The 56,401-nt window shown below is 42.0% G+C and overlaps 8 protein-coding genes and 2 long non-coding RNA genes across 14 annotated transcripts; 4 read left to right on the top strand and 6 right to left on the bottom strand.

The window, feature by feature from the left end:
- Positions 1–4,131: 4,131 nt before the first annotated feature.
- Positions 4,132–6,986, bottom strand: LOC135595015 (uncharacterized). Its single transcript, XR_010480261.1, has 5 exons — positions 6,546–6,986; positions 6,366–6,446; positions 5,365–5,661; positions 5,095–5,217; positions 4,132–4,378 (listed from the first exon to the last, which is right to left on the bottom strand). It is a non-coding gene; the product is annotated as an uncharacterized LOC135595015 (long non-coding RNA).
- A 455-nt stretch (positions 6,987–7,441) lies between these two features.
- Positions 7,442–10,076, bottom strand: LOC135595801 (uncharacterized). Of its 2 annotated transcripts, none has more exons than XM_065087197.1 (2): positions 9,226–10,076; positions 7,442–8,969 (listed from the first exon to the last, which is right to left on the bottom strand). In XM_065087197.1, exons 1-2 carry the CDS (start codon positions 9,289–9,291, stop codon positions 7,869–7,871), a joined length of 1,167 nt encoding a protein of 388 aa, XP_064943269.1. In that variant the 5' UTR covers positions 9,292–10,076; the 3' UTR covers positions 7,442–7,868. The 2 variants fall into 2 exon arrangements, with proteins under 2 accessions (XP_064943269.1, XP_064943270.1); XM_065087198.1 differs by having other exon boundaries at positions 7,442–8,966.
- Positions 10,077–16,358: 6,282 nt separating this feature from the next.
- On the bottom strand, positions 16,359–17,055 carry LOC103968451 (RING-H2 finger protein ATL51). The gene has a single exon (XM_009381680.3). It carries the CDS (start codon positions 16,968–16,970, stop codon positions 16,605–16,607), a length of 366 nt encoding a protein of 121 aa, XP_009379955.2. The 5' UTR covers positions 16,971–17,055; the 3' UTR covers positions 16,359–16,604.
- A 1,066-nt stretch (positions 17,056–18,121) lies between these two features.
- On the bottom strand, positions 18,122–24,591 carry LOC135595800 (uncharacterized). 3 transcript variants are annotated; one of them, XM_065087194.1, is made up of 15 exons: positions 24,248–24,591; positions 22,703–22,843; positions 22,465–22,576; positions 22,242–22,385; positions 21,363–21,467; positions 20,323–20,406; positions 19,603–19,718; positions 19,408–19,509; positions 19,213–19,326; positions 18,995–19,051; positions 18,856–18,922; positions 18,722–18,775; positions 18,570–18,644; positions 18,457–18,492; positions 18,122–18,362 (listed from the first exon to the last, which is right to left on the bottom strand). In XM_065087194.1, exons 2-15 carry the CDS (start codon positions 22,729–22,731, stop codon positions 18,276–18,278), a joined length of 1,182 nt encoding a protein of 393 aa, XP_064943266.1. In that variant the 5' UTR covers positions 22,732–22,843; positions 24,248–24,591; the 3' UTR covers positions 18,122–18,275. The 3 variants fall into 3 exon arrangements, with proteins under 3 accessions (XP_064943266.1, XP_064943267.1, XP_064943268.1); XM_065087195.1 differs by having other exon boundaries at positions 22,703–22,831; XM_065087196.1 differs by lacking the exon at positions 20,323–20,406.
- Positions 24,592–26,558: 1,967 nt separating this feature from the next.
- Positions 26,559–31,617, bottom strand: LOC135595799 (probable serine/threonine-protein kinase WNK3). Its single transcript, XM_065087193.1, has 8 exons — positions 31,416–31,617; positions 31,183–31,220; positions 30,832–31,059; positions 30,502–30,725; positions 30,250–30,407; positions 28,674–28,857; positions 28,408–28,551; positions 26,559–28,311 (listed from the first exon to the last, which is right to left on the bottom strand). The coding sequence occupies exons 1-8, from the start codon at positions 31,500–31,502 to the stop codon at positions 27,386–27,388; spliced, it is 1,989 nt and encodes a 662-aa protein (XP_064943265.1). The 5' UTR covers positions 31,503–31,617; the 3' UTR covers positions 26,559–27,385.
- A 1,888-nt stretch (positions 31,618–33,505) lies between these two features.
- On the top strand, positions 33,506–35,283 carry LOC135595798 (uncharacterized). The gene is made up of 2 exons (XM_065087191.1): positions 33,506–34,878; positions 34,972–35,283. The coding sequence occupies exon 1, from the start codon at positions 33,884–33,886 to the stop codon at positions 34,838–34,840; it is 957 nt and encodes a 318-aa protein (XP_064943263.1). The 5' UTR covers positions 33,506–33,883; the 3' UTR covers positions 34,841–34,878; positions 34,972–35,283.
- Positions 35,284–37,728: 2,445 nt separating this feature from the next.
- LOC103968447 (high-affinity nitrate transporter-activating protein 2.1) lies at positions 37,729–39,078 on the bottom strand. The gene is made up of 2 exons (XM_009381674.3): positions 38,805–39,078; positions 37,729–38,320 (listed from the first exon to the last, which is right to left on the bottom strand). Exons 1-2 carry the CDS (start codon positions 39,052–39,054, stop codon positions 37,851–37,853), a joined length of 720 nt encoding a protein of 239 aa, XP_009379949.2. The 5' UTR covers positions 39,055–39,078; the 3' UTR covers positions 37,729–37,850.
- A 115-nt stretch (positions 39,079–39,193) lies between these two features.
- Positions 39,194–42,638, top strand: LOC108951492 (uncharacterized). Its single transcript, XR_001975921.2, has 3 exons — positions 39,194–39,470; positions 39,570–39,724; positions 42,144–42,638. It is a non-coding gene; the product is annotated as an uncharacterized LOC108951492 (long non-coding RNA).
- An 860-nt stretch (positions 42,639–43,498) lies between these two features.
- LOC103968446 (protein-tyrosine-phosphatase MKP1) lies at positions 43,499–52,137 on the top strand. 2 transcript variants are annotated; one of them, XR_010480651.1, is made up of 3 exons: positions 43,499–45,838; positions 51,438–51,593; positions 51,790–52,137. XR_010480651.1 is itself a non-coding variant. In XM_009381673.3 (2 exons), exons 1-2 carry the CDS (start codon positions 43,787–43,789, stop codon positions 51,519–51,521), a joined length of 2,136 nt encoding a protein of 711 aa, XP_009379948.2. In that variant the 5' UTR covers positions 43,499–43,786; the 3' UTR covers positions 51,522–51,774. The 2 variants fall into 2 exon arrangements, 1 of the variants encoding a protein (XP_009379948.2); XM_009381673.3 differs by lacking the exon at positions 51,790–52,137 and having other exon boundaries at positions 51,438–51,774.
- A 312-nt stretch (positions 52,138–52,449) lies between these two features.
- Positions 52,450–55,172, top strand: LOC135595797 (glycosyl hydrolase 5 family protein-like). The gene is made up of 4 exons (XM_065087190.1): positions 52,450–53,396; positions 53,643–53,890; positions 53,964–54,484; positions 54,561–55,172. The coding sequence occupies exons 1-4, from the start codon at positions 52,989–52,991 to the stop codon at positions 54,989–54,991; spliced, it is 1,608 nt and encodes a 535-aa protein (XP_064943262.1). The 5' UTR covers positions 52,450–52,988; the 3' UTR covers positions 54,992–55,172.
- Positions 55,173–56,401: the final 1,229 nt, after the last annotated feature.

Genomic DNA, 56,401 nt, shown 5'->3' with positions numbered 1-56,401 from the left:
TTTTCTGGAATATGCCATCGAGGTCTTCAGAAGGATCTTGTTCACCCCAGCCGCTCAAGTCAAATGTCGGATTGGCACGGTGACTTTGGTGCATTTGTGGGCATCCATCATATACACCAAGTTTAGTAAACAGATGTGTTTGTATGACTTGCTGCTGAAGCCTCTCTCTCTCTCTCTCTCTCTCTCGCAATCACTCCCTCGTCCTACTCACTAATACACCTGCCTAGTTGAATTAAGAAGACTTTTCCTTCATTGTGAAAGGAAACGATCTCATGATTGATCAAGTAGATATATTTCATTAACTTAATTTGCATTGTTATGGGCCTACCTCCTCCTTTGCTTGAGAAATGCAAATGACTTATGAGATTATCTTTGTAATCCTACTCATCTTCATCTTATGCATCAAACATGGGAGCTACTTGATGGTTTTTGACATATTGAAATAAAACAAAGCACCAAGCTATTCATATTCACTTAAAAGAACATATGATCAGATGTATTGATACAATCTGATCGATCATCTTTCCATCCTATTGACAACATTACCTACCGGCTGCAGATCAACTTCCATTCCTTGGAAGGCAACTCCATCGTCCTATCTTAGACAACAGCTTACCTTCTCAAGCTGATGGACACCTGTGATTGGCAAACGGAGTAAGGTGGTCCAGACCCATCATAGGACATGCTAAGAAAAGTATTGCTGCTCAACTTGCAATGTATCATATGCATCAGTCCAAGCAACAGAGAACATGTAGTTGTTCCGGATGAGACATGTCAACCTCATTCCTATGTGCAATCTCACTAAGCAAACAAAAAAGAAAAAAAAAAAAAAGGGGAAAAAGAAATCAGAGTTGCAATCATGAAGCTGTGGTGAAACTTCATGTGTTCTTGCTGTGTCATGCTGATATCTGACATGAATTCAGCCAATAAATCCAGTGGTGCTGTGGGGACTGATGCAGCTACATTTGTATTTGATGGATTGCTGGGTGTTGCTATCAGTGTTAGCCACCCAAGCGACCAGCCAACACACTGTTCCCCACACCTCCAAAAAGGTCATCCTCTTCCCCCTCCTCCAGTGACCACCTCAAGCATCACCATCCTCGAGTGGCTTCTCCAGGCCTGCCACCTTCCACAAATCAAACCCTAAAGATCACTGCACACTAATCAAAACCCAACACCTCACTCCTCATTATCTTTTTCTTACCAAAAAGCTGGTACCAGGTGCTTTGCATGCGACTCCAAACCTTATCTTGTTGATCACAAAGAGTGAGGACAAACAAGAAGAAGAAGAAGAAAAAAACCTGTATTCAACAACCTCACCAAACCTTCTTTCTACTACTCATGCCACCTTTATTAGGCCTTTGTCACTCATCATTTTACTGTCTCACTGCAAAAGCCACCTCTTTTCCAAGTGTATCAGGGGTTTAGCCATGGTAGTGGACCAACCTCAGCGTGTAGACTAATTGGAAATCCCACCCTATGGTGATGGACAGTGATCAGCATGAAGAGCGACAGAGAGACTACATGCATGCATGGAGGGAGTGCCATGACTTGATCTTGAATGCCACCCAGAGATTTAACTGTGTGCAATCATCCGATCAAATAATTAACACTTCTCAGAAGATCCAAAACAAGGATGCCGCTCGGCAAACACTTCCAACATCCAAATCCACGAGTTGCTTGCCACTGTCATAATCCTCGTCACACATCCACTTCACACCCCTCGTGGCCGGTCCCATTTCCCAGATCCGGTCGCCGGCCGCCTCCACCACACGGAGCTGGCACACTCACCTCCCACAGTACAGCATGCGTTGGGAGAGATGCATGGCAAGTGACCACTCGATCCCGTGGCTTTCGGTGTTCTATTAGGTATGACAGTCCAACGTCAAAGCCAACTGCGGTTGTCGTTTGCGTCCTTCCCTTCCCCCTTCCCCCTTCCCCCTTCCCCCCTCACCCTAATATCATGTGGTATCACGTACTGCAGCGCGCATAAATGCGAGGGGGGGTTGATGGCGTTGTCTTTAGCAGACACCGCCATGACTGCACTACATGACGGGACCTAACTGCGAGGGGGCAGCTCGTGGGTCCTCAGACAACACACACGCACGCACAGCAGAAACCCTACGGCAAAGCACAGGGAAAGCCGAGAGGAGATTGGAGAGAGAGACGGGATGAGGTGGGCGAAGGCGATGGACAGCTTCTGATGGAATGGCTGGGTCAAGAAAAGCATCGAAATTATTCGAGAAGTTGCTCCATCCTTCCTTCCTTCCATGGATGGCAGGGAATCACAGCATGTGAAGGTGAGCTGCTTTCCTTAAAGCTTCTCCACTTTGGGTGAAGGAAAACAATGTTTGGCCTTCTTTTGCCAAGCAATAATTATGTTCATATTGAAGGCTGGTGTGGCTTCTGCTGACCGGTGATGTGCATTCAATCTTTTCATTAAGCTTCCTTCAGAAAACAACAAATATATATGCATTACATATATATATAATAATTTTTTGAAAAAGGCTTTAGTTTAGAAAAATTCTTGTAAATCACCCATATTTAAAAAAAAATCATGTAATATATTTTTTTTTCATAAAAGATGATTTTACTTACGCATCTTCATCGCCTCCACGCATAAGGTCTTAGGTAATAAGGGAGATGATGGAGGAGGAGACCCAACGATGGATAACAATGGATTTAGGTTGGTCCAAAACCTTTGCCTTCTTTGGAGGCCTCCCTTCTTCTTCGATAAGACAATAAAGATGATCCCATCATTCAAGTGCTCATCAATGATGGATCCGAGGTCTTCGCTTTCTTTAACGAAGATGACCCTCATCGTCTAGGAATCGACATGATGAAGGATATAGGGGTAAAATCATCTTTTACAAAAAAAAAAAAATATTTTATGAGAATTTTTTAAATTTTTTCAAAAAATTATCATATATATATATATATATAGTTGACCTACATATGATACATTTGACCATCATGATGGCTCATCATCAAGTCCATGCAAGCAGCCATTAACAAGTACCTTCAACTCTTACAGGCCCCACCTCCCTCACCATCGAGGCAATCACGCATTTGTTTCAGTGGCAAGTCGCCCTCAGTGTCAAACCCCATTGACATGGGACGCAGAGGATGAGACAGCACTCCGACAACATCTCGACGGCCGGCACCTCCAACTCCTTCCATCTCACACCACTGCCAAAAGTTCAAACCTGGACCCATGAGATCCCTCTTTCTCTTTGGCCACCGCCATGCGAAGGAAAGCCATGGCTGTGGTTGAGCATGCCTCACCATGCTCCTTTCATCGGTCGGCCTCACTCAGCATGCGGGCGTGGGATGGATCATGGCAGCCATCGGAGCGGACAACTGGGACACACTTCACGTGTCTGAAGGCCCAACGGCAGCTACCGCAGTTTTCGGCCTCTTCTCCTCCACCATCCACATGGAGGACGATAAATCGCAGACTACGACGCTAATGAGGGAGATCTCATCACAATCTGCATCCTTCGACGCCTCCTGTTTCCGGCGTCTCCAGCTCCAAGACAACAGGTTGTAGAAGGAGACAACAGCGAACCGTATCACGTAGACATCATCTGTTACATGTTAAGTCTTGATATTTAATATCTTTAGTATTTTACTACAACGCAATCTTATTGTTCGATGCGTCAGCCAATCGAATCAATCTTAAATGTACGAGCGAGTTCGATCCTACAAAAACTAAATCGAGAACTTCTCGCACTACAAAAACCCCCCTCTGATCTTAATGTTAATGGGTCCAAAATATAATAAATGATTCGAAGGATTCAAAAAATATCCAATTGAGCTAACGTAATTGGAACTTTATATATTTATAAGCGAACTACAATAACTATTGGGTTAAACGAGAATTTTGCAAGATCGTCGAGCTATCACTTGAATTACGACTAATGTCGTCGTGTTCCTCAGCTTGATGGCTCCAAGATCAAGTGTCAGGCTGTGCTGGGATGTCTGCGCTACCGCGCATTCGCCATATGAGGTTTAAAGAGTGAGAAGACCTTTTTCTTATTCTACCATAGGGAAAAGAAGATTTGCCAAAAGCTTACTTGCATGATCGGTGTGTTACAACTGAGCTTTCAATGGAGACGTCCTCTGCAACAAGCAGCCAAAAATAAGTGGGATCACAGTTTGCAAAGACATACAGATTTGAATTGGTGATCGTTGCACTTGTCGAACTGTTCATCTTGGTAACAAGTAAATGCACATCTTGGTGACGGGTAGCAGTCAAGATTTGCTGGAGCAGATTGTGTCACGCAGATGTGCTGCGGATGCATGTGAACAGTGTATAAGATCGAATAGGAGGCAGTGGGCTTCCTTGTCTCTGCAGATCCACTTAACAAGAAGAACCCTAGTTGGGTTGGACTTTAGGTGAGGTCTTAATGCTGGAGAAAACCAGAGGAAAACAAGAACAACGAGATGGGGAGAGCCAATTCAAAAATACAAATGGCAATGGCGAAGAAAAAGGCAAAGGCAATGACAGAACAAAGCAAAAGCAGAGGGGGCCAGAGGACAAGAGAGAGTGGAAGATCCCTATGAAATGATTGTTTCAAGTAAATCGAGGGTTTCATGTCCTTCATTCATTCATGTGAGAAACTTTGAGGGCCCATTTTGCATCAAAGTCGTCATTACCAATCAGCCAAGTTTATCACCAAACTGGTGGAGACCTAATGACCTTCGAAAGCCCAACCCGAAATTGTCTTTCGTTATGGGGCCTGGCCTTTGTATCGTAAAACTATCATATTAGAATGAACAAGCAATTACGGTCTGATTTAGTCCTACATCGGAAGTGGGCTAAAGCCATCGTTTCATTCCTCGAGAAGAAAGAAACGATGGCTAAAAGGCCTAGACATCGCGGCGGCAGGCCATTGATCAAGCCTTAAGCCCCACCGAGTTGTACTAAGAAGAGCAAGCATTCAAACACAGACGCTGCCATTGCATGGTCGATGCAAGGCAGCCAAAGCCTAGTAAAGTAGACAGGACTGGTAGTGCAGCAGATGCAGAGGGAGAACATGTCCGTGAAGCACAAACCCAAATGAAGAACACAAGAACACAGGAAAAGTTTACCTTTCAAGAAGGAATCAGTTTCCAGCAACCGTGTGATCCACGCCTTTCTCTTTCTTCTTCGGCCCCATGTAGTGCTACCTCCATCGACAGTGCATGTGGGAATCTAACCAAAGTCCTCTGTTTCTGCAACAATATGCCAAAGCAAACACTCTGGATGGGTTTCATGCAAGCCTAACCCATTTCCCTAAGATTCGTACTTATCAGGAAGATTTATTCCTGGGTTTCACCGGTCCATACTCAACTCATATTGAAGAAAGTTAGATAGCTAACCAATTCGGCATGTTTGTTCTTTGGATTTCTTGTTGATGCCAAGGGACATTTGCTGGAACATTTCTAGACATTTAGGCATCAACAAGAGAGAAAGCACAAGCTTCACAGGATGAGCATCCCACCCGATTACCTGTTGATACTGTACTTGCTTGACCTGCTTGACTTGGAAAGATGATACCTGCACAGAGAATTAGTGTCCACAACTTTCCAAGTGCAGATCTTTTGGAAACACAAAGGTCAAGTCTTCTAAATATCTTATAATACACCAAATGGCCCAACTCTGATCATTTTAAAATCCTGCAAATACTCGAGAAAACAAGTTAGCCAATCGGATGTTTTCGAAGAAAAGAAGTAGCTTGGGGACTACGACATCAAAAATAAGGACAGACTGCTAGACAAACAACAACATGCACATCACAAAGACTGAAATAAACCATACAAATTAGAGTTTCATGCAATTCCTTTTATATTAACCATAGAAGATGATATGATTCCAATTCCATCATTGAGAAAAGATAAGAAAATGTAAATGATCAGCAATAAATATGAGAAAGGCACAGGAAAGAAAACAGTAAGTAAGGATTTTTTGGTTATCTACTTCTAAGACAACCTTTCACAACCATAAGATGTTTTCAGTAAGCTATGGCAAATAACACTTTTTTAAGTGTATATTAGCTGCAAAGCCCACCCATTGCTCGGACAAGAGGAGTTGCAAAGTTTGAATCATATTTGTCGCTAGTTGTATAAAAGGAATCAGTCACCATAACCTTAGTATGTAAATAATGATGTATTATTAGATAAAGAAAGTAATCAAGGCTCAAAGACAGCCCTAATGCATTTTGTTAGATTCTATATTTCACCCAAGACTTTTACAGCTGGAATTTACACATTTATGCATCTAGTTAAAAGTAGTTTCAACTAGAAAACCAATCTGGAAGCATATTTAAGCAGACTACTCAAATTGAACTCTAGATCTCTAAATTGGAAATGTCAATTATTACCTCAGATTGCCTGCAGCTGACATAAAGGATCACTTGTATGTTTAATCGCTGCATCTAATCTCCATATATTCATCTGCTAAACTACAACAGCAGAGGTGAAAGAAGTGAGAAATGAAGAATCTCAGAGGCCTTTTATGACCTATGACATGAACAAATAGTTTGAAAACAAGACAAGAGTACAAATAGAATGGCCTTGTTTGCTGCAGTCACGCCAGCATCAATCGCTTTACACAGGAACAAAAAAATAGAAGCCTCAGCAGGAAAGAATTTCCTTCCTCAATGCAGCAAAAGAACAATCTACACATAGGAAAATATGCAAATTATAATACCTCAAGATGAGAAATTTAGATGGAAATTGGACGAAATTGCGAGTAACTGAGCAAGAATGTAAAAAATTAAAATGCTTGGATGCCAACAAGCAGTTCACATCAAAGAATTGAGCATACAACAGAATGCACTTCTATTGTCCAAAGAAGTGGACTTGCATAAGAATGAGTCAATTCTAGTGGCAAAAGTCACAAAACACAGGACTTCACTAAAAGCAATGCTAAAGACATCATAAATATGTGGCTGATAGAGAGTGCGACGCCTGAAGATGCTAAATGATATGCGAGGATCCATGTGGTGGACCACAGCAGCAATAGCTTCTGGTGTTCTTGTTGTGGAATATCATGTGTGCATGACACATGGCCCATCAGGAAAAAAAGTGCCTAGAGATCCAGTTTCATGAAATAAACTGGAAAGAAAACAATTTATAAAATGTCCATTGCCATGTATTTTCAGATCTCTGGATGCAGTTTAACATAAATAATAACCTGCAAAAGTATTAAGAAATTTTCGTGGACTGGTTATCTAGTCACTGTGGTCAAAAGGTAATGGAATATATCCCAGAGACTATTGATTTGCTTAAGAACTTGCCCAGCAGGTTCCTGCACCTGCATTTCTATTTGTGCATGGAGCCACAATCTTGGTTGTGACACAAGTCCAAATCATGAGCATAAACCATATGGAATTCCAAAGGACATCTTCCACAATTCCACAGGCATCACCAAGTGAAGTGAGTGAAACAAACCACATGGTACAATGATGAAGTCTAGATTTTCCAGGGAAGTTGAAGAAGAATACATCGATAAATCAGTTTTTGAAGGAAAACAAGATCCCATAAATAAAATTTAGGATACATCACTCAGTTTCCATTCTACAACAACCGGTGTCATGTCACATACCAATAAGGTAAGAAGGGGTGAACAACCTCCCATGGTAGTTAAATTCACTGATCTCCCTCAAAAATAAATGGTGGCATCAGGAAAACTTGTACAGATATGATCAGCTCCAAATGATATTGCAGAGATAAGCGCAAGAAAATGTTGATGCTTGTCCTTTGTCCCAGAAGAATCATCCAACCATGTCAGATACTCATCTTCATCATAGTTGTACGGTCATCAAATTCTCAGCAACACTCTCGTAGAATTTGCAAGCAACCTACGATGCCACCAATAGAACTCACCCACTTTCTCGCTTGCAGTTCCCAGGCAAGAGGTATCGATGCCGGTCAACATTCTGAAGTATATAACTAGGAAGGTGAACAGCAGAATACGAACTAGGTATCGGCCCCAACTTGGCAATGATCTCTTGGAATGTATACTCTTCCGGAAGCATGTCAAACAGGTCTGCTCCTCGGCAGATCACATCTTGAATCCTCGAAGGATTCAAGTAGTAGGCAAATCTCACCCGATCGACATGGCTATATGCCTTCATCTTGAATATGAATTGGCTTATATGACGGAAGCAGAAGCTGCAGTGCCACCCTGAATCAGCAAATAGATCATTGGTCTGCCGGAAATGAGCATATCTGGTCTTCCCTGCTTGGTACCTGTGAACCGAAGCCCTCCAGCTTTTGTCATCAAGGTAAAACTCAAAGGAGTAGAGATAGTTCCGGAGCTGGAGATGAAGCTTCTCGGGAATCTCATCGCACCATCTCAGGAGGTCGATCGTATGGCCACTTGGGATCTCGTCGACATCGGACATGATCAACAAGTCATCATCTTCAACGCCTGCAAACCTAATAAGCTGATCCAATGCCACTCGCTGGTATGATTCCTCAACGAACGGATTCTCCCCCGTGACAAACCTCCCCCCGATGGTGCCGTAGGTCAGCCGCGATTCCACGAACTTGAAGCGGCTCCGGTTGCCAGCAAAGACGAGGGGTTTCCACAGCCCAGTGAAGGTGGAATTGGACTCGAGGAGGACGAACTCTGAGACGTAAGGGCTGAGTTCGTGCCACCGGATCTCGAGCATGTCGAGCTCGTTGCTGAACAGAACGGCATCGAAGACCCGACGGGGGGTATCACGCATGCCCCAGCCGTGGAGCCGGCAGAGGCGCTCCATGGAGATGTTAGGGTGGTAGTAGTGGGGGATGGTGCGGAAGGGCTTGGGAGGGGACTCCCAGATGGGGCGGAGGAAGTAGGTAATCTTCTGGCCATGGAGGTAGATGATGAAGATGAGGACGGGGACGCCCATGAAGAGCAGCAGGAATGCCTTGAGATCGAACCCCCGGAGAGCGCACCGCAGCCGCGACATGCTTAGCGCTGCCCTCGACGTCTGCTGCAACAGAAATCAAACGATCAGAAGGGTGAAATCGAACCCAACAGATTGGGGAAATGGGAGTTCTTGCGGTTCAAATCTCCAAAGCCGAGACTTATTCTCATTCCAAGAACAAATGAGAGAATCCACCATCATTTAGGGTTTGAAAGCGGAAATCATAGAAGAAAGAACCAAGGTTCCATACTTGAAACCCGAACAGAAGACAAACAAGCAACACAATTAGATCTGAAACGAGGGATAGAAAAAGGTGAATCACCTCGCCGCAGACGTCCTCGCAGATGTCGTCCGTCTTCTTAGAACAATAGTAACCCGCTTCCGGCATAACGCAAAAGATCGCTTCTTTTTTCCTCGAAAGGGCTTGGAACTCCAGGCGCGGCGCGGATCAGATCACAGCCGATCGCTGGAGCGCAGCGACGTCCGGCCGTCCTCTCCTCCGCCCCTCCCCTGCCCTACTATCGCTGCTGAGATCTTCAGCCCTTGCTGCTGCTTCTTCTTCTTTTTCTTCTTCAAGTAAAACTTATGGTCTTAATCCCAAGGAAACCGCCTTATAATAGCCGTTCTCTTTCTCTTCTATCTCCTCCCTCTCCCTATCCTCGCCTCGCCCTTCTCTCTCTTCTCCCTCGTTGGTTTGTTGTTTTGTCTCGCTGTAATGTTGTTGTGTCTTTGATGTTGCATTTGATGACAGATATAGCGCCCATTTCTCCCCCCCCCACCCTAATATTTACAGATAATGCCCAGCGCACCTCCGCCTCCCATTCAAAATTCGCTCATCCATCCCCATAGGAAACGCAGGAAAAAAACCCTTCTTTAATGGAGAAAGGAGTACGACCGAAAAGATTAAGCATAAAGGAAGCAGTTTGCGAGTGCTATTCCCAACTGTTGCTTCCTCGAGCAGGGGAGAGAGACCGGAATGTGGGATGGGTCGAAGGACGACGTATATACCCGTGAGGTGAGCATGCGGCGCGGATATGGCCCGGGGAGAGAGAGGGTGTGTCGGTAAAGGCGGTGTTTTGTTCGTGTTGGCGAGCGAGGGTTCCATGGGCGGCGCGGCGGCGAGACACACTCTGGCTCACGTTCCAAGACCGGCCTTCGTCTTCTCTCTCTTTCTCTCTCTCTCTGCGCTACGTGTCTCCTCGAAAGAATTGGTTGGATCTGCCCGAGACGAATCCACCAATGTGGCTCGTCGCATGTATTGCGACGCTGTTTGATTATTATTATTATTATTATTTAATTTTTATTTACTTATACGATCCTAATATTTATAATTATTTTTTATTTTTATTTTATAGTAAGAATTTATATATTTTATTAAAATATCTAAATTGATTAATATATTCTTGTCTCATATTTAGGTATCGGTTTGAGTATCATATATACCATTTGATATTAAAAAATGTTTTTTTAATCATTTACAATCAATTAAATATTTTGCACATATCAATTTGAATTGTTATGACGTAATAGTGTGGTGAAACTAACATTATTATTCTAGATGAGTATATTTATATGATATTCCAAAAAAAAGATGAGAATTCATGAAAAAATAAATAGACTCGGATATGAGATTTACATGCAAAAAAAAAATATAGTCAGAAATACAATGCACTTATATTGATATAAAAGTCAGAAATGACATACGAGTTGAAAGATTCATAGATGAGTGCTTCGTGATTTAGACCAAAAATAAAATAAAATAAAATGAAATGAAAGACTAGTCGTCACCAACAGTTGCACCAATTACAACTCTTGCAAATTAATGAACCAGACATTTCTACGCTCGATTGACTTGGATTCCATCAGTAGACTTCTCCACCACTTGCATCTTTCTTTCTCCTCTTCTTCCTCTTCTCTTGCGCGTCGATAAACGTAGAGGTGGTTCAAAGAGCACCTTCAGTGGCTCGTATTGCACTTGGATGGCTTCGTTGCTGGTGGTGGTGACGCGGAAGAATATTTTGACCCAGCACAGCCTTAGACAGTCTTCGGAGTAAAAGAAGGTGAGTGGAAGAGTAAGAGCTCCATGTCTCTCTCTCTCTCATCCACGAGACTTCAACTCGCTTGCTGTCTCACCTTGTCTTCTTCCTTCGGCCACTCGGTGTTGCTGTTGTATCAAGCGACTGCATGCACACATATGATGGCAAAAGTCTTCGTGGATAAGCTCACGTCATGTCTTTAATGTTTCCTTCCAACTCCGTCACCCAATGGAGAAAGAGGAAGATGATGACACCGAGTTGTGTCATTGTTATTGTCATGGCCACTTCAATCCTAATAGGGTTAACATTCATCGTCCTTTCTTGAGACTTGACGCATTAAATATCAACTAGCAAAGATCTCTCGTCTCTCTATTCTATACACTCCCATCTTATTCCTTAAGTAAATACTACTAATATGAGGATAACAACATCGAAATTATTTCAACCATTGATTCTCATTCATGAAATAATCGATCGATCGGGTTCGATGTACGATAAATTTTCAATCAACAATTTATTTTTATTTTCGATCTAATCAATCAATCTCATCCGAATTTGATGACTATATCCTTTGTTCATGTCCGAATACGATAACTATGCGTTTTAAAGACACTAAACGCATTCACAACTTTTGTGGTCGAAGAGCATGGAAATTAAATGAATCATACACTTGCCTGTGGTGTGCCATTTCCCTCTGCACTATATCTCATCGGATAATTATTGGTTGGTGGATGTTGTTTTTGCAGTGCAGTACTTCTCTTCTCTTTCAAGATGTATGGGTGAGGCTACATCGATCATGGACGGCTCACGGGTGCCGAATTGGTGGCCTCGATTGCCACCCCAAAGTGGCTGTCTTCTCCACACCATCGGTGGTGATGGATGGCAGAGCATTCACTTTAATGCAACACCCCTACCACATCTTCTTCCTAGCATTTTTTGCTTTCACAAGCATCTCATGACCCTAGAAAACAAAAGGGATGAGATCAAATCAAACAAATTGCACGAACTTTAAAGAGCCATTGATTAATTATAGAGTGAGTCTTTCACACGAGTGTCCCACCCACCAATGACTTTAAAATGCATCAGATCATAAAGAAATAGCCTTGTTTGCCCTAGAAATTGTGAGGAAGGTGGTTGTCATGCTCATAGGCTTTGGTTCCTGTGATTCTCATCATGGACTTTTGTTTTCTAGCTGCAGAATGTTCTCTTCTTGGTGCATGTCTTGGATTATACCTACTCTTTTCTTCTTCCCCCGACTAGTGTTTCCCTTTTCTTTTTTGTCATTTAAGAAAGGAAAAACTGGTCTATGTCAGATGAACAATATGGAAGCCATGGTGGTGGTCCTTCGGCTGCTCTCACCCAAAACCCATCTGCTCCTGGCCATGCTTGACAGTGATGGAAAGACTCGAAAAGCACATGAGGGAGGGTTCATGACAACTGGCCCAAGCTGGTGTTCCTCACCAGCCACACTGTTCATGGCAGATTAGGTTCATCACCTCACTCTCCTCACTCCAATTACCAGCAGAAACAAAACCCTGCACAGGGAGGGATCAGAAGACTCATGACAGCAAGTGGTGGCACTTTCCTCGGACTAGTTTAATGATTTGTTGGGTATTCAAACCTAACTCAGCTTTGCCTCCATCCAATTCTGCTCATTTTACTGATGCAGTCTTAGGGAGAGTATGTGCTGCATGCATTGTTTGCTTGCTAGCAGTGGAAATCTTCACCTGCTCTTTGCAGCTAAGCATGAGAGATCAAAGCTTGGTAATGTTCAAGATATCAGAGTTGTCCAACCACCAATGCCAAGTCTCAGTCCCAAGAAGACACTGATGCAGACAATGTTTGGCTGCATGAAGGTCATTTAGACAGTACACAAGCTGACCTTGAGATTTCCCAAGCTCATTGAGGTTTTGGCTTTCTATAGAATAGGAAGGAGGTATACAAATCAATATATAATCTAAAGAAGCAGAATGAATTCAGTCAATGATACTATTAGCTCATTCCATGGAAGCATTCCAGTTTCAGTAATGATGTCATTGTAGTTGCCAAGAAACATAAATTTGGATGACCTCAATATGCAAGTTATTTTATGGTAATTAAAATATGCTGAAGTGCTACTACATGTTTTGTCTGTTGGACCACAAAACCTAACCTTTGGGCCACTTGAAAGGATGGTAGTTGACTGTCTTGATTTCAGGTAATCAACCTAACTAGCTCCAGCAAATCTAATATGAGTTGTCTGAAGAAAGGCATAGGCCAACTGGCTTTTTAAGTATTCACTCAAGCTTAGGGAACAGATAGGATTAAATAATGCTTTGTCAACCTTTAAGGTTTCACAGCAAACTGCCAAAGTCTATGAGCTCAAGAGTTCCAAGTTCTGCTTTTGTAGCTGTGATGATGTCAAGCACAGAACACAACTGGAACATGGAAGTTGTAGTATCTGGTTAAGGTGTGATCTGAAAGCTTCTTAAGATACAAGAGGAGATCATGTTTGCTGACATTGCTTTTTATTATCTATGAATGATTTTGAGAGTCAAAATGATCTGCTTCTTAAAAATATCAATAGAAAACAAGAAATGATGACAGACTCTTGAGTTTGAGATTTTATCTGCTCCTCAAGGGAAAACCTAATTTCTTGTTTGACATCAAGTCATTACCATCATGCTTGTTTCAAAGACAGAGACAAAAAAACAAAAGAAAAAAAGAGATTTTTAATTGAACTTGTTCTTTTTTGTTTCTTGTTGTAGGAAACATGAAGAACAAGAACAACACTAAAGAAGGGCCACATTCTCTTTGCACAAGACATCATACTGATCCTGTAGCCAGGCATTTAGGAACCAATGGATTTTTCTCATAAGTAAATATGATAGACTTTTGGCCACTCTTAGTTGCTTGCATCAACAAAAGTTGTCATTAGGAGTTGACTTTATCGTCTACATGACATGGAATGTTGTATTTTTTTGGTGGTTTGTCTTTGCCCAAAGAGATTTCCATTTAGAATTCAATTTTCCTCGATTTAGGCCAAGAAATAAGAAGATATGCTATCTTTTCTGCAAACATATCATCAATCCTTACCTTGGCAAGAACAAGTTTAAGATCACAACTTCCCTTTTGACACTGCAGAAGAGATAAGATTCATCAGACAATAAAAACCCTGCAGTACATAAAGATCTCAAAATATACCTGATTACTGCTACTGAAATTATGGAAAACAGGGAGTTTTTATTTCAGATTTCTCACAATTTTTTTTTAAAAAAGTTCAAACAATGAAATATATTTTAGTAATATATAATCTATGAAATATTGTAGCTACAAGCTTGATGTTTGTGAGGATCCAGCAAGCAAACCTAAACCAACAATAATGGATTATAGGCATAGTACTGATGGATCTAAAGAAAACAATTTACCTTTTTTTTCATTCTTATTCCTCCACAAATAAGCCAACTGAACCCACAGACACCATTAAGAGATACCTGTGACACCTGTGTTGAACCTTCTCAGTGAAGATGCCAACTCCATGTTATTTGATGAGCCACCAACTAGAAATGTACCAAGTAACGGCACATCTGCAGAAGATTAATTGGCCTGCTGAAATCAACAATTAATGGGCTACATGGGATTCTAGGCATATATTATTAAGGGATGAATCATTTTAATTCTCTACGTAAACAACAATTTACCTCATCTACATTCCTATTTCTGCACAAACATGCAAACTGAGCCCACAGACTTCTCAGTGAGGATGCCAACTCCAATGTATTTTGATGGGCCACAAGTAGAAATGCACCATAGTGAACACATTTGCAGAAGATTAATAGGCCTTCAAACCCCTGAAACAACCATATAGCCAACCAGATCAGATTGCAGTGGACAAATCAGATTGACACATTTTAATTTTATTTGTTTTTGCAAGCATTATTTGTGCATATTATATCACACCCCTTCCGATATCCATTTGAAAAGAGCCAATCTCCTTGTAATCTCATGTAATCCCATAGGACTCAAAAAGAAAAAGAAATGAGTTAATCAATAAGTAATAGTAAATGAACGAGCAAATGTATGAACAAAATGTTGCCATTGCTTCGTTAAAACATAATTGGAATCTCACAAACAAACAATGTGTGAGTGTTACAAAATTAAAAAAAGAAAAGACTTGATAAGTTCTAAATAGTTATCCAATAAATAGTTCAGGACAGCCCATCATATATACAAAATCATCGTGCATAAGTGCCCATGTAATACTATTTTGAGACCAAGAGACAATCTAACCCGGGACACTAATCAGAACCCCATTTAACCCTTTGTCATTTGAAAGTTCTATGATGCTTAGATGGTTGGATCGCATCTTAGTTCTAGAAAATCACTATGAGTTATGGGTTGGAGGCTCCGTAATTGTGTAATTTGATTTCTGCACGGTATTCGTATAACAACGATGATTACAAGTCAAAAACAATAATAAAACTTAATCAAAATGGGACTAGCAAACTTATTGCAATGTTTAAGACATGAACAAATAAACAATATATTCATTTTATCGAACACCTATTGTGCAATGACCAAACACAATGAAAATAACTCATCAATAACGATGTTAGTACGATGGAGGAATAAGATATAAGGAATTGAAGCATGAAAAAGAGTGGCTTCGATAGCAACCACATAGAGAGCAACCCACGAGAAATTTCATGGCAAATTCCCCACCTCCAGCAGAAAATTAGTGAACTAAAGTTGGGATAGGTTGACTGCTAATCGTGAACCTAAGAATTCTCAATGTCCAAAGGCACAGACGTACAGGTGGGACATGCATAAGAAGGATCCATACATGTCGTCTTCCTTCTTTAATTGCATTTGGCCGTAGCAGCAGAAAGGACCAAAATCGCCACTCACCATCGATAGACGAGTACGAAGCTCTACCTTCTCAATGCGAATGGGTCCAAACGATGGCCAGATGGATGCAGCAACTGCACGTCCCACCGCCTCCGGTCCCTCCCCCTCTGACCCTTTTCCTCCGTATGCGTTCCTCCTGTAAAGCCACTGCAACAAATGCTTGCGTCTGCACAACTCAAAACCTTGGAATCCTGCAAGATTTTGGACTCTAAAATAAATCTTGATGTGTGTCTAATGCTTCTGCTAGTTTTTATTCAGATAAAATCTTAATAAGTTCATAATAATTCTTAGGATCAAATCTCAAAAACTTCATTAAGTTAAGGCTAATCGAATAGGATTAATATTACTTGATGTTTTCCTAATTCCATTTCCTCATCGGAAGGAAACTGTGTCGTGATGTGCCTCTGTCGACTTTGAGACTGTGAGAGACACAGCCAGACAATGACAGCTGGTAGAAGGGAATTTGTTCGAATTATTAGCCTGCAATATATCACAAGAAAAGGTCTCTCTACGATCAAAGAAGACATCAATCTTCGGTAAAAACAAGGAAATCAAAATTAGATATTGATGACAAGTAGTAGTAGAATCCCCTGTTCTCATGTACAAACTACGTACTAATACTAGTTTATGGTGATTCTAATTGATACATGAACACACTGCAACATGGTTGCATGGATTCTGCAGTATCCATCCATGGCGACATCTCCGAATCACATAATCCAATACAACCGCTGATCCAAATGCAAAAGAGGAAGCAATCGCTGCAGCAACACGATGCCTACACCATGGATCTGCAGAGGGGGCAGGTGGCGTACAGGTGAGACAGCCACCTCTCCAAGCACTCTCTGTGGAAGAAGTGCCTGCATGCCGCCACCTGGCTCACCTCCGCCGCCGCCTCGAAGCCATGGAGGCACACGCAGCACTCTCCGTCGTCGACGCCACCCTCGTGCCTCCACACCACGACGCGTGCTCCGACGTCTGGCATGCGCTCCTCTTCCCCATCACCGCCACCGCCTAATCCGATCATTCGAACCACCGCCCATCTGACCCCGTTCACCAGCAGCGCCACCGGGAGCAAAGCGTAAGCCAGCAGCGCGAAGGGAAAGAAGGCCTCGGCGGCGCTCGGCAGGCTGTGTAGCCCCATCTCTCTCCCACCTTCTCCCTCCTCCTCACCCCACTGCTGACATGCAACCTCGGCAATCGTGTGTTTATTATAGCGGGGTGGATGAATTCCGCGTGGTACCACCACCTGATATGGAGGAAGAAGTTGGTGGGAATCTTACACATGCACGCATCTCTTCTCCTCCCACTGTCAACGGGGGAGGAGCAGTGACTACGACGGGCAAATCCTTCGCTCAAAGCAGACAAGGAAAGCCAGGTGGCGGTGCCGCGGAGATGAAGTGTTGGTGCACCAGCAAGAGGACAGGTGGACAGGCCCAGACGCGGCAAGTTCCGCGTCCGGGGAGACATGTGTCTGGGGACATGTCCCAATCTATACTAACCAACAAGAAAAGCCCAAATCATTGTGAAGGTAAACTTATATTCGACCAATTAATTCTCCATCTCCATCACCTCTATTCGACCTATGAAAAAAAAAATATTTTTAATTAGATTAAAAGTAGGGCGATTTCCTCAAAAAAAAAAAAATCTCAATTTTCAGACTCTAAATGTTCCTGTCGTGTCATTTTCATGTGGCCGCCTTTACCCCGCCACTTAGGTTCCACTGTTTTCGTCCTCTTATGACCAAGCATTGAAGGGGAGAGATGAGAAGAGAAGAAAAGAGGAGCCAAAATATGAAACGAGAAAAGAGAAGAAGATGAATGAGACAGAAGCAACGACGGCGGCTTCTCCTACAAGCGCCGCCACAGGCGGAGCAGGATCGGCCGGCAGCCAGCGGACCCAGAGGCGGAACTGAGGCGCTGCCTCCACGACCTGAGAGATAGGTACCGGCGGGAGCTGGCGCAGTGGGACCGCCTCTCGCCCGACCTGCTCCACCCCATCACCGCCGCCGCCGGGGGTTAATACGCAGCGGGCAGTCGTCGACGACGTGGAAAGAAACCAGGGTTTGGTAGGGCTTTAACAAAACCAGGGTTTACGTGTTGCGGGTGGAAGCGCAAGAGGCGGTCATCGGAAAGCTAGCGAAGGCGCGCGCGTACGTGGGAGTCGTTGCACAGGGAGAAAGAAGGGAGCTTGGCGGAGTCTCTAATGGAGCTACCGATCTGGGCAAGCCCTAGCTAGGTCTCTTGCGGCTTCGTTATCAGATGGACTGATACCAGAACAGCATCAAAATTTACATGGCCACAAAGGAGTTGTATCTCCATTTTAAAATTATAATCCAAAGCAGGTTCTTTTCCTCTTACCATCGAGAGTACATAATTTATATCGATTGGTGATACCTGTCGAATCGATCACGTTCGGAGTCACCGTGTTCTACAGATTGGTGGCTTCATCACCATCTCTTCGATATGTATGCCTTCTCAGCGTCGGCCATCCGATCTTGGAACATTTTCCACTCTTTTCTACACCGATCCTGTACCTGCCGGAGGTGACGGTGACACAAGTTTCTTAGCATCAGTATAAGGAGATCAAAAGACGTGAACAAGCAAGCAAGCAAGCAATATATTCCGTACCCCCTTCCATGGTTGTTTTCCATTCTGTTTCTGTCCCTGCGATGACATGGAAAGAGGAAGTTAGAGCACAGAGAAACATAGTGCTGCTGCTCATCATCGACTCATCTGCCTACCTGGTTACCAAGCGTAGGAATCCCTTGGTGAACGATCCATTGCGAATCCACGACTCCAATTCTCTCGTGAGCCCCCTGGATCGGAGTTGCGAAAGAAATTAAACTGGAGTATCAAAATGCAGCACGAAAAGGTCCGGTTGTCGACGAAGTACCTCCACGCATCTCCGAAGAGCAAAATCAAGACCCCATCCGTGAACCAAGTCGTTCTGCATTGATGATAATGGCGTTCGAAGTTGCATATGAAGGAATGGAGAGAGAGAGAGAGAAGGAAAAGAGATGAAAATACCTGAATCATATGCCATGCACAACGCCAGGCATCTCGGGAGAACACAGTCGCCATTATCTCGACGAACCTATACAAGGGATGAGAAACAAGTCTTGAGTGACTATAAAGTGGTAGAAATGAGACAAGTATGGCTTCGTACGCAGCACAGGGTGGAAGATGAGGGTCGGAACACCGGCCATGTTTCTCCTTTGTTTCTCTGTCGAAAACCAACCATAATGTTAATATGAATCTTTTGGGAACGCAAGGATTCATATTCTCATGTAACTCTTTATGCCGGTCTAATAAAATGTGATGGTATTCTAATGAAAGGAAAAGAGAGTGGATAAAATAGATGAATTGAATCGAATGAGAACTCACTTATGGACTTCGCTTCCCTCTCTCCGCATCGTCATTAGCCATGTTAAGTCTTTACTAGGCTGTAGGCCAGGTTGTGAAATCTCCAGCCCATGTTTCTTTACCAGCTTAATGTATCTGCAGCGGCAAACCAATTTCTAATTTACAGGTGCATCAAAAATTTAGCATGCATACTCAAGCAGGGAAAGCCACACTTACTCTTCAGCATCAAAATGCTCGACTCCTAGATCTTCATCCCAAATGAATATGAACTCATATGAATCCACAATGTCGGGGTGCAAAAACCGTTTTGCGAACCACCTTGAATCAAACAGGAGAATCAGAATGTCTAAATAATTCAATTGTCACCCGTGCTGCAACTCTGTGTAAGAAGATTCGAAATTCTTCACTCACCATTTAGTTTGTTTTCTGGCACTAACATGAATAGCCCGCTTTGACCATTCAAATTCATCCCACTCACTTGTCCGTCCATCATAATGGAACAACATGATTGTAAAATTTTCCGAGAACTACAACATCAAATTTCTCACAAGTCAGATGCAAACTTGAAACGTAGTAATAATTTGCATGTCAGTGCCTAAGAGATGCATTATACTATCGAGACTCTGTAAAAAAGAATCACAAGTACTTTTATTATGTAAGACTATAAGCTAGACTTCCTCTGCATGATCTCAGGAACATCCTTTTAATAGGTTTGTTGCATAGTTCAAATGCCAATATCTGAAGGTTCTTAAAAACTTAAGGAGCATATGAAATTCTATATCTCCTTTGGCGAACTATTTAGCATCAGATATGAAGATGCACAAAATCATATTTCAACATATGCTGACCATAAAATACATTCAAATTATACCTGAAGTGGGTTTAGTTATGGAAAAGAAATGTGGCATAAAAAGATTAATTTAAGCCAAGTCCTCAGAGTGGGTGGTGGAGTGTACTATGTCGCATGGGTGTGGCAATCTGAACTGAAGTTTTTGATTGAAAGACCAAGAATCAGAAAGAGGGGAAGAAGCGTCACTCAGAACAAGCTACATCAGCTTGACAGCACTCACTACCTAGAGTCATTAGGCTCGCAGTTAAAAAAGGGATCACTTTTGGTGCTCCTCCACTAACCTTTTTAACTGCTGCATCGATGTTGTTTTTCTGGTCATATCCAACTGTGAAAGTTACTAGGTACTTCTGCTGTATCTGAAAATCCTGAACATCAACCATATGTTTCCTTAGCAGAAACAGAAAAAAAAATGAACGCGTTAAGCATAAAAGGAACAGAAGTAGAATGATCCATTGGTTTTTCTCGGTTGGTTGCTTTCATCATGCAAAGTTCTTTGCTAGGTAGTAAGACAGTTATCTAGCATCAATCATTTATGAAAACTAAACCAATGCACTTCTCCAGCTAGTGAGTAAATTACCTACAACTAAGCTGATCAGCAAAAGTGAGTAAATTACTTACATGATCAGCAAAAGTGCAGTGTTATTAGGTTCAGCATTTATACAGACAATCTATGAAGAGATCACAAAATATCAGTGCTTTGTGGATTATGCATAAATGGAAAAAATATTCACAATAAAGTTTAAACATATTACACTGTCAGTGTTTCTCTATTGATCTAAAGAGCCACTGCAACTCCAAACTTGCAACAACAAAAAAAAAACCCTCCAAACTTGCATAGCACATCACAGAAATTACATACGGAATACCCAATTGCAGAATTGTAATTGGCTTTATATGACAACAATGCTAATTAGTCAGTCTCATGCATACATATCCAGAAGTTCATGAACAATGAGATAGCTTGGGCGAAACTAGTGTTATAATGAAATAAAGGGGTTTATGGTATTCTCAATCTCATGTATATGTAAGGTAGCCAATATATACAAATATTAGCCCATCTTACAAATGAAAAAGAAAGAAACTGAAAATTTAGTTCTTACTAAAATGAAATAATGCAAAACAGATTTGAGATTTGAATATGTTTAGTGCAACGATTGTGTCCAATTGGAAAGATATATCTATCCTGCCAAGCATACTATCAGCAACTACAGTCAGTAATATAAAGTTTTCATTCAAATAATCCAAGATGCATATAAAATATCACACAATAACAACATAAAGCAATACCAATATTCAAGTGAAAAATAACAATAGCACTTACCTCACTTGGATTCCCCCACAACCTTCGTGGATAAAGATCTGACTTGGATACGATGATATTTGGTGGGAGCCTTTCTGCACCTCGGGGATTTTTAGGAACGTAGATCTAGACCATTTAAAAAATCTGGTAAGGATATGGTCATCAGTACAGGAAAATTGAAGTACCAATCTTCTCAATCTGATACACATCCCATTGGATTGTTTTAAGAAAGACTATGAAACAGATTACTTAAACCAAAGCATCTTCATTGAAACAGATAAATTTTGACACTTTCGTGGATGCACTATAATTTAAATTATTCATTTGAAGACTGTTAGGGTTAGGATATGACATCTGAAGTTACAGAAGGGTCCTTTCTGATGAAATTGACTGGAACAAAACTTTACTTTCAAGACTTCGTTCTAGGCTCATTTACTTTTATTGATGTTCCTATTTAGGAACCAAGGAACAGTTACCTATGTTAAAAAAGAAGCACAAATTTTAATTATTGCACAAATGCCTTAGGAACCAAAATTTGATGTTACCACAGCTGTAACATAAAAAAACAAAGAAATATAGAAGACCATCATAAAAATTACACAGTTATTGCTGAAACTATCCTAGATCATCCTACCTATTCAGGTTTCAACATAAATCAAGAAACTGCATAAGGCAAAATAATTAAAAAAAAAATATTTTTTAGAATTTAGTAGATCTTTTCATTCTTTTTCTGATTTTCCTGACATGTTTTGATTATTTTGAACAAGTTCAATATTGACAGAGGTCATGCCATCAATTAAATACTGTGTATATTACTGAGAATTTGACAAAAAAATTTACTTATCCACAAAAGAAATTTGAAGTATATCTCACAGTTAATATACTATTTAAAATAAATACCTTTGAGGTATCATTATAATGTACTGTTGAGTTGTTTCCGTTGTGACTATGTATAGAAGGCCAAGTGTGATTCAGCAATGCTTGGGTTGCAAAGCCTGAATTCTTGTCCTCAATGCATGTGGTGATGCTACCAGCCAAGTGGAGCTGCCAAATTAACCAGGTAAAATGCTTATGTGTAATACTGCAACAGAACATGTATGTTCAGCAAAAGATAGAAGTGTACCTTTGGCATATTAGCTGTTGGAAAGGAAACTCCAATAAAAAAGCCTATAACGACTCCAACAAATATGTTTATAATAATTCTCATACAGTCATTTGGATACCTAAGAAATCCACTGCAAGCCATAACAGAAAGTGACAACAATCATCAAATCAAATAGAAGATTGAACGCAGATCAACAAATTTCAGAACTTTCATCTGCCATAAGAACTTGAAGCCAAAGAACAGTTAAGCTACAAACCTGTGCCCCATATTTCCAGGTTTTGCCATGTGTTTTCAGATCACAAAGACGGACTGATTCTTGCAATTCAAAGCTGCTCCACATTGCTCAGAAAGTTCATAATTACTTTCTTCAAAAGGACAAGTGGGCCTTCATGAAAACCTAAATTTATAAAAGATACTCAAAAAGAGGTAAAAACAGTGTAAGTTGCTCTAAGCCCAACAAATAACTGAACATCTCAAGCATCAAAAAGTTGACCGACATAGAAATATATATCTAATTAAAGTGAAAGCATCTTATTCAAAGCAAATTGTTACTAACAAAAAAACCACAAGGATTTAAATAACAATGAAATTAAAAGCTAGAGAAATGAGCACCAAAAGACAAAAATAACACCATTGACTCCTCAGGTCAGATGGCTTCATCAGATAGTATGACACATTGTAAAAGTTGATATAGTGCATCAATGCTGCTGAATTAGCTGAACAACCGAATTCAACAGGAATTCAAGCACAAGTTGCAGGGCAGATCAACAGAAAAGAAATTACATATCAAATGGATCAGAGAGGGCAGGGTTTCCTTACAAATAATTCACGTTAAAATTGATCATTATTCCTATACAATTCAAACTATCTATGGAGTATTAGCCATAAAAATTTGGATATTTGTGACTGAGGAATAATAGACATTTATTTATCTTGCAATTCTGTCCGGTGATAAAACAAAAAATAACAACTTCCCTCAGTTTGCAATGAAGTTGATATGTCTATCACATTACTATTAGTTAGAACAACCAGTATTCTATGATCTGACTTTCCACCACTGCTCTAGTACCTACCATTCACATGCTTTTCTCAACTCATCGAGTCTGAGTCAACTGTCCTTCTTAGTGGAGGGAAAGATCGCACGTGCAAAGGTGCATAACAGGTCAAATTTTGGACTCATAAGCGGTGCAAATTCTAAGACAACTGAGGAGGGCTGAAAGAAAGGACACAAATTTCTTACTTTATCATAAAAGCTTACTTTCAATGCTGAGGATTCTATCAGAGAAACTCCTCTTATAGGATAAAAGTTAAAGAACAAAGACACCACATACTAAAGATTGGGTGTGCAGAACATTTCTGTTCGTGTCCTTGCCAAATCACCTAAAATGAAATGTGGTTTAATACGTCAACAAGATATAGCCAAGTTGGTTGTCCGGCTGCAAATTCATGATGAACGCGCCGCTATTAACGACACATTACAGAAAAATCTCTTCTTGCACGAGATGGGTGTTCGTCAAACGAACCCCAGATGCTAAAGCTTCTATTTCTAGCTGCGTTGACACGGTTCATGTACAATCTACGATGTGGGGAGAAGAGGGCGAGCGGTTAAATTTTATCACATCAATCTAAATCAAATCCACAACAAATAGCAGCACCAAAAACCCATCTTTTGGTAAAAATGGGAACTAATCCGCCGAGTCGTTGACTAGAGCAACAAACGAACGCCCAAATTTCATCCAAGCTCTCAACAACAGATCCCAATTGCCTCGACCGGGGAAGGGGGAATAAAGAAATTTCGCACCTGAATTCGATGGCGGACGCGATGCAGGCGAGCGACAACACGCTGCTCACCGGTGAGCGGAGGAGTGCCCTGGTGCTGCTTCCGCTTCTTCCTCTTCCGCTTTCCTCTCCTTATGGAGGAGATGGCAGGGAAGCGGAAGGGGAAGGGGAAGGGAGAGATACGGGGAACTACGGAGTCCTCGTGTGATCCGTGACCGGCGTCTCGAAGAGGAGCAGCAGAACACGAGGAAGCACGAAGAGTAACGAGAAAAATACGCAAGTGGAGTTCGACAGCGTGGAATTCAAGTTCGGCTGCGGAGGAAACAACAACGAGCGAAGCGAGGAAAAGAATAGCCCTCTTCACTCCCCCCACCCCTCTCTCTCTCTCTCTCTCTCTCTGTCGGTCTCTCTCTGTCTCTCTCTGGGGTCCGGAAACGGCTTTCTTGTCCTGTCCTTCCACATATCCTTATCCCGAGCCAGCCAGACTAGTTTGCCTTCTTGGGCTGTTTTGTTTCTAAAAACGGAAAACTTGTTTTGATTTCTGAAAACAGAAGCCTCGTTTTTGTTTCTGAAACATATGACCTGAACCATTTCACAAATCCGAGAACTGTTTCTGCTTTCTTTTATTTGTTGTGTTATGTATAAAGCAAAAGCAATTCAAAATAAACATGGAACCCGGTTGGGGGTTGGGATCCACCAAGAAAATAAATCTCACAAGAGACTTGAATATTGTAGTAAGACTGCATTAATTTTATGAGTAAATTTACATCCATACACAAATTACCAAAGGTTGATTGATTATGATAATAATCAATAACCATATAAGCCATGACAATAGTTGATTATGATAATAATAATAATAATATATATCATCTTTGACTAAAACCATATAAAAGAAAATGATATAATTAAATACAAGGTATGGGGATGGGATACTTACAAAGACAAGGTTTGGAGGTATCTATCCCTCTCATCTGCCCAGAGTATTTATCTGCAAGCTTATCTTGCCACAATGGAACTCTTAGTATCTCTAGCAAGCATAAAAGCAAGTGGGTGGACTCAACAAGTCATAACAACAAATAATCTCTAATCTCTAGCTATTTACAAAAAAAAAAGCTGCACTCAAACAAGACTAAAACTAAGCTCTCTGTCCATAATTAATTGACATGTAAATGTTTAACTACTAAGAACATGTGGGACACTCCACAAAAATAAGAACCAAGCCTGGGGAATATGTTGGAGAGGTGATGATGCACTTGGGTGAAAGCTGCATGGTTAGCTAATCACATGGTAGGATGCTTTAAGAGAAATAATAATAATAAAAATGTGTCGAGAGCATGAAACCATTAAACGCATGGATGAGGTACTTGTTTGGAACACAAGGTAGAGTGTGATGATTGAGTCACAGCTGGAGTGATACGGCACAGCCTGCATCAGAGAGTAAAAGTTTGTGATCATGAAAGGGATATATACTTGCATCCTAAGTTGGGCTCCGAGGAGGATCCCATGCTCGGGGATCTGAATAAGTCAAAACAAAATATCACAAGAATTTAAACAAATCAACAAATACTACATCGATTGGGAAAGAATAAAAAAAAAGGTCAACAGACAGGCTGACTTGAATATGGATGCATAGCACAAGGGATCATAGTACCAACAAACATGAGTTGACAACAAGTGGAATTCTTACCATCATTCAACGAACCATGAAGAAATCAGGTATCACAGTGCAATCTCAGAGATTAAAGTATGCATGATCGAACCAAATTATTGAAACAAGTAAAAAATTGCATTGTAATTCCTGTACTTGTAATATAGGACTGGATAAATTAATGCAAAAATTGAATATAATTTCCGATACACCAGCTAGAATAACAACCTCAGTTGATATACAAACCAAAACTCCAAAATCATTTACCAAGATTGAAATGTGAAGAACCTTAAGAAACACCTGGAGTTAATGTGATGAAGAAAACAACAAATTTACTCTTGCCAAGCTCATAACTTCATAGCCACATCATCGGATGAAGAAAATTGAAAACATCAAGATTTATATCTTAATAACACAAAAAGAGGTCCACCCAAAGAGTAAATTGTGTCGACCGTCAGGAATAAATAAAAGTGAAATTCAACTTGCAATAACCACAAGTACCTCTGTACATGTACATCGGTTTTACCAATCATACACACTAAGAACAGCAACTTCTTTCCACCATAAAAATTGAGAATTAAAGTGAAATTAGAGGTAAAAAGATTTAAGATAGATGAGTGGAAAAGAACAAATCAGACACAGCATCACACCAACTTCAAAAGGTGACAGAGGCAAAAAGAAATAACACTTTTATGTGTAATACAATTACCCATTACAAAAAGAACACGAGTTCACAGCAGAATCAAGTTCAGCCTATCCAACCATATTCCATAGTTGACACACAAATTTAAAGCTTTAACATGCATGGATGAATACATAACCAAGCCAAAGATTTAACCACATACACTGGCATAAAACCAAAAAAAATAAAAAGGATTTAATTGTACATGATACGACTGTTAGTTGCACTCAATGATAAATACAAAGTAATTATTAAAATATGCAAGATGATACCATCAGCACATGTATAGTAGCTGAATGTACACAAGTTATCCCGTTCAACTGTTGGTTATACCAGAAAATGAAGAGGTAGTGAGACCAGCTGCAACAGTAGATCACTTTCTCAGGGTACAACGGTCAGTGACAATATCCACAACAAGCAGAGATAATTTAGACATGTGCCATAATATGCCATACATTTTATGACACCTGGCAGGCAGGCACATGTTCCGGAATCTCCAGAGAACCCCATTGCTTTGGCTCTTCATAAGCTCTACTAAGATTGTGGATGAACCAGCATCAGGTGATTTTAAGGCACATCTAAAATATGAAAAATCCCTAAAAGCAATCAAATCGCATGCTTTCTACTAAACTTTATCATTTTCTGAAGAAAAAAATGAAAAGAAATCAATCGTATGCTAGTGGTCACACGTGGAGTAAGGAAAAGTCAAAGACTGTCTGCACATAAGATGGTCCTAAAGGATCATCTACATGATAGCTTCCTATGACCTGGCTACGCCTCTGACAGTGAGAAGGGACCTGAGGCCAGGGAGCTTGTATAGATTATATCTATTTTTGCATCCTGTTAATATTGACTTTTGAGCAGCATATCCTTAGAACTTCACTATGTTGCTCAGGAGGAAGTTTCTTTAATATTTCTGCTATCGCAACCTTATGCTTCTTTTGCAGATCATCAAGTTCCTTCTGCTGCTCAGTCAACAAACGCTCTAATTTTTTAACAATGAACTGCATATCCTCGGACTTATTTGCAAGAAAAGTTTCATTTAGTTTGGTATCACTGCCCTCAAGCTGTCCAGAGTGGACTCCACGGTTACACAACTGAAATCCAGCACATGAAGGTGATTCATCCAGGTCTCGGTTTAGACTGTTAGTGGAGGATGGGTTTCTCGCATTATAAGATATTAGTAATGACCCAGTTCCCAGATTATTGTCACCACCATCACCAGAACCTGGGGAACGTATCTGTTGTTTAGGTGAAGAGCGGTCAATTGACCGGGATGTCCTCTGGCCATCCTTTTTAAAGGAATCACCTTTTTCATCATAAACCTCAAGAGATATGTCTTCACTTCCGTGCAATTCCAACTCAGAACATGCATTTGAGTGTGCAAGAGATGCTGGAGAGTCTACACTAGTTGCCTTTGGAGAATCAGACCAATACTTCCGACCAGAAGGGAGCCGTTCTAGGGTAAGACTGCCAGCTGGATTGTCTAATTCAGTAGGCAAAGCAGAAACTTCATCTTCAGCTTCCGAATCATGGCTATGACAATCAGAAACTGTTACATAATTGCTATGATATTCAAAAGCTTCTCCTGACATCCATTCTGGGACATAGGCATGTATCTCAGCATCTATCATTGCAGCAATCGTTGTGACATCTTGATCCGTAAGGTCTAATTCTGCCACCATTTCTGTGGCAACACTTACTGATGTGTCCGCCTCAATATCAAATGGAAAATGAATGTTGCGAATTTGACCTATGGTAAAACAAATCAGCAACAGAAACATTGAGCTGAGAGTAATTACGAACAGATACATCAGTCACAAGTAAACAAAGAAGCAAACTTGTAAACCTGTTGAATCCGCAATCCGTAGCTTTAAAAATATTGTGTTGAGGTCTTTGCGTTGACCTTCCACAGTGAAATCTCGACCAGCTGTAGCTGGTTCTAGTTGGTCATACCCATAAATTGTACTTGCATTGGAATGACCAACATTATCTGCATTTGCAATCTAAAATTACCAAAAGAAAGAGGATGACAGAATCACAAGAAATACATGTCTCATAAACATCAACAAATATACTATGACCATTATAAGATCCAGTCCAATCTTTCTTTACCTGATTGACTTGATGATGATCTCAGGGAATAACCTATGCTGTCAGTGTCTGCATCTTCTTGGAGAAAAGAGTCTAGTAATAATTCCCTTGCGGGCAATCTCTCAGAAACATTGGCAATGCATTTTTCGATAAACCTCTTGACTCCTGGATCCTTTACCTTAGCCAATGAAGCAGGCTTGATTCCCTACATGCCAATAATGAAACTCATCAGACAGCCCACTGCAGACAATCATTTTGCAAAACACCTGACATAAGTAGGCATTAAGCTTATGACATTCAACTAAGTTAATATTTCCTTAAGACTAATAAAACAAATGGAACAGGAGTAAAGTTGTGTGAAACTTCCAAATAGCATAGGAACCCAGTCACACAAAGGAACTCCTAGAATATTTTGAATGATAAAGAACAGAGCAAACAAAAACCTTCTATACTCGGATGTGTAAAGACAATTTCTACAATATGATGGCAACACACAGAAATATAACATAATTATTAGATGAGGACATTCAAAACATGTAATCATAAACAGCACAGGAACAATGGGAAGTTAGCATTTTCTCAAGCATCATTATGTACAAAAAAAGATTCATCAAAGAACAAAAGAAAAAAAAGGATATGTTAAAATCTGTCAAATCATAACACATGATCCCAACTTACTTAATGATCTGCTACCCTGACCATAAAAGAATGAAATACAGAACTTAATGAACCATGACCCACTTAGTAAGGGTGGCTACATTTGAGTGTGGGGGAGAACAAACTTAGATTATTTTTTCAACTTGATAAGCTGTCACATCAGAACAGGAAACATGATCTGGGACTAGTGTAAAATCCCAATCTGTGATCAGTTTATCCAAATTTGACCCAATTACCCAAGTAACAAGTTTCTCGACCGAGCTTGGTTTATTTCCAGCTGGTTCAAATTGGTTAGTGAGTCCAGGTCGGGGATTAACACATGTTCCATCAGTATCATTTCTTTGGTACACTAAAACCGATTATGAGTTAAACAGGGATCCTTACAGAAGCAGCCAAAATGACTGAACAAGAACAATTCAGTTTCAATAAAAAGAACTTTCAACCAAATGCCTTAAGTACACAGAAGAAGACCTAACTCAACCATCTCAAAAGATGGATTAATCTCAATATTTAGGAACTCGTATTCAAACACAGGGGTTTCTTTTATACAAAAAATAAAAAATAGCATCTAATTCATGATCTTTTAATAGCCTTTAGTTGCAATATGACTCATCTAACAACTTATGGTCACTATCAAATGCATCAAGGCATCATAAGTCATCAAGATGCATAAGGTATCTCACGGCCATTACAGTGTCGAGCTTCATATGAAGGTTGACCCTTGCTTGTTGAGGCTCTTGAAAAGCACAAGTATACATAATGTGATGACATTGACACTATCTACTTTTTGTTCTAGTAATATGATAAAAAAGATTTTTGAACTAGTATCATGCCAAGAGTCAAATGAAGCAACCAAACAAAATAATTGTATTAATGAATCCAGTGCTCAGTAAATTAACAACGAAAAGTTAAATCGACCGTGAATATATAGTAAACTCACTGAGGTCACTTTCTTGTATATTTGTGCTGCATTGGTGCATTCCACATACGGGTACTCAAATGTCACTAACTCTAATAAACACATGCCAAATGCATATATATCAACAAGCTCATTATATTCTTCCTCATAAAGTTCTGGAGCCATAAATTCGGGTGTCCCTGCAACAACATAATAACTGCTAAAAACCACTTATTCCAACTTTTACGAGCATTTGAAATTCAACATTCCAACCAAAAGGAAGACAGTATTCACCAATGCAACTATGAGCGGAGTGAGCATGGCAAAGAATGGCTGCCAATCCTAGATCACCTATTTTCACCTCCCCCTGGTTCCCATTTATGAAAATGTTGTCACATTTCAGGTCTCTGTGGATTACTGGTGGATCATGGCTATGGAGGTAGTGAAGCCCACTCAAGATTTGCCTCGACCACTTCTTCAATGCTCTTACATCCACATGCTTATGTTTTTTCCTGTACCTGATTCAGCAAACAGACAATAAACAATTATCTAGCGATCTTAGCTGAACAAAAGAAATATGAATATTCTTAAAGAGAAACCGAAAGCGGTGGATAAAGGACGCACTGACGCAATGTCCCAGAGTTGAAGACCTCGGTGATGATGTTGATATTATCATTCTTGGTGTCGACCCATGAGTTAAAGAACTTGATGATGTTTTTATGCTTCAGGGTCTTGAGCAAGTGAACTTCCGAGTGGAACCGGTCCAGGTCGTCGGCATTCCGAAGCAAATCGGCCACCTTCACCTGATTCCAAGCCACCTCTATTCCTTCCACCTCATCAAAAGCCTTGTAGCTGGCAAATCGCGCTCTCGTCAAGGATTCCAAACAGCTCGAAAATGCCAACACACAACCAGACAAAAAGGAAACTACAAACAAGCAAACCCTACTTAAGCCAAGAACCACGGATTAAGGATACACGGTCTTGAAAGCCCCCTTTCCTAAAACCTCCTTATACTGCAACATCAAGCGCAACAGAGGATGAACGAATTAGGGCATAATCAATCAATAATTTGCTACAAGCAATCGTGTTCGGCTATCATAGAACTTCAGCACGGGATTGCCGTGATGAAAAGAGGCCACCGGCCGCAAATACGACAATTATCCGGCAAATTGAAAGGATTGGAAGGGCTATGGATTGGGAGAACTGACCCGGCCGTAGCGCCCAGTGGGATCGATCTCCACGAACTCGGCTTCCGGATCCTCCGGCTCCTGCTCCGGCGTGGAACCTCCGTGCATTTTTCTCCGCCAGTCCCCAACCCTCTCGAGCACTAATCCTGGAAAAGCTTTGAAATTGCTCGACGCATTTACCCAAAGAGAACAGAGAGTCGAATTGCTCGCGATCCGGGTGTTAATAAAAGGCAGGGAGGAGAGGCGCCCCTTGGCATGCGTGGGGTCGGAGTTTTTGTTTTTTGTTTTCGTTTTTCTCCTGTTGTGTCCGGCTGCGGGAAAACAAAAACAGACGTCTCAAATACGTCTGCGCCAATGCGTATTTTTGGACGCCATTAAATTGCTTTCTGGGGAAGTTCTGCTGCTCCGCAGGAACAGTATTAGATGTCACCCTTCCCCCCCTCTACACACGTGGTAGCCTGCTATTGGAGTGTCGCATGTGCCCCAACAAATCTGAATTTGATTTATATTATTGAATAACTAAAATATTTTTAAAATTATATTAAGTAATCAGTGAATTTCTAGGAAAATTTATTTTTTTATTTTTTTTCTAGGGAGCTACCTCTACATCATATTTTGTGAAGGGTACTCATTATTTATCATATATTTTAAAATATCCTTAAAAAGACAATAGATAAGAATACGTTAAATATTTTTGAATAGGTTTATAATTTTTTAAAAATAATATAAATTTATTTTTAAAAAAAATTAGATTATTCATCGGGTGTAAATAGATATCGTTTCATTATATTATTAGGAAACATTTCAGATATTATGGTAAATTAATCATGACCTTATATATATATATATATATATATATATATAGGAGTACCTCTCATTAAGAAAACTTTGTTTTCAAAATTCACCCATAATTCATTATCTCTATATCTAATGAAACACCAATATCCACCATCTATAAGCAGCAATTAATTGTAGATGGTTCCATTTACCTCAAGAAAATAAAAAAAGAAAGGGGGAAAATAAAACAAAAGGACCAGCTTGATCATCTTTGGAATCAATGAACATGGACAAGGTTGGTCGGCTGGGTCCCATCTGGCCACCAATGGCATGCAACTCTGGACTCCCATCATTGGCAATTCTTTTCCTTCTCTTGCAGATACAGTCAACCATCTTTAATTTGATTGCAGCAATCAGAGGGAAATGTTATTGCAGATTGAATGATGCTTTTTTACCCACTTTATGAATCATTCAGTGACTTGTCACTTTCTGCTCACTTTACCAAAATCCTTCACGAAAAACATCTTCTTCCTACTTCATTTGTATTTCTCATGTAGTTTCCATTATCCATTTGGAGAGTTTATCAAAAAAAAATCTTATTTTAGAATTACTAAAGAATAAGTATATTATATGATTTACAGGGTTTGAATATGAATCCACACAAATTCGATTTAAAGACCTTTTAATCATCTAAAAATTAAAAAAAAAGTATATCAGGTATTTTGAAATAGTAAATTGAATTGAATATATTTTATAGTATTACGATAATAAATGAATTGTATTACATTCGATCGCATAATCGATCCGAGACATATTAAATTAGGCTTGAAAAAATCATAAAAATAAAAAAATAAAAAATAAAAAAAATTAATATATTAATTATTTATATCATATAATTTTTTTAAGGTAAGAGTTTGAGATAGTCAGACAAATTTTTATGATATTATAATATGAATTACATTGTACTTAAAATCAATGTAAATTTAAACAGTGACCTTTCTATCATCCTAAAAGATTAGCTGTTACTGATTTCCTTTGCCTTCTTTTGGATTTATAAGCCATGGAACTAAAAATATATCTTTCACATGCTTCAGCTTGGGTTCTCCATGAATCGGTGCTGTATGGGAGTTGGATCAGCTTTGTTTGCAGGCGGTGCTTCCATCTTCTTCGTCCGGTCATTGCTGTCATGTACCCTTCGACGGCCCCATCCATCCATAATTCATATAACCAGAAATCACAGGCACACACACCCACAAGAGAGAGAGAGAGAGAGAGAGAGAGAGAGAGAAACAACAAAAACATTATTTTCAGCGCCAATATGAGTTCAGCTTAACCAGTTTATGATGAATCATGGAGAGGATGTGAGAGGATTGACTGCATTGGCTGACACGAGCCAAGTTCGAGACAGTACAAACACCCATGTTTGCTCCAAGGGTTGATGTCCTTTGATCTGCAAAAGAAAAGCCAGTCCCCTTTTCTTCTTCCTTGTTTCCTTCAATTTCCTCGTCACATTCAAGACCAGTGGGCTGCACCATTTTCTTCCTCATCTCCATTAACCCAACACCAATCATGAGTCAGCTTCTAATTTCCGCATATTATTTTTATACTTGATGATGGGCGACCGCAGTCTATATCTCCTCCCCCTCTGGTCTCTCTCATCCCCTATTTCGTCTTCATAGCTTTGCTTGGCTCTTTCTCTCTCGTACTGGCAGATGCAGGACCCGCTATTTACGTTTCCTTCCTGCTTCGCTCCCGGCGAGCGGCTCCCCGAGGATCCCACCACCGCAGCTGCGACCAAGTCGGGCCAGAGCATCGTCACGTCCATTTACCGCACCAAGATCGCAGGCCACTGCCGGCTGATCACCGTCACCTGGTGCCGGGACGTGCTGGTCCGCGGCCTCTCGGTGTCGGTCGACGACGAGGGCTCAGGGAGCGGTACCGAAAGCTGCGGCGGCGGCGGCGGCAACCAGCTGGTTTGCTTCAAGGTGGAGATGCGGCCATGGCACTTCTGGCGCAAGCACGGCTCGAGGCGCTTCCAGGTGGAAGGGAAGGCCGTGGACGTCCTGTGGGACCTTCGGAGCGCGAAATTCTCCGGCGAGCCGGAGCCGCAGTCCGGCTTCTACGTCGCGGTGGCCTCCGACCACGAGGTGGTGCTTCTGCTGGGCGACAACAAGAAGGAGGCCTACCGGAAAACCGGGTGCCGCCCGGCCACCATCGACGCCACCCTGGTGTCCAGGAAGGAGCACGTCTTCGGGAGGACGCGGTTCGTGACGCGAGCTCGGTTCCAGGACAAGGACAGGCCGCACGAGATCGCCATCGAGTACAGCAGCAGCAGCGGCGGCTGTAGCATCGGCGGCAACATCGACCCGGAGATGGTGGTCAAGATCGACGGCTCGGTGGCCATCCACGTGAAGCATCTGCAGTGGAAGTTCCGGGGGAACGAGTGCATCACGGTGAGCAGGGCGCGAGTGGAGGTGTACTGGGACGTCCACGACTGGCTCTTCAGTCCGGGGCTGAGGCACGCCATGTTCATCTTCAAGCCCATCGCGCTGCTCAGCTCCTCGATGCCGCTGTCGTCTTCTTCCTCGAGCACCGTCGACAAACACATTGCGCTCATGACGGGCTCCTCGGGGTTCTGCTTGTTCCTCTATGCATGGAAGTTAGATTGACCATGTCACGGTCCAATATTACTGCTGCTATCATCGCGGTTTGGATTAATAAGAGCTTTAAGAGCCATTTTTGATCCAAGTTTAGCGCTTTCGGTGATGAGATCTGAGGGAAGCTGGACATGCTTGTGCAGGAGGAGAAGGGAGGGGATGACTGGCGAGCACATGGGAAGTCGGGGGACGTCGAAAGGTAGCAACAGCTGGTGTGGTTGAATAAAGGGACATGATAAAGGATGACAGAGTGGACTCACCAACATGGCGTCCAATAATGCTATTCTCTCAACAGTCCAAGCCACCACCGTCACCGCTGCCGCTACGACCACCTCCAGCTTTCCTCCCCCTGTAAACCACACCCCAAATCTCTCTTCTTTGTTGCTTCTGCTGCTGCTGCATTTGATTCCGCGTCATTCATCGAGATCAGATTCGCCCCCCCTTCCCCAAATTAATTAGACGATCCAATAATTGAACTGTATAATCACTTTAATTGATGTGTTCTTGCATATCTATCCTCTGCAAATCCTAAGTTTGAAGTGGACTAAATGAAGTTTTGGGTAAGAAGGGTCAATAATCATGTCTTGGGTCATTTTAGTTAGCGTATAGTTCACTACTAACGACTAGAGGAAATATTCTACATAACATAAATATTTCATGAATATTTTTTATTTCATGGATGCTGTAAAAAATAATTGATCATTTGTCTTCTTATATTGACTAACTATGAACCACATGATTTGAAGTGAATATTTTTTATACCATTTATCCCTCCTCTATGGTGTATTTGATGAATTCTTCCTAGAGAGATCTTGAAGTGCATCAACTTCGGGCAAACTGACAAATGTTGCTTCTGTTAGTGGTGATCAATTTTCACTTAGTTAGAGAGATTGGTCAGCTATCAAATAGTTTTTCGATGCTTAGCCCAATGAGAGTACGACAGGTGCCCTTTGATACTTAATCAAAGAAAGACATATGGAGTGGCCTTTGAGGCTTAGCTTAATGACAACATATCTAACGACCTTCGATACTTAGCCTAAGGAGAGAATATTGAGTAGTCTATGATGCTTGGCCTAAGAATGATGTATCTGACGATTTTTGATACTTGGCCCATGGAGGACCCATCGGGTAGATATTGATGCTTAACTCGAGAAAAGCACATCAGGTAGCTTTTGATGCTTAACTCGATGAGGACACATTGAACAACCTTTGATGCTTAGCTCGATGAGAGCACATCAGATGAATATTGATGCTTACTCGAGAAGGGCCATATAAGGCAGCATTCGATGCTAAATCTGAGAAAAGCATATCGAGCAACCTTCGATACTTAACCCAATAAGAAAATATCGAGTAGCCTTTACTACTTAATCTGAAAAGTGTGTAATTAGTGAATATTGGTGTTTAGCTCGAGAATAGTATATCAGGTAGATCTGAATCCTTAGTTCAAGAATGGTGCACTGAACTAATAAGTCGATGAAAGAGTCACTGACAAATATGTTTGATAGGTTATATGTCATATAGAGTGAGAAGGATGAGCGAAAAAAATAGACGAGAGGCAACTAACAAGATATTTGACAATTAAGCTAATGCATGAGGCTATAAATGACTTTTGAGTAATAAAGGGACTCATTCTGCCTTCTAAACCCTCTCGAGTCTTTATCCTTCTAAGCCCTATGCCCACTTCTCATCCCTTAGTCCTCCAAAGTGTCCTCCCTTTAAGGTTTAAAAGATATCTTCTTTTTATTCAATCGAGTTTCATAATGGGTTCAGCTTCCACCCATTTTGTGAAGTAGTTGATCATAGTGATTAGAAACCTAAGTTAGCTTAAGGCAGGCGGGAAAGGGTTGAGTAGGTCTATCCCTTATTGAGCATTTTGACCGGGTGAGGAATGTTCACCGGTGCTGGAGGTAGTGGTTGTTGCTATTATTGTTGGTTAGTGTGTATAGCCAAGAGTTGAGCTAATCATGGGATGAAGGGGATGATAGATTTCATCATCCCCGTCAGGGCTTGCACTAGTTATGTTAGATTAAGAAAGACTTCGATCAAAGCCATCATGTATATTGATACATTCAACAGCAAAAAGAATCTATGATCGTTGAACAACCTCTGGTATCGAAATAGAGTGTAAGCAATCTTAGAAGCTTTGGTAGAATATAACATCTATTGTTGTCCAGATTTAGTGATAGTATTGTAAGTGGGGACCGAGACATCTTCGTTGGGACACTCGTTCAAAGAATCGATGGGATGATGCTCTTGTGGCATCTTAATCCTTCCTCTAATACCAAAATGATAAGAAAAAAAAAAATTGATGATCGACATGGAGCAATAGACCAACCCGACTCGATCCTATCTTAACTTACATTAGGAGTCATTCGACTTGTATAGTAGGTTTTCAATATCTAATGTGAGGATTAACCTGTATTCAATACCAATGTCTTGTAAACTCCATCATCCAATGCCTATGTTAGGTTCAAGATGAATTAAGCAGAGTTTTGATTACCTACCCAAATTTGGTCGCTTGCTAAAATATTCTATGTAAGAAAAAAATATTTTTAAATATTTTTCGTTTGATCGATTGTTGAGAATTTTTATTTTTTATTTTGCTAGTTAGGAGGCCACATGTCCGGACAAATAATTTTTATATAAAAAATAAATAAAATAAAAAATTATGACTTTGGAGGGATGTATATGAATTTTCTTTATACATTAATCAATGCATACGAGGCCATGGCAGACAGGAATCAGATTCCAAGTTTATGATTGGACGAATATAACCCATCTTTCTGCAGATATGTTCACGGCCCCACACGTTTCTTGTCTCACAAATTTTTGGTTCATCGAGAGGGTCTGTATCTGCCCGGACATTATCGGACTCGGGTACGGTACCTATGCTCCGCAAGTTTGATCCAAAGCATCACATCTCTTGTCTCTAATATAGAAGAAATGTTGGACATGTTTCTTTTGGATCCATAAACTTATTGGATTCAAATATGAATTCGTTATTGAGGCATATACGGCTTCCTTACTTCTTAGCCTTTCTCTTCTCGACGACGAAGAAGAAAGCGAGCGCGACGACAGAGAAGGCCGACAAGCACGCTGCGGCGATGCCCAGCGACGCATGCCGGCCCGTGATCCCGACAACGTCGAACAGGTTGGTGGTCTTCTGGGCGTCGGTGCTCTGCCCGTAGGCGACCTCCGCGTCCTCGGAGTCCAGCACGTAGGCTCTCACGAAGAAGGTGGCCGTGGGGATGCTGCGCTCCACGGTGTACGCCACGGAGCCGGCGGTGGCGTAGGGCTGGGTGGTGATCTTGAACTGGCACGTCTTGTCCTTCTTTAGGTTGTCGTCCGTCTTGCGCCACCCGCGGTCGGCTTGGCTCGCCGGAGCGTAGCAGAAGCTCACCTTCACCTTCTTGTAGGCTGAGACGGTGGCCCCCGGCAGGCTCTGGTTGATCGCCCAGGTCACGTTCATCTGGTCGACTCCAGCATACAACACTGCATGTATCATACGAATGAGAATACTTCAGAAACCGATGCCAAGAGAACTTCTTGTCCCATCATCAAACACAAACAGAGAGAGAGAGAGAGAGAGAGAGAGAGAGAGAGAGGATCGTTTTCCTCTGAGTGGTGTTGGAATATTCTTTCGTTTGTAAAGGACAAATTTCCAACACACCGTCGTCCTTTTGTTGCATAGGCAAAAGATAAAAGACATATGTCACACGAAAGACCGTCAGACAAAAAGAAAGCATAAAAGAAACAGCGGTGCATTTCCGCTTGGGAAACAGGGAGCTTAAGAACATCATCCACAGTAGTTGAAAGGTACTGAAAGATGGGAAGGAGGCTTGCAGATGATTCTTTTCTTAAGAACGATCGAGCATGATGACATGATCAATGAAAAAAATCTTTCGCAGAATAAATCAATGACTAGAATTCAATAAGAAACCAGTTAATCCATGATGCTGGAACAGAAGGTACAGACCTTGGCCTGGACTTGGGGATGCAGTGACTATGAGAGTCTTAGGGAGGGAGGAGAACAGCACCGCCGCAGAAGGCCCGAGATAACAGAGGAGGAGGAGGAGGAGGAGGAGGAGAACCCTGACTTGACACGAGAGCAAAGCAGCCATTGGTTCTTCTTTGCCTTCAATTGTGGGAGCTCCCTTGGTTGATGGTGGCTTCTTATATTTAGTTCCCAATCGACTGACCAGTGGAAAGCCAAATAGATCTTGCATTGCTTGCGCAAGATTTGTGGGGGCTCTTCATGGGCCCAAAGGATGCTGGAGTAGCAGTGCAGGGAAGGGTGATCATGCGAACACGGTGACCTCCATCATCGGCCGAGGGGTAACATGACCTCCGTGGTTGACTTTATCCTTCGTGGACCGAACATGCTTTGACTGTCAATTGCACGAAGGTGTGACACGTCGATGAATGCAGCGTGGTGTTTCGACCGCCGTTTCGCCCGAACCGGCATGAAACGGGGGATACGTACCGGTCCGGACGTGAACCGCTGCACGGACGGCCTCCGATTCGGCCGGTCCGCCTTGACCCATTAACTGTAGCTTTTAGGGCCCGCATTCGCGCCACCACTTCGCCGGAACGCGAGTGCGTCTCGCCTCGTGCTACCGCCCGTCGCTGCTCGCCGTCGACGGTACGCTTCCTCCTCCTCCTCTTCTTCCTTCCATCTCTTCCTCCACTCCTCTTCTTCCTCTTCGAAACATCGCCCATGTACCGGTGTTTCGTGTGTCAGTGGTCTGGCTTTGTCCCTCTTTGAGTTTGCGAAGGGTGTCAAGATTACAGGAAGAGCAAAGGTATCTGTTTGACATTGCTACTCTTCTTCCTTGGATGTACTCCGGATCCGGGTTTAGAGGAGGGGCTTCTGGTTGAAGGGCTTCCTTTTGTTTGGTACGTCTCCTTCCTACTATTCTGTAGTTTCTTGATGTATCTCAGAATGTCTACAACTTCCCCATTCTGAAGGATGAGCAGTAGAACTAAGTCAATTCTGCATGATTCATGTGCTTGAAATGTGTAATGCTTTCCACAATTACTTTTCATTCTCCATTGTTCTAAATTGTTTTCTTAGTTTTAGGGCAACATTGGTGGTTGCTCCCTCTTAGTCGCATGAGTATGAATCTGTATGCAGAAGGTAGATCTTTGTTCTTGCTAACATAAACCGTAGCAATCCCTCGGCTCAGATTTAACTTGCTCATGTATTTGACTGAAGATTGGGTGAATGGTCGGTCATGTTGATCCAGCCTAAATCTTATGATGCTCTATATCAGGCTACTTACCTTTTGGATGGGAGAAGGATTGGATTGTTATGATGTTGAGATATAGTTGTTCTTCTTTGAAAATGGACATGCAAATGAAAATAAGGGCATTGAATAGGCATGCAAGCAATATGATCTTGATGAGTTTTTTTAAAGGAACTCTCCATAACAATCTTCAGACTTGTCTGAGCATCGGGTGTAATATTTACTCTACAAACTTAATTATATGGAAGCAAAGTCACTGCTTTTGCAAAAGCAGAACAACTTCTTGATCCATTTTCCCAGTAGTTGCACCTTTCTTTATTACTTGAGAGACTACAGATCAAAAAGTCTATTGATCACTCTACTTCTCAAGAAACATCAATAACTGTGTATGGGTCACAGAAGTTAGTTTCTTGTTTAAATCATGCTTAATGTCCAGTTAAATCTTCTGGTTTAATCAAAGACTGTTATTCTTTAAGATTGCTATTGCAGAAAAAAGAAGATAAAAAAATGACAAGAAGAGGGGAGGTGATTAATGTTGTTTTAGACTGAAAAAGAAGAGAGAGTCTATCCATCCTCTTAACCAATAAAATAGATCAAGAGATGGACCAACATGCCAAAGACACTAACATATGAGATATGTTGTCTGATAGCAGATAAGATTTCCTCAACTGCACGAGGAAATCTCTGAACAGTTGAGGAAAATCATCTCTGCTAATATGTATAAATAGCCACCAAGTTCACTATCTCAAGCATACTTTGTAATTACATTTCATACTCTATCATGGTATCAGAGCCGCTTCATACTCTATCACTGTCCACATTGCAAGAGTATTCTAGTAGTATCTTAAGTTATTTTTTTTAATTGAAAGCCATACTATGGAAGAAATTATGCTAGATTAAATGGATGCTTCAGCGAAAATCATGTTTTATATCAAATTGTGTGGAATCCTGTCCTAGGAATGAAAGTGAAATAGGTCTTGGATATATCTTTCGTCGACCCTCTAAATTGATGAGTGATGTCATTTTCATGTAACAGTGTGCCCCATGTTCGCATGTGCTATGCTGGCCCAATGCTTGATGTAGTATGTGTTTAAGAGAAGACATTATTTAAAACAACAATCTGCTTGCCTGCCTGGGCAGTCACTTAGACTGGGATGGCTTACAAGTCTTTTAATTTACTCCATAAGCACTGTTTTTATTGCTGTGGATATTAAATGACTGCCGAGTTTCCATTTGCAGTGACTGATCGACTCATTTGAAGTACTTTTGATGTTGCGAATGGATCATACTGTGGTTTTTCAGTTAATGGACTTGTTACTCATTATAATATACTTCTAGATGCCTCAAAATCTCTCCTGACACCTTCTCTGATGCTGCAACTGTCAATGTAGCAATCAAATGAGTTGTGAATCAGCAACTGCTGCTTCTATTGACAGTAGTTGCTGTTGTCACTACCATAGCTTCCTTCCATTGCATTGGTTAAAATAGCTTCCCAACTTAGTATCACTAGGTGGCTGCCTGACTCCATGGCACTTGGTTACTTAGGTTGCCTGTTTAACACCTTTCATCTTCTAAAACATTATACCAGGTGAAACTTTAGCTTTAGCTTGTAATATATTTTTTTAAGGTGATGAGTTTCATGGTCACAGTGAGGAAGGAGGTTTATTAATCAGGGAAGACCACCGAGAATCCCACAGGTCAGGTCATGGTCAATGACTATATGTTCATTGTCTTTCCTCTGTTTGCCAAATTTTTGGAAGCACAAAATTTGCTTACAAATGTTTCCAAAAAGCTTTGACATTTTGATAAGAATAGAGCAAAGATGATATTATAGAGCATGCTTCGGCTCATCTTCCAACTTTGTTCTGGGAAGTGGGAACAAAATCCCTAAATTGAGCTTGATGCCAAATGGTGCCGTTTTAAAATGCTTTTTGTGAAGACAATGACAAAAATAAAATAAAATCAAATGAACTATATCTGTTTCATACAGTAAATAACATTCATGTTTCTTGTTTGTTTGTCATTCAGATAAATCTTTATGCTGTTTTTTGACTTCTTTACCTGTTCAGGTTTATAATGTTACCAAATTCTTGGAGGAACAATGTGGAGGAGACGATGATTTATTGACGGCCACCAGTACATCCTTCTCCATTAAGAACAGTAGAAAATCCATTTTCATCTTCTTGGATTTGAAGAAAGGATTCAACTGATAATTTTGAAGAGGTTGGGTTGGATAGAGCACTTATTGCAAGGGCAACGATCAATGAGCACTGTCAATGAGATGCAGCAACAATCCTTTCCAAGATCAAGACACTCGAATTCATCATAACTTCAGTTTTTGTTTCCACTCGCAATCTTGGGATGAGCTACTGCCATCAGAGTTATACACTAAATCAGCTTAAAATCTTTTGATGCGCTTGCAATGTTAAGCTGGTGGTAGTTGTACACGTCAAAAGTCATAAAAGCTTTTGACAACAAAACCTTTCGCCATTAAGCTTTGCTGTAGTGAACTGTAACTGAGAAACCTAAAAGTTGCTCGAGGTTCTGCCTCGCCATTTCCTTCACTCGTGCACTTTCTAATCTTCATTTTACATGTATAGAACTCAAACATGATGTGGCCTATGGACCTGATGATGATGTTGCTCTTTCCCCACTCTTTTATCGAGTTGCGTGTTTCTGTGGAAAGGACTTGTCTGCTTGCTTGAGCATCTTTTTTCTTCTGCCACTTTCTAGGTTTCACATGAACTTGAACTGCTGACAGCTTTTGTTATTCTTTACATTGAACTGTTCAATCTTGATCAATTATTGCACTTTGTGAATTTTGGCGATTTAAATTCTGTTTATTTTGTGGTTTTATGTTTTTGCTATGCAACAGTGACAGATTACATCCTCTTTTTTCCAGTAATTTCTTGTTGCTTCCATTGTGATGATGATTTGTTATCCTAATCAGCCTTTTAATCAAAGAGTAGACGATAAATGTCTACGATTGAAAAGCTTGTTGGGAACATGCCGTCGTCATCCGTCCACAATCTTATACGCGTTCTCTTTCCAGTTTTACTCTCATGGAACCGCTACTAGTTTCATATCCACTTCGTTTCTTACCCTTCTTGTCATTGCAACAAGCCTGTGGGTCCTGGCGGGGCCTGGTCCCCTCGGCCTGACCTCGAGACGGGGTGGCCCCGTGAATCTGTGGCTACGACGACTGGAGTCGCGAACCCGGGACGTGCGCAATTCGTATCTCACATCGCGACCTGAGTGGCCCCAACACACGTGTCACAGTCGCGAACGAACGAGGGCAGCGGCCATCGCCGACATGGCGTTGACCGCGTCACCGTCGGTCAAACCGTTAGGCGCCCCAAGCACGGCAAGCGAAGCCTCCCCCTGTCCCTCCCTCGCTCCGTACCACCAGCCCCATCTTTATCCTCCTCCTTCTCTCTGCTTCCCTTATCTTCCCCTGCCCACAGCACCACCATCAGCCATAATTATATGAACTAACCAACGAAGGAATCCACCGAACCTTTCTTTCTCCTTTTTCTTTTTGTTCATATTTGTATTTGACGACAACGCAAACTCGCAGCCGCCAAATTTTACTCCGCCGTTGAATTCTTCCTGTTCTAGTCGTCTCTCTCCGATACTATTTTTCTCTCTGCTCCATCAGCAATGGACTCTTTCTTCCCCCTGCCACTGAGATAGGAAGACGGAGCAGAATACTATGGACGGCGAGGATCCTCCCTCCTCCTCCGGAACTCCCCGCAAGACCCTTCTCCGATCAGCCACCTGGACCTCCCGCTCGATTTCCAACCCTAACCCTAACCCCAATCCCCAACCCAGCCGGCCGCCCAAACCCGGCCGCCTCGCGCTCCCTCCTCCCCCACCCCTCGCCGCTTGGCCCTGCCCCGCCTCCGACGACTCCGGCCACTGGCCCGCCACGCCCTCCGCCTCCTCCACTCCTGCCGCTGCTGCCTCTGCTGCTGCGGACGACGGCGACGGCGACGTCTCCCGCGTTGACGACCACGTCTACCTGGGTGGCGACTCGGTGGCACGTGACCGCGCGGCCCTCCGCCGCCACGGCATCACCCACGTGCTCAACTGCGCCGGCGCCGCCTGCCCCGACCACTTCCGCGGCGAGCTCGCCTACCGGACGCTGTGGCTCCGCGACTCTCCCGCTGAGGACCTCGCCCCGGTCCTCTACGATGCATTTGACTTCCTCGAGCGCGCCCGTGCCGCCCCACGAGGCCGCGCTCTCGTCCACTGCCGCCGCGGCGCCTCCCGCTCCGCGGCCCTTGTCGTCGCCTACCTCATGTGGCGCCGCGCCCTCCCCTTCGACGACGCCCTCCGAGCTGTCCGCGCCGTCCGCCCCTCCGTCGACCCCAACCTCGGCTTTGCCGCTCAGCTTCTCCGCTGCCAGCGCCGCGTCCACGCCCTCCCCCCGACCCCCGGCTCCGCCGCCCTCCGCGCCTACCGCATGGCCCCCCAGTCCCCCTATGATCCCCTCTACCTCGTCCCCAAGTCCGTCGACCTCAGCTGCACCGACGGCGCAGGCATCCTCGATTCCCGAGGCGCGTTCGTCGTCCACGTGCCCTCCGCCATTTACGTCTGGCTCGGCCACTGCTGCGGACCCTCCATGGCCACCGCTGCCGCCACCGCCGCGCTCCAGGTCGTCCGCTACGAGCGTGCCGAGGGTCCTATCATCACCGTCAACGAGGGTTCCGAGCCTGCAGCATTCTGGGCCGCCCTCACTGACGAGCCCCTATCCGCCGTTCCGGAAGAGATCGTTGGAAATAGGAGAGTGGAGCTTTATGATCTCGACTACGACATCTTCCGCAGGGCTACGGCGAGAGCTAGAGCGGCACCACCACTCTCGAAGATGTGGACAGGTCCCGAGACGATAACCCCTGTGAAGGATAGTGGTTGGTGCCGCTTGAGGCGCAAGTTCGCAAGCAGGGACTGGAAGGATATAATAAAGGCAGTGGTGGAGCGCAGGAGTCTTAGAGAGGAGGATCTGCGGGCAAGCAATGCAGTTCGATCTCCAGGGTCGTTCTCGGTTGAGTCGAGCACCACACCATCATCCTCGTCAGCTGATTCTGCTTCGGTTCTGTCTACCTTCTCACCAAACTCGTCATCTTCCTCAGATTGGAACAATTTGTCACCGCCAAGGTCGGAATTGCATAGGGCATCACAAACTGAGCTGAATCCGGAGTTGCAATCTTCAAGTTCTGGAAATGTGAAGGGGAAGGATTTGCGATCATTAGCTGAACGCAGGGGTGGCAATGCTCCTTCTCTGTTTCTAGTGCCATCAGCCGGTGATACTGAAGGAAGGCTCTCTTCAACAGATATTGTGAGGGACTGGTGCCTGTCTCCTCCTTTTATTTCTGAAGTGGAAGAATACCAAGAAACATTTGATTTAGAGCGACGACTCTCATTAGGTGCTTCTGATCCGGACGATGCAGCAGAAGATGAAACTTATTGTGCTGATGAGCATAACCAATTAATTCATCCGGTTCTTTTTAGGTGGCCAGATATGGATAAAGTGGAAGATGTTCACCCTGGTGTCCTCGACTCTGAATCAATATTCTTGTTGTTAGCATCAGAATCAAAATTGGGTTCAAGAAAACCAATGATGAAGAAAATATATGTGTGGTTAGGACGAGATAGTAGGAATGAAGTTGGTAGAGGGAATGAAGAAGATGGGCATATATATTTGGATAGGGCTGGCACTGAGTTTTTTGGTCGCATGGGTACTCCAATGGATACTCCTGTACAGGTATGCAATAATTTCTTCAACCTGGTGAACTTTTTTTGACCTATATGCTCTAGTAACGTTATTCTGATTTCAAATGAGGTCTTGTTTTGAGGGAAATATCTGCCTTCAAAGTGTTTTCAGAAAATATGTTATTTGTTGAAATCCATAATTACTTGTTATTTGATAATCTTTGTCATTGAAGAAAAATAGGATCTTTCAGGTGAATAATGTGCAGTGTCATGTTGGATATTCCAGCTCATGATAGCTGTGTACTACTTGTTTTTAACTAGGATTATTGGGGCATTTATCTATTAGACTACCTTAATTGCAATGGAACAAACTACTTAGTTGTCTATGATTGACTGAGATTAGAAGACTGTATCATTAAACAAGGGTGAATCTATCCTCAGACTTGTATTTAATACAAAGGAAAAAAAAACATAATGCAGCAGGATTTTTCTGAACCTAAACTTCCAAAACTTTGAAGTTCCCACAGGCTTGTTTTTTGGACCAGGTATTTTATATTGACTTACAAATTTGAGAGGATGCTAGATTTGTCTGGTAATAAACATATTAAAGTTGCCTTGAAACAATAATTGCTTACACTCCATATCAATTTTTTATGCTTCGGTACAATTTAACTTGCATACCTACTGAGTAAATTGCACCTTGCATGAATCACTGCTTCAAAAATTCATCTTTAGGAGTTGTATATTTTTAATATATAATCTTTAATGAATTCATAATAGAATAATCCGCTAGCTGACAACCAAGGTATATAGTCGTTCATGTATATAATGCTCCAATCAACATCCCAACTCTAGTCCCAAAAGAATTCCCCCATAAATCCATACTAAATATGAAAAACAACATAACAGATACCAATTGGGAAGGAGGAAGAATTTAAGGATGCAATAATGCATCATCACAAACGTACATCCTTCATCAATGGCATTAAATTTGAATGCCCAAGATGCACTCATCCAACAATAGATGAAGACATCTTACTCATGGGAATGACTTTACTCTCCAATAGAGAGAAATCATAAACCCCTCAACTACTGAAGTGGTGTCTCACCCACCATGGTGATAAATAAATCTCCCCTAGCAGGATATCATTCGGTTGTCACATTTGACGGCCCGGTCCATTAATTGCCAAAGGTAATCATGCTACCACTATTGATTTGCTGCCAGTAGGAATTAATGTTCATAATCATCATAATATATTCATTCATGATTTTGTATCTCATGCATCATGAGCTCATTATGTAACATCTAGTATATCTAAAAATAGATTTTTTTGATATATATGGATATATATCATGGAAGATACTCATCCATAAGTAATCATCTAGCAAACCAAATAAAAGTGCAAGTCGATAAAATATCATCAGTAGTTGACCGCATTTGGCACGGATGAAATGAGTTGACATGATGTTCATAAGAATGAGATTATATTAGATCATATTAGATTTAACTTCCAGATCTTAAAAAGTTAGGATCTGTCTTGACCTACAATCATCATGATTCTCAACGTCCTCGACATCATGATCTCCATTATCATGAGTATCTCCAAGGACTATCGTGCCGCCCAGAACAGTATGTAACGGGCTGTACGTACCGATTTGAGTGTGGACTAGTACGCAGATCACTCCCCTGTTTTGGCTGGTTTTGGTCCAACTCATGTAAAGAAAACCAAAAACAGTGATTCACGAGCCCTCTTCTTGTGATGCTGCCACCACCATTTGCGAGCACTCTTCTTACCACTGCCCTCTTCTCCTGACGCTGCCGCCATTCAATGTTGGCATTGTCTAGCAGCAGAGAAGAAGGAAGAAGAGGAGGAGGATAAGAGGAGGGATGTTCCGGGGAGATAGATGGATGGAACAAAGGAGGATAACAGTGTCATTTAAGGGGCATTAGCATGAGTTGGGGAATGGAGAGGGGATATTGCAACTATACAGGCAGGCATGTGATGAAACTAGCTTGCAGAGCTGTCCTGCCGGCTGGCTTTCAAGTTGGCTTGTGGGGCTGGCCTATAACTGAAGTTGAGCTAATATCTACTACTATTTCCTGGAAATACAAGTTGGACAATGTGAGGCCTGGTCTATGGGTGCAGTGGGCTTCACTCTGCTGAGATTACAGTGGACAGGGGCCTGCTGAGGCTGCATTTGGGTTGCAGCTTTGTGCATTGGCTAGATATTCGCATATGTGACTGTACAAAGGGAGTGGAGCATAAGTCTCTCAAGAGACGTGGTGGAGGGGAGTCTTATTGGCTGTTCCAAGAGTGTGCACGATGGTACATAGCTTTGTACAACACATGGGCAATCAGAGATGCACGTCGAACAATTGAGGAAAGACCACCGGGGAAAGCATGATATTAACAAGGCACTTGGCTGCACATCCTGCAAAGGACCATGCAAGAATTCCCATGCCCTGTGCTGATGTGCGCAGGCTTGTTGATGTGCTTAGGTCTGCAAGCAGGCTTTCCTGCGCCATGGTTTACAGGCTGATCTGTGCAAGGATGCCTGCGAGCTGTGGCTGGTGCAGGCGGGCTGGGCTTGCAGGCCAGCGTTTGAGCTGCTGAAGGAGGGCTGCTTGTTGGGTGCTGGGGGACTCGCCTATGGCATGCGATCTAACAAGGATGCAAGATCAGCGACCTACACGTCACAGCAGCTGCCCCGATCCAACCCCACCTGATGACCTCTTGCCGTTCGCATCTTCCCTTCTCCTAAGTCCTAATTGTCTCCTATTTTACTCGGCTCTCATCTTTTTCTTCTATCTACCTTTCTATGTCCACTCAAAGCTCTACAAACTTCCACAACCATGTCTTTTCACTCCAGCAACTACGACATGGTGCAAATGATATCACCTTTTACCAATTTAGATTAGATCTTTCAAGTACACAAAGGAGTGAAGAAACAAACATCCTTAACTTAATAATCAGCATGGTAAAAGTATCGGATTTACAATACTTGAGTCACGAGCAAAATAATAACAAGGTGAAATCATACTGCTAACAGAAAGTGAAGAGATGATTCCTACAGCAATCATCGAGATAGAGAAAGAGAAATCTAGAAAGGATCCTGACGTCTTCCTAATGGTAATGCACATTGTCTGTCTTCTCTTCATTTTTCTCCTCTCTGATCAACTTCACAACGAAAACCTGTCTTCTACCCCTCACCTTCTTTAGAAGGAAGCAGGCTCTAGATAGAAAGGAGATGGAATATCTAATCCATTGTAGCCAATAGGACCATACCAATCTCATCTAACTGTTGTCCCAAACAAATATGATGTCTAAACACCTAAAATACCAAATTAGTCTTCTAATTAAAGCCGATTCTAACAATTATCATCAATTCCTGACAAGATTCTACACATATAATCAACCTAGTTCAGATTAATGCTTTACTGTTTTTGAGATTTAGCTCATCCTGTTAATGTCATTTTGGTGGCTATACAAGTTGCAGAGGTTAGATATAAATGCAATGTTTACATTGTCTTGGTCTTGGAGGTCACAGAATGTTCATATGCATATGCATCATCAACTTCCTCTTAGGAGAAGTTGCATGGATGTGATTAATAAAAGTAAAGAATCTTATTCTGCATTAGATTTTGTATGTAGGAAAGCATATATTTGGAGAAAGTTCATAATTTGTCTAAATTATGCATCATCAGATTTAGCACCTGAATTTGACAATCCCTATATTCTTCATCTGGTACCTTGCTCTATTGGATAAATCATGTGCTACACACAAAAATTGAGACTAGGCTTGTTTTGATAAAAAAACACTTGTAATGCAATAGACTGTAATCCAGATGTTCAATTATTGCAAAACCCGACAATGGCGACAGCCTCTAATTTTACTCTGACTTTCCATGAACTAACTCGGACATTGGCACACAATAAGAGGCTGAAATAATGTGCAGTTCAATCACTTGAGTTCCCAGTACAAATAGGAAGCAGGAAAGCTTCTAGGCATTGGTTCTGGTGCCTAAATATGTCATTGTATGTTACAGCTATACAATGTGGTCATATCGATCCAAGACATGGCATGTACGCGTGTAGAATTTGCTATATGTATCATTGCAGCTCAAAAAATCAGTTTGTTGTATCACAAGCCAGGAAGAGCACCCAGAAGAGAGATGCTTGTTCAATTAAAGAATAATTTGAAGGACAATTGTAAAGACAATTTTGTGTCTAAAATTAATGTTAGTGGGAATAAAATTGTGAAGGGTTCATCGGTCATGTTGCAATTGAGGAGCAATATTTATTTAAAAATTATCATGAGTTAAGGTTTGCAATATTTCAAGGAAGTGAGATTTTTATGTTTAAAAAAGAATCATTATAGAGAGTTCCTCATTACTGGACAGCAAATAGCTTCATTAGTACATATCAAGTTTTGGAAAATGTTTAACAAAGCAAAAAAAGGAACTTCTGGTTATAGAGCCTGTACTGGGCTATACGAGCCTTTACGAAGCATACCAAGCATTAAAGGCTCTATACCATCTGGTTTACCCTGATTTGTGTATCGGTAATCTATCAAACTGGTAACGGAACTGTACTAGGCAATATTGCAGACATTGTTGTGCTCATTCAACTTGTTCCTCTGCGTCTTTTAGATTTAGATTTAGTCAAGTGTGTGAAGATGATAGCAGGTCTCTGTAATTCCAAGATCTTGCAGTTTTGTTTTAAGTTCTACCAATATATATGTACAATAACTGCTTTTCTGCAACTTTTGATTAGGCAATTTGATATCAAATTTTTTTCCATTGTGAATTCTGTAATATTTTCATATTGAACCATCTTTCCCTACATGAAGGTTTACTTTCGATGAATTCATGAACTCCGTCATTCTTGAGATATTGTACAGTTGTACTGTTCATGAATAACCATTTGCAATGACACGACGAGACTCGTGTTTCTAAATTTATGTGGTTGGGCTTAATAATTATCGTGTAAATTTACTTCTTATGTACTGGGCTTCACTCTTTAATTATCTTACTGGATTAGCATGATTCATAATAAAACCTCTTTAAGTATATATCCCTCTTACTATGTTTTAAACCCTTCACTTAACACTCTCTTCTTTAATTTTTTTCTATGTTTTTGAGAAATTGTGCAAAACTTCATATTTAGCCATACTACATATGCTGTATATTTAGGAGGTTGTCTGACATTCCATCTTTGCCGCTACTATCATCCTCTTTGGGAAGTTGACAACGCGAGATGATTTATGGCAGAGATCGTAGCTTGGGGGTGAATAACCATGCAGTTGGCAGTTTCTGATATGCAAAAAGTGGAAAAGGGACTTAGTTGGAATAATAATTATTATGAAAATTAATTGTCACAAAATTCTTCTTTTTTTGAAAAAACTAGAGAAAATGGAGTACCTTCAATGTGAAATCATAACATTTCGTTCAGTGGATTCTTAGATTTAGCTGTCCCAAGATGTCATTTACCAGTTGCCTGGTGATTTGGCTCTTTCTTATGTAGCATGTACAGCCTTTAATATTATTGATAACTGTGATCAGTCAAGCTAATCCTTCTATGTATTCTGGAAGTGTCATTAATTGTTTGTCGATCGAAACCTGATCGTATTTATTATTGTGTGTTCAACAGATAATTCGAGAAGGCCAGGAACCAGAGCAGTTTTTGAATCACATCTTTTCATTCCACCAGGCTACAGAAAGCAGTCATAGCTGAGGATAACTGAGAACTACTAGGAAAGATCCAACTTTCCTTTCAAGCATGCCCAACTCACTAATCCTTAAGGAAGTTATGGAAGTTTTTCTTTGCTTTGTTTTCATTTACCAGGGCAACAGTGTTATACCAAGTGCAACCAGTTAAAAATCATCAGCCATCACTAAATGTGTGAATGGAGCTGGCCATTCAGGAATAACAAGAGAAATAATTTCAAGTGAAAATATATTGTATCCTGTGCTTTTTTTACAAACAATCATATTTTGTGCAGGTTACTAACAAGATATGTCACTTAGTGGAACTGCTGCTTCAACGTTGACTAAGCAAGGTATGCATACTTCCTCCCATGGTCACTCTGCTAGTGGAAACCTGGTTGAGCCAAAGATAGCAGTGTCGGGAGTTCTTTTCAGTTCCTATGGATCCTATTCCTCCCTGCCTTGAATTAGATTTCTGCTGTCACATTCCAGATTTAGTCCCAAATTGAGTTGCTGTTATAGGAGTAGGTGGATTTAGTTTCTACCATATTAACTCTACTGCACATTGTGTGTCAGACTAACATTGGAAAGTTCATGCGGTTTTTCTCCGCAAACCAAAATACACTAGAGAAGTTCATCAATAATGAGTTATTCTTGTTGTGAGGTAGGAGGAAGTTTGATTCCAAATCACTGTTGCGTGATGTTGGATCAATTTTTAACCTTCTTAACAAAAAAAAAAAAAGTTTGGAAACCGAGTCACTGGAGCACAATTAATAAGCATTTTCTTTGTATCTTTTTTGAAATCTAAGGTGTTCTTCAAGTTTTTGGTAAGTGAATTAATGCAAGATCATTTAGATCATTTTTTATCTGTAATTTTTTTTTACCTTAGTGGTGTATTGCAATTCCCATAAGTTGTCATATAGCGAAGTTTTCTAAATTAAATAGAAAGTAAATGAAAACTTGATTTTGATTTTTATCTTCTCTGCTGTAACATTTTCCTTTCTTTTGTGCTTATAAAAGGTTAGTGAATATGTTTTGATAAGTTCAAAAATGATGAGTCACCCACATACTTTCTTCCGGTGGTATGTTCTCTTCGTACATTATTTGCTATGCGTACCCTTTTCATTTGTTTATCATATTATTGTTGTTGTTGTTGTTGTTGTTATTTCTTCCTTTTATTTATTTATTTATTTTATTATCATAATAAAAGGATTTCCATTGTTTCCTCACAAGTGGGACACGAACTCGTTCTACGTCGATGGATGTCTTCAAAGAAAGCAAATTATATATTCTATGTTTTCTCATATTTTAAATGTGATGAAAATTTTTTTTTCTCTAAAAAAAATATTATTTCTTAAAAAGTATATTTTAGAAAAAAATAATTTAAATTGTCTATTCTGTCTCAGTGTATTGTGTTCCTCTATAAATATGCACGATCGAAATCTCGGTCTGCTGCTGCAACAATCCTACGCTTCACCTGCCACAACCCGAAAAAATGAGGCCTTCATCTTCCTTCCTCGGCCCTGTACTTATCTCTCTAATCCTCCATGCAACCTTGCACGACCTCGCCGCCGCCTCTCCCCTCTTCACGGACGGCCGGTGGATCGTGGACGCCTCCGGCACGCGCGTCAAGCTCGCCTGCGTGAACTGGCCGTCGCACTTGGAGCTGATGCTGGCGGAGGGCTTGTCCAAGCAACCACTGGCGAGCATCACGTGGAATATCCACCTCATGGGCTTCAACTGCGTCCGGCTCACCTACCCCACCTTCCTGCTCACCGACGAGTCACTGGCCTCCCTCACCGTCCGGCAGTCCTTCGAGAGAGCCGGCCTCGACGCCACCATCCCCCTCATCGCCCTCCACAACCCCACTTTCGTGGACCTCAACCTCCTCCAAGCCTACAAGGTGACCCTCTCTCTCTCTCTCTCTCTCTCTCTCTCTCTCTCTTCAGCCACAGTTCGTCAAGTTTCTCCTCGAATGCATTCGGTAACATGCACGATCGTCATGAACCAAGGACAAGAACAGCAGAAAGCACATCACCTTTCACAGATCCGATGTGTCAGGGTTCAAATGCCCTTTCTTTTGACCCAATAAATGTATATGTGTTTATATAGACCCTTTTTTTCGCTAATCCCTGAGAGAACTGAGCAGGCTGTGGTTGCCAAGCTTGGAGCGACCAATATAATGGTGATACTGGACAACCACATCAGCAAGCCAGGGTGGTGCTGCAGCAACTCCGATGGCAATGGCTTCTTCGGAGACACTTATTTCGATCCTAATGTGTGGTATCAAGGCCTAATAAAAATGGCGACGATGTTCAAAGGAACCCCCAACGTGGTCGGCATGAGCCTGCGGAACGAGCTCAGAGGTCGACGACAGAACGTGGACGACTGGTTCACGTACGTCACCGTCATTTCGCGTCTTCATCCTTCCGCTCCCTTCCCACTCTTCCTAATTCTCCTCCTCCTTCAGGTACATGCAGAAGGGCGCGGAGGCCGTGCACGGCGCCAACCAAGACGTGCTCGTCGTGCTATCCGGCCTCAGCTTCGACAACGACCTGAGCTTCCTGGCGAACAGGCAGGTCGATGTGAGCTTCCAGCGGAAGCTCGTCTTCGAGCTGCACTGGTACGCCTTCAGCAACGGCGACGCATGGGTCAAGGGCAACCCCAACAACGTCTGCGGAAGCATCTCCGGGAGCGTGAACACCAGGGCGGGGTTTCTGCTGGACCGGCAGCTGCCGCTCTTCGTCAGCGAGTATGGAGTGGACCAACAAGGCGGCAACCTGAACGACAACCGCTACTTCGGTTGCATCCTGGCGTTTTTAGCAGACAAGGACGTGGACTGGGCGCTGTGGACCTTGCAAGGGAGTTACTACCTCCGAGAAGGCGTCGTCGACAAGGGGGAGTCCTATGGAATGCTAACATATGACTGGGCCGGCGTCAGAAACCAGACTGTGCTACAGAAAGTTCGAGCGGTGCAACAGCCATTTCAAGGTACTCGACGAACCCCTCTTCTTGGATCCAATGCTTAAAGCGGATACAAACTGTCCGATCCAAATGTTCGATACAGGTCCTGGCGTCTCCAAAACTCCTCCCTATATCATCATCCTCCACCCATCCACCGGGCTCTGCGTCAGACAGGGCTCCTTGACATCCCACACGCTCGATTTTGGTCCCTGCGACGGCAACATGCAAGCATTCCACTACACCCAGCAGCGGACCTTGACATCCGTAGATTCATCGCTGTGCGTGAGCGCCACCGGATCAGGGAAGCCTGTAAAGTTCGACAGCTGCAGCGACTCGGGCTCCTCCTGGGATCTGGTCTCGGACTCGGGGATGCATGTGTCGACCACGTTGCCCGGTGACGGCAGCACCCTGTGCTTGGACGTCGGCCAGAACGGCGTCGTCACAAATCCATGCAAGTGCCTCCGCGACGACGCCAACTGCGATCCTGGGAGCCAGTGGTTTAAGCTCGTCACCAGCGCCAAGGCTATTCCCTGATCTCTCTCTCTCTCTCTCTCTCTCTCTCTCTCTCTCTCTCTCTCTCTCTCTGTAGAGCTCGTCACCAGCGCCAAGGCTATTCCCTGATCTCTCTCTCTCTCTCTCTCTCTCTCTCTCTCTCTCTCTCTCTGTAGAGCTCGTCACCAGCGCCAAGGCTATTCCCTGATCTCTCTCTCTCTCTCTCTCTCAATAATTGGCAAGGGAACAATAATTGGCATGTAGTCGAGGAAAACAGAGCATGTCGATGCTCATTTCTGACCACCTTTCATGGTATAGAATTTGATGATTCATTCATCTGGTAATGTTCTGTTCAATCATAGATCAAATGGAATTAGAGCCATGGCAAAAACTAAGAAAGATTGGAACTTGGTCTGGGAAACTTGAGATACTTAATCCTAACATAGCTAAAGCTGTTCTTGCAGTGGGCATCTGAAAGATGAAAACTCAGTAACCCGTTGTTAGGATCGTTATTCAACTCCACCTCAGAGTTATCTACCGAGCAGCAAACAGGCCACGTACTAGAATATGCTCTGAATCGCCCCGGACTTCTTGCTTGGATCTTAATTGCACACCCTGAGAGAGAAATGATGCTTCTCAGATCGACGATATCTCCACCGGAGTTATACATAACGATAAGCCCGAGAGGCGCAAACCGGACTTTTTCATCGTAATCCTGACACACTATGAGACATCATCGTCTAAACCATATTCGATCCGAAGGAAATCTGTTTACATTGATTGGTGAGACAATATAAATCTCAAATTGCAGAATGCGCAGTAGAACATCTGCAGCTGCTCTCTTTTGTAGTTTCGATAGAGTTCCTGCGATTTACGATCCAAATCGATGCATACGACAAGTGGTTAGCAAGCAATTCAAGGACAACCATTAAGAGTTGTGTGTTCATTTATCGAAGCTTTCGCTCTCACAATGCACTAAGTTCATGGCACGTAGACGCGATTTCTCCGCGACAAGGTCTTACCGACTGTTTCAGTAGATAAGTTCATGGGGATAAAAACCATGATACAGGTAAATATAAAAAGACTTTATATTCCTTATATATTCTGATCTTTAACTAATTTATGATTTAAGAATCAATCATAAATTTAAGTACATGATTTAAGCATATAATTAAGAGAAATCTATCTCTCATAATCTATATAAATACATTACATCAATAAATAAAATCATTCTTCTCACAATAAATTCTTGATGATACCATAATCTTCTTGCTTCTCTCTCTTCCTCGCTCTCTATCTCGTTGGTGACCGCTATTGATACTTTATAACTCTTCTTTCGGATTTGGCATTGCACTAAAGACGAAGATACGTGACTCCTCCCTATCAATCTCCTAACACGATATGCTTTATAATATATCTACTCCACTTTGCTAATTTGATTAGCCTCCTCTA

This window comes from Musa acuminata, chromosome BXJ1-10 (genome assembly GCF_036884655.1).
Source record: "Musa acuminata AAA Group cultivar baxijiao chromosome BXJ1-10, Cavendish_Baxijiao_AAA, whole genome shotgun sequence".
Classification (NCBI taxonomy): Eukaryota; Viridiplantae; Streptophyta; class Magnoliopsida; order Zingiberales; family Musaceae; genus Musa; species Musa acuminata.
Note: the sequence above shows the minus strand (reverse complement) of the source record. Positions and strands in the feature narration are given on the sequence as shown.

Bases quoted from the DNA above. Each gene is read 5' to 3' on its own strand.
- LOC135595801 (XM_065087197.1), bottom strand. From the start codon at position 9,291: ATGCCGGAAGCGGGTTACTATTGTTCTAAGAAGACGGACGACATCTGC. The intron at 8,970-9,225 runs GTGATTCACCTT...TTTCTGTTGCAG, and splicing joins GCGAGGACGTCTGCGGCGAG to CAGACGTCGAGGGCAGCGCT.
- LOC103968451 (XM_009381680.3), bottom strand. From the start codon at position 16,970: ATGGGGCTACACAGCCTGCCGAGCGCCGCCGAGGCCTTCTTTCCCTTC.
- LOC135595800 (XM_065087194.1), bottom strand. From the start codon at position 22,731: ATGGCAAAACCTGGAAATATGGGGCACAG. The intron at 21,468-22,241 runs GTATTTATTTTA...TAAATGGTCTAG, and splicing joins ATTATAATGATACCTCAAAG to ATCTACGTTCCTAAAAATCC. The intron at 18,776-18,855 runs GTATTTTCATCT...TCATCAATGCAG, and splicing joins GTGCATGGCATATGATTCAG to AACGACTTGGTTCACGGATG.
- LOC135595799 (XM_065087193.1), bottom strand. From the start codon at position 31,502: ATGCACGGAGGTTCCACGCCGGAGCAGGAGCCGGAGGATCCGGAAGCC. The intron at 31,221-31,415 runs GTCAGTTCTCCC...TTGATGTTGCAG, and splicing joins CCACTGGGCGCTACGGCCGG to TATAAGGAGGTTTTAGGAAA. The intron at 30,408-30,501 runs GTGAATACTGTC...ATGTTGTTGCAG, and splicing joins CTCCGCTCATAGTTGCATTG to GGACACCCGAATTTATGGCT.
- LOC135595798 (XM_065087191.1), top strand. From the start codon at position 33,884: ATGCAGGACCCGCTATTTACGTTTCCTTCCTGCTTCGCTCCCGGCGAG.
- LOC103968447 (XM_009381674.3), bottom strand. From the start codon at position 39,054: ATGCAAGATCTATTTGGCTTTCCACTGGTCAGTCGATTGGGAACTAAA. The intron at 38,321-38,804 runs GTCTGTACCTTC...TGATACATGCAG, and splicing joins ATCCCCAAGTCCAGGCCAAG to TGTTGTATGCTGGAGTCGAC.
- LOC103968446 (XM_009381673.3), top strand. From the start codon at position 43,787: ATGGACGGCGAGGATCCTCCCTCCTCCTCCGGAACTCCCCGCAAGACC. The intron at 45,839-51,437 runs GTATGCAATAAT...TGTGTTCAACAG, and splicing joins CAATGGATACTCCTGTACAG to ATAATTCGAGAAGGCCAGGA.
- LOC135595797 (XM_065087190.1), top strand. From the start codon at position 52,989: ATGAGGCCTTCATCTTCCTTCCTCGGCCCTGTACTTATCTCTCTAATC. The intron at 53,397-53,642 runs GTGACCCTCTCT...AGAACTGAGCAG, and splicing joins ACCTCCTCCAAGCCTACAAG to GCTGTGGTTGCCAAGCTTGG. The intron at 53,891-53,963 runs GTACGTCACCGT...CTCCTCCTTCAG, and splicing joins AACGTGGACGACTGGTTCAC to GTACATGCAGAAGGGCGCGG.